The following is a 71,574-nucleotide window of genomic DNA, read 5'->3' as shown; positions in this document are numbered from 1 at the left end:
GCCCATTACATTAATTCCTACAAGCCAACATTAATATTTTCAATATGCTGAAATATTTCACTTTTTCCCCCCTTCCTCGCGTCGGGCACTTCATTAAAGAGTGCACGGGGGGTGGCTGCCAGGGGACGCTGCCTGGCAAGTGGCCCCGGAGCCGGCGGGCCCCGGCTCGGGAGACGTGGCCCTTCGTAGTCCCAGCGCGAGTGGGTGCTGGGGGGACGAATCGATAGCTGACTTTAATGCGGGAATAATGACCGCTGCCCGGGCTGACAGCGGCCCTTGGTATTTCCATGGAGACGGAAAGACCCCGGCGGCCGCCCAAGGGGAAAGCTCAGGGGATGGGAGTCAAAAAAGCCAGTGGGGGGTGTTTGGTGAAGGAAACAAGCCCCCCCAGGAGAAGCAGCTCAGGCGGAGCTCCCCGCCGGCCGGGCAGGACGCGGGCCCGGCCCTCCCCACGCCGGCGGCCCCACGGCGCTGGGGGAGCCGCGGCCGGCGCCGCGCGTGGGCCGGCGGGCGGGAGCCGCGCTGCTCCGCGGGCGCGGGGGGGCCCGGCCGGGCGGAGGGCGCAGGCAGCCCCGGCGGGGCGGGGGCGCCTCGGCCCCCCGGAGGGCGTGGTGGCGGCTGGAGCCGGCCTCCCGCCCGACCGAAGGCTCCCAAATCTCTCCTCTCCTGGCAGTGGCCTCATTCCTTCCCGTACCCGCCCCCCGCCGCAACCAAAAAGCGCTCGTGAAAGTTATTCCCCCCCCTCCTACTCCAATTAAACCGGTGCAGCGTGGCCCCCTTTTCGAGGAATTAGGCATAAAAACAAAGGCAGTAAATCCCCCAGCGCGGGATGCCACGGCTCTCCAACGGGTGTACTTCCATCCCAGCCGCGTCTGACACCTTTCAGTCAGAAACGAATGGTCCAGGGTCGAAATAAGTTTTCCAGTGAGAAGGATGCCCGACTATGATAAAATCTTACGGCGTGGAGTTAACAAATCATTTAATAAAACAATTTATGCTTGAATAATATTTCCTTTAAAATAAAATGGGGGTTTGCAAATCAGGATTTGATTTGAGAGGCATGAATTCTATTATATGTACAATTTAATCACGGGGTATTTAAAATAGACATTTCCATCTAAAATCCAATCAGAAATCAACACAGTACCTCGAGGCATTAAGATGATCATCTCCATTTTGCATTTGTAAACTGGTAGAAATAAATGTGGCTTGTGGATACCAAGAGGTCAAGTACGGCTGCTCAAATATTTTTCTTACAAAATGACGGATTTATTAGACAAATAAGTAGCCCGGCTGATGCAAAACCCCCAGTGATTGAATTTTGACGTTGAGTCAACAACAACTCGAACTACATCAGTGCTCCAAGATTTAGTTATGATGGTAGAGATTACTGAACAAATAGGAGGCAGAAATGAATACAGATTTCCTAGGATCTGCCCCTGGCACCCTCTTCTTGACATTCCCCTCCATATGCTATCCCTATTCACAGTGTATTCTAATTAAAGGACTGGGCTATGTCTTCTAATTTTACAAGAACTTTTAAATAATTAGTCTGGTGTGTGTTAAAAGAGAAAGCATCAGACATAAGGGGATTTACGTCCCTTTAGGATCTCTCCCCGGCTTTGCAGTTATCACAGTCCCTTCCGCGAGGAAGGGTGGAAAACGCTTCTGATTTGATTGCAGGAAGACATGAAACCTGATCAAACTGCCGTATGCAAACACAGGCGTCCTCGGTTCATTTCCAGCCCATTCCAAGAGGGTGGTTTGGGTTTTTCTCTTTGGGATTTTGTTGCGAGATTTTTATTCCGCCCCCCCCCCCTCCCCACCCCCACCCCCCCACCCCCCCCCCCGCCCCACAGTGGAAGAGATGCTGAGGGTCCAGCATTCCTGGGGAAATCTGTCCACGGATCCCAATCGCTTGTGAAACAAGGTTGGGCTGCAGCCTGCTGCACCGTCTCGACAGCGGCATTTTTTTCAGGCTGAACCTGCCCCCTCCCTCCTTCTGCCCTCCCTCTCTCCTTTCCCCACTCCCCACCCTACAGGTGTATGTATCTAGGGGAGTTCCCCCGTCCCAGCTCCCCGTTAGCTGGCAGGGAGTTGGGCGTGTGCTGGAAAGCCTGCGTGAGCTCTGGGAAAGCGATGTTATTCCTGCTTCATTTCTCCAGCGCTTTGGAGCGTTACTTTTACTTGCTAATCACGAAGGGGCGCTTAAATAATTGAGAGTACGTTTAAGCATAAAGCAGTCAGTTTCTAATCTTTTCAGGGGAAAAGGGACTAATCTGCACCTGCTGTGAGAGCCCTTTTTTTATTTATTCTGTATATTACTTCCACTCCAAGCTGGACCTGATGGCTCCAATTATAGTTGAGCCTTGCGGAATCCACACACTCCCTTTCGCAGCCCCTTTCTCTGCTCCCCTCTTCTCCGCAGGTATAAACTTTTCCTCGACAGAGAAGAGGGAGCGGGGGTATTTTACCAGGCACCATTTAGCTGAGATTATAATTTGTGGTGTTTTTTGTTGGGTTTTTTTTTTTTTTTTAAGAGAAGCTCTTCAGAATTCCCAAGCTCTCCAAATTTCCCTTCTTTCTATTGCCTCCCCTCTACCGCATCCATATTTGTAGAAAAGAGAGCCATACACTGGCTACCATGGTGATCTGGATTATTTTTTAATAAGGGATGGATCGAGAGCAGGTTTTTAGTGTAGATTTCCTCCTATTTTGCACTTAGGAAGAAATTGTTTAATAAGTCTTTCTTCTGACACCTATTTCACATTGCATTTTTACATCGGGTGGACGCTTCTCAAGAGTATTGCCAAAGTTAATTCCAGATTTATATTTCTTTAACCTACTTAGGATGCAAAAAGAAAAAAAAAATCCTGTCAAATTAAAGTGAGTCCTCCTGTCTTGCCTGCTCCTAGCAAATAACTTGCAGCACCTAATAAATCCAGATGGAGTTCCTCATATAGCCCGGTGCAGAAATAATTATTGTCCTGGCTTGTTTCATGTCAGAGGCCTCTTCGGCTCATCTGTCATGAAACCAATTTCACTTTATTTACATCCATTTGCTAGTTTAATTACTGTGCTGATGAATAGCCTGAAGGAATTAAGTTACGAGTCTTTGGAAACCTAAAACGACAGATATATGGGTTACCTTTTAAATAGGGGAAGAAAATGATGAGTGGTGTGTTCACCAAAATTTAAAGGTAATAAGAGCCTTTCTCTAGCTAGGTGGAAATGCAGAATCAACTGACACTCAGTCCGTGCATTTAGCTCTGTTTTGGTGTAAAGCATTGCTTAGAAAGGCGTTCATATTTTTTGTAGGTTAAATGCAATCCGTATTAAAGCAAAGGTTCTGAAAGACGAGTACCATCTTTAGATCTACATACAGATGCACTCTTGTTTGTTTGTTTGTTTTTTCCAGACACCGAAAGGGGAAAAAATATTAGAAAATAAGTCTGTCTTAAAGACTGACTTCAACATAACCTACACAACGTACCATTCAACACAGTCAATAGGGTTACTGTCCCGCGTCTGCAATCGCAGAAATTGTCTCCAGTGCTTCTTCCCCCTAACTTGCCTCTCTGTGCTGCAACTGTACCAACAGACGGAATTTCAACCAGCTAGAGGATCTTGCGCTTTTTATAAACCCACGAAAAGGAGAGTTTACCCTTGTGTTCCGTGTCCCTGGTCCTGCTCATGTCCTTTCCCTTCTCCGGGTGTTTTTCAACCATTTCCAGTACACATGTGCATGCCCCTTGGCCTGGAGATGAGGGGTAGGGGATCCTGCCCTATCCACCCGCACACTCGAGGGGACCCGCTGCAGGGCCCTGGCTCACGAAGTGGTCCTGTTCTCCCCCCTCCTCCACCACTCGATAACTTTCATGAGCCGCTGTGGCACTTTGTAATAACCTAGAATTTCAAAACTTTATGTGGCATGTGCCTGAGCGAAAGGTCAGTCTCCTTAATGTTACCCCTCATTCATCATGAAAGGAAAAAACAAAAACAAACAAACGAACAAAACCACAAAACAAAAACCCAGCAGTCTCGGAATTAGGCTGGCAGTGTTGGTTGCCCGGGCTGTGCCCCGACGTGCCACCTACGGACTGGCCAACAGGGTCCAGGAGAAGCCCGTGTGAGCATGTTCATTCTAACCCTGAAGAGAAAGTCCCTCAAAACACGTCATCTTCCAAGCAAAGAGCGGAAACCAGACCCGAGAGCCCGTGCATCTTCTCGGGCGCTAAGCCTTGCTGTTAGGTACATCAGGACATCTTTATTTGCCTGAAGGGCAGAAGTTTAGGTGGGACCGCCGGTCCCGTTTCGAGGGCTACGTGAAAAATTCACGTACACAAGGGCTTTCACACCGCTTTGCTACACAGACTGCTCCTTCCCCGTCTCCCGGTAATTTTGTGGATCCGGTACTTTTGCGGATCTCACGGGTTTAGCCACGGGGGGGACAAATCTCCCGTGAAGAAATGACGTGGTGCGATAGGGAACAGGGCGCACGTAGAAGTGGTAAGGACGGTCAGAGGTCTGGCTGCGGGGAGGGGCGGCGATCCTCCGCTCCTTAAAAAAAGCCTTCCCCTCGGAGGCACCCTGCGCGAGGAGAAGGCTGAAGGGGCGCAGAGAGATCCCCTTTGTCACAGAAGTTGAGCAGCACTTTAAACCCAAATCCTTTGACTGGGGAAACGTGGCACAGTCTCCCCCCTCCTCCCCCAGATCTCGCTACCGGCGGACCTGAGCTGGTTACACGAGGGTGTAAAAAAGCGGATCAAAAGAGAATTACAGTTGGGTGTTCGAGGTACTCCGGGTCTTTCTATCTGGGAGAAATGAAAGGAGAAAGTATACAGCAAAATAGGGTGGGGTATTAAAAGCTCCCTTCCCCCCCCCCCCCCTCCCCCCCCATCCCCCGCCTCTCTTCTCTTCCTTCTCTCCCCCTTTGATTAATAGATCCATGTGGCTAACGGCCTGACATATGGTGTGCGAAGCAGCTTGAGATGGTACCTCGGGCATACCCTACGGCCATTAACATATTACAGGCTTCTGTGCAGACAGACACACAGACACACAGACAGACACACAGACAGACACACAGACAGCCACGCATCACGCCCCCCCCCGCCCCGCGCCCCGCGGGCCCGCCGGAGCTGTCCGCGGTGCTGAGGCTCCGCCGCGCCCGCCCGCCGCTCCGCCTGCGCGCAAGCACGGTGGGGGCAGTTCAAAAAAAGCCGGCGCGCACAGCGCACACGCGTCTGAAAGCCCTGCGCCGCTTTCAAGCCAAGAGGCGGCAAGCGGCAGCAGCATCACTCCTAGTCCCTAAAACAGGGATTTCTCTCGCTCTTTTTTGTTTCGTGTTTTTTGATTTTTTTTTTTTTTATCTAGGAGAAAAGGTGTTGCCATGTATATAAAACCTTTCCTACAGAGAACACAAAAATTGGCCTGTGTGGAAACCGGTCGCGTTTAAAATGCCGTGCCAGCTTGCCAAGCCGGGAAGACAGATTTCTGCAAATAGCCCAAAAGTTAGGCAACTTGCAACTATAGCACCTGGCAGAGGGGGAGAGAGGTTACTCCCAGCCGTGTTGTTTGGAAGCGGAAATTATAGTATACAATACAGTGGTTGAGAATGCAGCAAAACGGAAGGTTTATTTAATCCATTTCAAGGTTCTGACAGAAACAAAAATCACTCCCTGCACTTTGCCTTTTAGTCTCCTGTAGATAACTGCCCTAGCTCTTTTGAACTTTGTTCCGGCTGTTTTGTTGGGAAATAAATGCTAACACTAGATTAAACGTTTCAGGTAGCTTCATCTTCTGATTTCAGGAAAATAGTGTTAATAAGGAGCTTTGATGTTGTTTTACTTTCAGACTGTATGCCTTAAGGCAGAAAAACGCATAAAGGTAGCTGGGAAAGTAAACTGCCAGAAGCGAAGAGCACCCTCCCTTTCAAAAATCCTGTAAGTACTCCTCTCTCCTACATCAAACCGATGCTATGCAGAGCAGCACTAGTTGGTTTGAGATTTCCTGCTTTTTGCAAACATCTCATTTCAATGCACACACGAGGATGTGTGCGCCTGTGTTTATGTGTGTGCACTCTAGTACTATCCGTTGTTCATGAAACTGAAGATTACAGGGGGAAATACGAAAGGCTCATTGCAGTGGCCGCTTTTTAAAATTATTATTGTTATTATTTTCTTTTTCCCTAATAAGAATATAAAATCCCGCGGGGAAAAGAATCCTAGAGGTTTGCGGTGAGGAGTAAAGCCGATGCAACGTGAGTAGAGAACTGTAGACCTCCACCACGCTGAAGCAGCCCAGGATAAAAGTTTCGCGTCCTGTACATTTGGGGTCTTTCTAGCTATTCTGCCAGCAGCCTCCTCTAGCCTTTCGGGAGCCCAGCACACCAGCATCGCAGATTGCTCGCGCACAATCAATACATTTTGCATAACACGAGTCCCTCTCGCACGCTCTCTCCTCTCCTGCTCTCTCTATTTTTGTTTGCCTCTCGTAGGTGGACGGGGTTTCTACACGGGGCTTTTCTTTCAAGGAATTAGCTCCGGCGTCAGAGAGTCTCAAAAGCAAGCCGTGTGCGGTAGCTGGTGCTAGTCACTGCTCCTTCAGGTCAGAAATTTCGCTGGAGCCCACCACAGCAACCTCCCAAGCATGCGGTTCGGTTTCAGACAGACACAGCTTGCCTCTCTCCAGTCTCTCCTTTCACGCCCCCCCCCCCCCCCCCTATTCCTCTTACAGCAGTGCTTTAATAAAGTCACATAAGTGATTGAAATTAACATAAATCATTATTAGTTATTAGGATTTGCTCTAAATTACTCTGTGAATATAACACCAAACCCCATCTGCCACTCCTGCTCTAGCAGCAATAGATTGCAGATAAAATAAATGTCCTTACCCCATTAGAATGTTCCTGTCTCTGTAGCCAAAAGCCAAACAAAAGCAATAAATACAGAGCTTTTTTCTCTCCACTATTCAGCTGTGACTGTTTTCATCAGCTCTTCCTCTAGAAAAGCTCGATAGCTGCCTGAAAATATTGCATTTTATATCACCAAAGGGCGATTAATATTGCATTAACTGTATTTAACATTTTTTAAGCGCGAGTAATCTGAAATGAGTAAGTTTCTGTTACTAAATACAGGGGATGTCAGAGCTGGTGAAAACAGCTTAAAATATCTGTATAAACAGATTATTTGTTTCATACTTTGTATTTTTATAATGTTATGGTATAGTGTGCTCTGTTTGAAGTAGAAGAAGCCATGCTAATGGTCTGTTTAAAGTATTCTGACACTGTCTGGAGACATCCAAGTCTCTGCCTTCATTAAATGTTTATTGTCAACACTTCAGTGAAAAAAAGTCTTGTGTAAGTGAATTTCCACTGCTGGATGCTGTCAACACTTTGTTTTATTCTGATCCGCGTGTTCAAAAGTTTGTATACATTATACTGAAGTGAAGAGAGGCAGAGATTTAGTGAGCTATAATTAGTTACCAAACAAACTTTTGTTCGTAATTCGGTTTACATAATGACCATAATCAAGGGCTAAGTTATGTATATCGGCGCCTTGTCTTCTTTCTCCGCAGCCTGTGAAAAGATGTATTCATGTTGACATGCTATCCTCTTGTCAAGGAACATCTTTTTTTAAATAAATAGATTTAAAAAAAACCCAACCCAACTTAAAAAAAAAAAAAAAAAAACACCAAAAAAAAACCCCCAACCCACAGCTTTTACATATTTTAGCTCTGGCTTACACTTTTAAGCTGCTTTCTTTTCCCCGGGCGAGGGGTGCCCGTACGTCTCTATCCCCTCCCGCACCGCTGCGTTTGCAGCAGGAGCCGTGTGGCTGCAGCTCCCGGTGCTGAGCCCGGGCGCGGGGCAGTTCGGCTCCGCGCCGGGCACCGTGCTGCGCTAGCCCTGGGCTAGTCCCGCGCTAGTCCTGCGCTAGCCCTGTGCAAGCAGTGCTCTAGCCCTGCGCTAGTCCTGGTCTAGTCCTGGTCTAGTCCTGCGCTAGCCCTGTGCAAGCCGTGCTCTAGCCCCGCGCTAGCCATGCGCAAGCCTTGCGCTAGCCCTGTGCAAGCCCTGCACTAGCCCTGTGCAAGCAGGAGGGTCGTTCGGCGTCCCCACCGAAGGAGACTGTTTTGAGGCTTTTATGACTCGCTTGCGAGAATCAATTCGAAGTTACCATTTATCTTCGGTGTACCAGAGCACTATGTCTTCTTTTCATTATTTATTTATTTTTTATATAAAGCCTTTTAAATACTTCAGTCCTTAGAGTGATTAACGCCTTATGACAACAGATTTTTTTTTTTTTTTTAAGTAATTTTCCCCCCTCGCTTCCTGATATGTTTGGGGTTTTGGGGGTTTTTTTTGTTGTTGTTGTTTTGGGGTTTTTTAAAAGTGGTGTTTAACAACTTTTCCCCCGGAGTTAGAGCTGCTTTAGTATACTTCGGTGGGCAGGCTGAAGGAGTTAAAACGCAGTTCAGAGGAGGACTCCTGCTTTCCCAGAGGGGCTGTGACTCCGCGGAAGTCCGGAGACCAATTTGGGAAGCAGATTTGCATGCGCAGCTGCCCCTCGACGGTGAGCCACGAGCAGGGTTTGGCTGCTGACACGGCCATAAATCCGCGTGGTTCAGCAGCCCAGGCTGGCCGGCCCCGTCTGCCTGCGGAAACACCGCGCTGAGTCCGCCTTAAAGTCGCATCTTAAACCAGCAGGAGGAAAGACACTCCGCGGGGAGGTGGGGGAAGCATCCCGCGGCCCCCTCGGCCCCCCGCGGAGGCAGACCCCGGGCAGGAGGCGCGGTGGAGGTCCCTCACCGACGGCCGCTGCTGTCGGCTGTGCGAAAGCAAAGGCGGAAAGTGCGCGCCTCTGCCCGCGGGTCGCTGCCTGCCCCTCCCTGCCCTCAGCCGCTGCCTGTCAGCCCGGCGGTGCAGCCGCCACTTTCTGCTGCTGCTGCTTCTTCAAAGATTTATACGTGACATCCTATTTTAAATTAACTTTTGAGCCCTGGATTTCTTTCACCCCTCCGTGCACCCACCCACTCGCGCACCCGCCCTCCGCTCTGTCTTGCCATGATGTAAAGAGACTTGTTCGCAGCTTTACCACCTCGGTCCCATCTCTGGGACCTATATATTCAGCTGACCTATATATTCATCCGCTACTTTTCTCCCAAACTAAGCCTCCTTCAGGTGCGAAGGGGTTGCAGAGGAGGAAAAAGAAAATGCTTTCCAAAAGCGGAAGGGGAAGGGGGAAGGAGGGGAAGCGGAGGGCGGGGGGGGGGGGGTGTCGTGCAGCACGCCTCCCATCAAGCTGTCTTGACAACAATTACTAAAGTTTTTAATTAGCCTCTTGTTATAATTCATTTTATTAATTTTCTAAATCTCAGCCCATGAATTATTAACGGCGGCTCCGTAATTGTGTTTGCAGCGGCGCACGTGATGGCGGCGGCCCCGCCGCGCCGCGGCTCTCCCCGCGTGGGTCCCCTTCGCGCCCAGGCTGGGGACGCGGGCCCAGGCAGCAGCGGGCTCCGATATTTTATCAACCCTTAAATAACATAATTACCGATAATCAGACGCTCGCCTGGCAGGTGGAAAGAGGTTCCCAAGCGGATTGGAATTCTGCTGCTGATCTTTTAAAAATCAATTAGGCTTTCCTCCGCTTTGGAATCAGCAGGTAAATATAATAAAGCTTAAAAAAAAAAAATACCGCCGGCTGAAAAGCGAGACATAAATAACTGGAGGGATTTAAAATCGTTTGGGAAATGCCAGAATAACACAGGGCAGCAGCGGCGGTATCAAGCTTTATGCGCTCGAGTCCGTCAGAGTTAAAATAATTATCTTTCGACAAATCTATCTCTCTTCAGAGGAAAGGGGGAACAGGGGGAGGCGGGGAGGGAGGCACATAAACCATAAAATCTGTGCTGTAGGACACTTCATTCTCCTTCTGGGGAGCCTTTTTACTTGTTGAACCAACACCGAATTAGTCTTAATATCACAGGAGAGTAAAAATCAATAGGATCGTGGCAGTGGGTGTCTGTTATTCACTTATGATGGCCTAATCTAAGTTGAAAGCAATCGGAGAGCAAGTGTTAAGCAGAAATTCCGGGAGCCAGCCCGGGTCTTGCGGATTTAGGACTGGAAAATCACATCAGAAGGTGACGAAATACCTCAGGTGTGGAGAAAAAGGCCCTTCAAGAGACGGCACTACTGAAGTGTCCCCGGCAAGGGTCACAGATGCTGAACTGGCTGAAGTTCAGGAGCCATCAGAGGTGACAGCCGCCACCCGGTAGCGGCCTCGGCCCGTATCACTGCGGTGTGGGGCGGGTGGGGGGTGGGAGGGCGGGGGAGAGAATCTATATTTTTTTTTGTCACGAATTGCACTTCTGTATGCAGGAGGTTGCATACCGTTGGGGAATAAATGCGAATGTATGTTCTGCCTCTTCGTCTTTTCGCTCTTACTTTTTTTCTCGGACGCAAAAGTTTTAACAGTCCTTAGGTTACACGTTATAAAAGCAAATATAAACCCAAACTTTTTCCTTCCTTCCTTCCTTCCTTCCTTCCTTCCTTCCTTCCTTCCTTCCTTCCTTCCTTCCTTCCTTCCTTCCTTCCTTCCTTCCTTCCTTCCTTCCTTCCTTCCTTCCTTCCTTCCTTTCTTTCTTTTCTTTCTTTCTTTCTTTCTTTCTTTCTTTCTTTCTTTCTTTCTTTCTTTCTTTCTTTCTTTCTTTCTTTCTTTCTTTCTTTCTTTCTTTCTTTCTTTCTTTCTTTCTTTCTTTTCTATTTTTTTCAGTATTTTTAATGAGACATTTATTGAAAAGGCCTCATGAGTATTTCGTGGGTTTATGAACTATTCATATCCATTCGACGGAAAGCAGGACATTCCGGTTTTGCAGTGTTTCCTACCATGAAAAATAGGAAACTCTGCAAAGCTTTTATTTTCACCATCTGTTTTATTAACATATTATTTTTTTCTTTGTACTCGATAAGGATTGTACTTATTACAAAACAAACTCCTTAACTTTTCAATACATACATCGGTCATTACTGTATAATACAAATGTGGTATCGCTTGTAACATTTCAATCGTTTGGGGCAGATGAAAAAAAACCCAACATTTGTAATTATTTTTATTTGTTCATTCCTGACTCTCCAAAAATGATATCCGGTAATATTTTTCTATAAAATAATATTTTTACAAATGCATTTATTAAAAATTCTGATGACATTTCAAGTTAATAACAACAGAAACAAGTCAATTTCCGGTGGACGAGATCTATGGTTTTTTAAAAATACCTTTAGTGCTTATTTTTTAACATCAACAGTTGTTTAAAATCACAGCTTTTTGAACGCATTATTCTTTTCTGAACATCACGTGTCTTGATTCACAGATTTACCGGTGAAATTAAAAAGATTTGGCTAAAATATGTCTACAGAAGAAATAATCCCAGCTATTAAGTAACTTTTTACATTTGGCATCTGATCTAGTCACAGGTCATCAGAAAATAGAAAGAGGTTCTTTGATCACTTGAAGCAGTAGGTGGCATCCTATACGTTCCTAATGAACAATTGCATTTACAACATAAGGAGAGATCAGTTTAGGATTTTCATATTTATTAACCCAAAATAAAAATAAAGTATCTTGTTACATAATTAAGTGCAATTAGGCCAGTCAGAACAACATATAAACCTGAAACCACCCAAGCTTTTCTTCTTTATACATATTTTGTAGGTGCATAATCCTTTCCAGTAAACTGAAAAGAAATACTTCAGAAGTCCTTCTTAAAATTTTACTTTGATTTATATTCTGCAGTTATAGAATAAACTTCAAGAAACACACGCAGCTAATATATAGTTAATTTTATTCAGAGCACCGATTTTCACATAAGAGCTATCTCAAAGTAATGATTTCTGGATTTAGCAGAAAAATACATCTCTCACTATTTTCTTTTTGGTAGAATTAATCTTATCGTCTAACGGCCGTACCTTGAATTTACCAGCCGTGTCTCGGAAATATTTTTTTTCTTTTTAAAATGCACCCAATAATAATAACTATTCTGTTTTCACATTTGTTTTATTTGTAAGTATGCTGGGACACATCTCCCTGTTGTATTTTGGCGTACAGAAATATTTCTGATAGAAATAAAAGTAATAGAGTAAAGACACAACCAAGGAGAAAGCTCAGCAAACATACATGGACAGGTAGATTATTCAGTGAGACATTTCAGGATCCACACGTGGTTGCAGTTTGTAGCCTTTTTTTTTTTTTTTTTTTTTGTGCATTAAAGAAAATATTTACAATCGTCTTTGTTCTCTTTTTTTCCCCTCTTTTTTTCCTCTTTTAAATCTAAATACAAGAACGTGACAAGAATGTTTGTGTTTTCAGTGAAAACAGGCAGTTAAACTGTGAAATTACACCATCCACAAAAGATTCTACCAGAAGCTAGTCTATTTAGTGCTCAGTTTCAAAATGCATAGAATGTTTGCGCTGCAAACGATGATACACAAAATAATAATAATATTAATAATAATAAAATAAATAGATAAATAAATAAATAAATAAATAATATCGAGACTTTATCACGGATCTTTCTATGCCTTTTTTTTTCTTTTCTTTTCTTTTTTTTTTTTTTTTTGTTAGGTCATGCATAATTTCAGTCTATTGTTTGTTTTGATTTAAACGAAATGGCATTTTCTTTTCAGAAATTCCTTGTTACTTGAAAACCTTAACAGTCGCTCGGTAACAGCCAGAGCCAGCTATGGCTTCTGCACGTAGCTGGCGTTTTTACCTAACGAGCTCTGATAATTTTTTTTTTTTTTCAATCCGCGAGACATATAATGCACCTTGATGAGTATTAGTAGTACCAGCATCGTTATTACGGAATAACAACATCGCTTCCAATCCGGGAGACTGTGATAGTGCAAATTGAACCCCCCCCACACACCCCCAAAAGCCATCCTCTACCTAACGTTTATTATTTACAATAAACGACTTTCAAGCCCAAATGGGATTTTTTTGCGTGTTTCTTCCCAACATGCAGACCCCTCGGAAACAAATGTCATCTCAAAGCCTGCGCTGGTGGTTCCTTTTGCCTACCGGGTGCAATAACCCAGGAAGCAAACCCAGGCAGGACCTTTTCCCCACCGTGGTCCGCTGCTAACCTAAATCCGGCAGGTTTGGTAGGGATGCCGGGGGGCATGGGGTGGGGAGCAGGGCGGAGGGAGGGGAGAGGACATAGTTAACCACGAGCCGTAATGAATCTGAACATATTGTTTCGTAGAGCATCCCTGCTCGGGCGGGTTTGGCATCGGCCTCCAGACACATCTCTGCAGAGGCAGGGACCTGTCTTTAGACATAGATGGAAACGCAAACCACGCAGGCAAGGGAAGAGAAACAAAGGGGCTACAGAGTAACTTTTCTGTTTGTTTGTTTTCCTTGAGCTAGCTAGGATTATTGAGGCAACAGCGGAGAGGAAAGGGAGGGCTCGGGAGGTCCGGCTGCTCCGCCGGGCTGCGGCCGCCTGCCCCGGCCCGGCCCCGCTCGCGCCGCTCCCCGGCACAGACAAGACCCATCGCCAAAGCCTCGCGAAAAAATGCATTCGAGGGAAAAACAGAACATAGCAAACCCCCCCCCCCAAAAAAACAAAAAAAACCCAAGCAAAAAAACCACACACACACACCAAAAAAACCCCAAAGCAACCCAACCAACAAAACCAAAGAAAAAGACCCCCCACACCAAACCACCGCCGTCCTCATTAGTTACCAAGCCAGGGAAAAGAAAGAAAACCGGAAAGTAATGAAAAGAGACCCAAACCAAACGTAGCATCACCACCGACAGTTTCGCCTTCCGGGTTTGTTGGTCGGTTTTGCTTTCCTTCGGAAAGTTGTGACTTAGGTTTCTCGGTTTGTGGTTGTTGCTGTCACGGTATTTATTGGTGTGTGTCTGTGTGTGTTTACGCTTTAAGTTGCTCTTTCTCCCGCTTTCTGTCGAGGGGGTGGGGGGGCAGAGGGGGGATGGGGCCGCAGAAGTGACCCCCACGGGTTTCTAGAGCCTGTTTACCTCCTCTCCTCTCCTTCTTCTCGTTGGTGTCCCGGTGTCTTTTTGTTTTAATAATTGATAGCGCGCACCCCCCCTCCCCCCCCGTCCACGCACGCCCCCCCTCTCCCCTCTCATCGAGTAGTTCGCGTTTAGTTTCTACAGCGTCCCTTGGTCCCCAGGAGCTTCCCACGGCGTCTCGGGCGACGGCGGCGGTGCATGGGCGTCCCCCGCGGCCCCGGCCCGGCCCGGCCCCCCCGGTACCCCCGGTGTCAGGGCCGCCCCTCCCGCCCGCCCCTAGTAGGTGGCGGAAAATTTCATCCGTTTCTGCTTCTGTCTCTGGTTGCAAAACCAAACCCGCACCACGTTCTTTTTGAGGTCCAATTTCTCGGCGATGGCGGCGATCTTCTCGGAGGAGGGCCGGGGCTGGACGGCGAAGTAAGCCTCCAGGGAGCGCTTCTCCGGGGCGGCGATGGAAGTCCGCTTGCGCTTCTTCTCGCCCCCGTTGAAGAGCTCGGGCTTGTTCATTTTTTCCCGCTGGGCGCCCTCGGCCTCCTCCAGCCAGGCCTGCAGGATGGGTTTGAGGGCGATCATGTTGTTGTGGGAGAGGGTGAGGGACTCGAAGCGGCAGATGGTGCTCTGGCTGAGGGAGCCCACCCCCGGGATCTTCAGGTTGGCCAGCGCCGAGCCCACGTCGGCCTGGGTCACCCCCAGCTTGATGCGGCGCTGCTTGAAGCGCTCGGCGAAGGCCTCCAGCTCCCGCGGGTCCGTGTCCGAGTCGCAGATGGAGGCCAAGCCGGCCGCCCCCACCACCGCCGCCGCCGAGGCCACCTGCCCCGCGGCCCCGTGGTGCGCGGCCACCAGCCCCGGGTGCGGCAGCCCCGACGGCATGTTCATGGCGGCCGGGTGCGAGAGGTGGCCCAGGCCATGCATGTGCGAGTGCGGGTGGGCCGAGGTGGAGATGAGGCCGCCGCCGCCGCCGCCGCCGCCGCCGCCGGCCCCGCCGCCGCCGGCCCCGCCGCCGCCGCCGCCCGCCCCGTCGTGGCCGCCGCCGCCGCCGCCTCCGCCGCCGCCTCCGCCGGGCATGAGCGCCAGGGAGGGGGAGGTGATGTGGTCGAGGAGGTCACCGGGCTCCAGCGCCTGGTGGTGGTGGTGGTGGTGGTGGTGGTGGTGCGCCAGGGGCACGGTGGAGGTGGAGGTGCAGGGCACGCTGTTCATGGTGTGGTAAGTGGCGTCCGGCTTGAACGGGTGGCTCTTGCCCTGCGAGACGGCGATGTCGACGGCGGCCAGAGCCTCGGCCCGCGCCAGCAGGGTCTCATCGAGGCTGGCGAAGATATTGCTCTGCAGCTGCAGGGGACACAAAACAGAGCGGGGTGCGGGGAGAGGAGGGCAGGGCAGGGCAGGGGGGCGCCGGGGAGCGGGGCAGAGAGGGGGCAAAGCGCGGAGAGGGAAGGGGACGGTGGGGGGTGGGGGGGAACGTGGGGTTGCGGGAGCGCCGTGGGGAGGGTAGGGGGGACGGTCGAGGGAGGGGAGCCGCGGGGGGGGGGAGAGAGGTGGGCAAAGTTGGGGGGACCGTGCGGGGGAGAGCCGGCAGCAGTATGAGGTGTAAAGGGGTACAAGGTGGGGGGAAGAGTCCAGGGAATCGGGGAAGCGGGGTACAGCAGGACACGGCACGGGGAAGCGAGGGGAAATTGGGGATGGGGTAGAAGAATAGGGGGCAAAACGAGGAGGGGGAGCAAAAGAGGAAAAGAAGAAGCGAGGAGTAGAAAGGGCAGGAAGCCGGAGAGGGGGAGTCCGAAAAAGAAAGGACGAGGGCGTGAAGGGAACAGATAAATTTAAAAAATAATAAAAAAAAAAACCAAACCAAACCAAACCAAAAAAAAAAAAAAAAAAAAAAAACCGGGACGAAAGAAGAAGAGAAAGGAGGAGAAGAAATGGATCTGTAACTCTCAGCTGGGGAATTATGTCAAACACAAGAGCACATAAAGCGCATTCCTTTTCAGAGGCCGAGTCATAAAAATTAATACAGAAAGTGGATGAAGTCGGAGACTCGTGTGAACACCGCTTTCAAAAAAGATCACAGGCACTCAGATGATTGCAGAGGACGACATGAAAAAAACATTAAGCGCCGCTTGTCAAAATGTGCCTCGCAGCGGTTTTTTTATTAATGCACATACACATACATGCAGTATACAGAAAAAAGAGAGAGAAAGAAAGAGTGTGTGCGTGTATGTAAGAGAGAGAGAGAAAGAAAGAAAGGAAAGAAGAGAGCTGCAGCTGCCTGTCCCTTACCGGTGGAGTTGGTAGACATGCTCTTCTTATTGCTTCCGAGCTGGAGTGCAGAGAGGGGTATTTGTGCTCAGGTAGGGTGGGATGCATGGCAAAATGCGGCTGCTTGCTGTTCATGGACATCATCTTGAAGGCTTGGCATGTAAATCCACAAACACTCCTAAAGTCGGGGGAAAAGTGCTCTCCGGGCGCTCTCCTCCCGCCGGGGGAAGCCGCGGACGGCGGCGGGTGGCGGTGGCGGAGCCGGTGGCGGTGGCGGCGGTGCCGCAGCGGACCCTGCCCCCGCCGCCGCCGCTGCCGCGGTGGCCGGGGCTGGGCTGGGTGGGTGGGTGAGCGGGCGGCGAGGCTCCCTCCGGCCCCCGCCGTCTCACTCCTCTGCCTGCCGCTGCCCGGCGCCGGGCGCGCTGCGCTGCGCTCTGTCCGCACCTGAGCCCCGCATCCCGTGGCTACCGCCGGGCGGGCTCTCGCGAGAGCGCGGCGGCCCCAGCTTTGACAGGCATCAGCTGTCTCCCCCCCTTCCTCCTCCTCCTCCTCCTCTTTTCCCTCCTCCTCCTCTTTTCCCTCCTCCTCCTCCTCCTCCTCCTCCTCCTTTTCCTCCCGCCGCCCCCGGTCCCTGCCTCCCCGCGCCTTGTTGCATCTCCCGCAGCCCTCGCCCGTCTCGCCGGGGCGGCGGCGGCGGGGCCGCTCTTATAGCGAGCGACGCCGAGCACCGGGCGGCGGCGGCTGCGGGACCTGTGGCTGCCACACGTGCGCGCTGCACGGCCGCCAGCGCGGCCCGGGGCGCCCCGACGGGGCGGGGATGGGCGGCGGGGCGCGGAGGCGGTGGGCGCCCCCGGGGCGGGGCCGGCCGGGGTGCGGCTGGGCGCCCCTTCCCTGCCCGCGGGGCGGCGGGAGGAACCGGGCCGGCCTCGGCGCCGAAGCGCAGCCCACCGAGGGGAGAGGCGAGCCCGGCCGAGGACCCCCAGCGCAGAGAGGGGCGGCTGCCAGCCGCGCCCCGCGACTTCCGAGAGTTAGACACCGGCTCCTGGAGAAGAACCACGGGGGCAGGCGTGTGTACGAAGCACTGAGGGGCTACTCGTGTCCACAGAATTTCATGTGCCCCACGCCGGGTAGTTTTGGTGCAGAGATCACTCTGCCAGGCCCCGCGGGTGACAGCCGCTTCGCCCGGGGGGAGCTGCGCTCCTCTCGGGAAACGCCGCCGCCACCGAACTGTGCGGCCCCCATGGCCCCCGGAAAGCTCAAGTTTCACTGGCATGGTCTGCAGCAGAGAGCAACCACAAACAGAACATTTTTCTTTTCTCTTTCTTCCTTCCTTTCTTCCTTCCTTTCTTCCTTTCTTTCCTTCCTTTCTTTCCTTCCTTCCTTCCTTCCTTCCTTCCTTTCCTTCCTTTCTTTCCTTCCTTCCTTTCTTTTCCTTCCTTCCTTCCTTCCTTCCTTCCTTCCTTCCTTCCTTCCTTCCTTCCTTCCTTCCTTCCTTCCTTCCTTCCTTCCTTCCTTTTCTTGCTCTCCCCCTTTCTTGCTCTTTTTCTTTAATTTTCTTCCTCTCTTTCTCTCTCCCTCTTGCTTTCTCTCCTTCTCACTCACCTTATCTCTTTAAATCTTTATCTCTTTCTCTCTTCCTTTCTGGCTTTCTTTTTCTTTCTCTCTCTGTTCTTTCTCTCCTTTCTCCCTCTTTCTCTTGCTACCCAGGTACTTTTTGTACAAGAAACGAGTTGATTCCATCTTATACAGCGTGGAAAAAAAAATAGTCTGGAGAAATTTTCTTTCTTTCTTTCTTTCTTTCTTTCTTTCTTTCTTTCTTTCTTTCTTTCTTTCTTTCTTTCTTTCTTTCTTTCTTTCTATGTCTCTCTGTCTTACTCTCTTCTTTCTATTCTTTGAACACTCTCACATTTGAATGAAACGGTTAAGGAGTGACACTAGGGTTAATAACGCACGGTTGATTTTATGAGTGATACGGGGTTACTGTCCCGTCTTAGAGCAGATTTTTTTTTCTTCTTCTTTTAGCTGCTTATGAAGTTGTAGACATAACTGTGGAAAGAGTGAATCTGCTACTGTGCCTGTGGGATTAGTATGAATCCCTAGGGAATGCCCCCCCCCGGTGGATCCTGTCCCCTGGGGCACGCTGGAGCCATCCCTCGGTGACCGACCAGATGCTGCCTTGTTTGTTTCAGCAGGGCTGCAGGCAGGCAGGCAGGCAGGCAGCGGGGAGAGGCAGCGGGGTGTTTGGATCAGGGATGTGACAGCCCCGGAGTGCATCGGAATTGCTCTCTCCTGAACGCCTCTTATTTATGCGCATAAACACAGCCGAAAGGGCACGCAGGCACACACACACACGCAGAACACACCACAACCCCAGGTAAAGTCCACATTTGTCTTCATAAGCCCTTCCCCAGCTCCCCATCCAGTCCGGGAGGAAGGAGGGGACGACTGCCAATTATTTGTGCGAAAGGGAGCCAGGTCTCCATCCATTACCGCGTCCCCTGGGGTGGAGGAATGCAACTTCGTCTCAGAGGGGGGTGAACTTGAAACTGAAAGACACTGGTCTGAAGCGGGGTTGGGCTCTCCTTATATATCGAAATCATTGCATCAGAATAGCCAAATCATACTTTCTGTGGGTTTCTTTTTCTTTTTTTCTTTTTTTTTTTTTTTTTTAAAAAAGCCATCTGACTTATTCTAGCTATGTCTAAGCTATCATGCCTTGTAAACAGAAAGCCTCCTGGGGAAGGGATGGAGAGGAGCAGGAAAGTAGGGAACACCACCGCTTTTCTCCAAGTTGCTGAGAAGGGACCAGATCCAGAGAAAGGCCCGAGCAGCCTGCCTTTAGGGAGAGGCACCGCGGGGCTCCTTGCCCGACCCCAGCGGGGGACGGAGGCCGGCAGCCGGGCTCCCTTCCTCTCCCGGTGGAGGAAGCCGTGGGATGCTGCTCCGCCCGCGATGCGTGGCCGCTTCTCTGCGCGTCTCTGCGCGGCCCTCGCTCGCCAGGACGCTGCCAGGCCAAGTTCATCAGGTTTCCCTGAGGGAAAAGCTGAGAGCGAGGGGAAATTGCTCAAGCGGCCACAAAGGCGCCCGGGTGGGTTGTGTGTGTGTGTGTGTGTATTTCCAGGCGAAGCGGTGACCAGCCTTCCTCCCCCATGCCACCGGCCTTGCTCTGCCCCTGCGGCCGGGGTCCCTCACCCCTGGGCTGGCAGGGCCGGAGTGCGGGCAGCCCTGCCTGCCGCAGCAGCACGGGCAGCGGGGCGGCCGCGCGCCGGTGGGAGAGACCTTCTCCTTTGGCCGGAGGAACATCAACCCCCCTCCAGTACTTTTAAAACGACCCGTTCTGCGCACGTGGTTATTTTTTCGGCCAGAAAAGCAGAAAATTGAGGCACCCTCCCACCTGCGCCCCCAGCGCCAGCCGTAGGCTGGGGAGAAGAAGACCTCCAGATGTTCTCAGGGTCTTCTGTCCCACCTCCCCGGTGTCTCCTGGGGGCAGGGGTGGGGAGCACTGGGCACGTTGAGCCCGGTGTGCACTTGGCAGCTTGCCATGTGCATCCTGATGGATTCTCCTCGTTTTGGCAAACAGGGGGTGGGAAGCAGTCCGGCCCGGCTGGAGAGACACCCCCCCCCCCCCCCCCCCCCCCCCCCACACACACACCCGCTCCTAGCTCCTTCACGAAACCCGCCCGGGGCGCGATCACGGCGGCAGCCCGAGGGCCGGGGAGAACTGCGTGGGGTGGGGGGAGGGCAACAGCCTCCGGCTCCCGGGGCGGCGGCGGGCTGCTGGCGGCTCCCGGGGCGGCGGCTGCCGCCTCCCGCCCCGTCCCTCCTGGCTGCCTGCGGGGGCAGAAGCTGCGCTAGGGAGTCGCAGCCAGCTTTTCCCCGTCTGATCTTCAGAGGTGCGAGAAAGAGAGGGTAGGGGGGGGAGAGGATTTTTTCAGGCTCCGTTTGATTTGTCAGTTATGAAGCCCGAGAAGAAAAACTTCCCTTCGCAGTCCTTGGGACGCTTTTTTGTTGTTGTTGTTGTTGGAAGAGGGGAAGCGCTAACTTTAAAGCAACGCTTGAAATTACAGCCGCTCCTGATGCCGCCCCGACCGTTAACGCCCGCTGCGCTGCTGCAGCCGGTCTCCGCGCCGCAGCCCCCCCCCTGCCCCGGCGAGCGCAGGGGCTGCTGCCCGGGGAGGTCCCCAGGGCTCGCGGGGGACCAGCCCCCCTTGTCACCAGCCCCCGGCGGTCCCAGCAGCGCCCCCCCTCCCCGTCAGCACAGCCGGCTCCCCGGGAACACGGCTTGAGCCAGGCTCAGCATCGCACGGGCCTGGTAATAGATTTTATCTTAATGTTCGCTGTTATTTCTATTCCTCGTGGGTACGTCCAGCCTCATGAATACTGATGGCAATAAACTCGCAGGCTTTGAGGGTCGGGTTCATTTGCGATACGACCATGCTGTAGCCCTACTTTTATGGCCCAAGGTACTCAATAAAGCGAGGGAGGCATATATATATATATAACGCATTTACTTGTCTCCCGTAGTTTTCTCCAGCTTCAAATGCAAGAAATAGGCAGATTTCTTTGACTGAACTGCTTATCTCGAGAAAGTAATAAAGTAACCCCTTATTCCCACAGTGAAACGATTTATAAATTAATTACTGTAACCCATTGTATTTGATTTCTCTTTTTAGGATTCCCCAAAGATGAATATACTAAAGCTTGGGATATTAAGTAGAAACGTCTGATTATAGTTTGCTATATACCCCGACTTTTTCTAAAAAAGTGAATGTGGATCTTGTAGAATCGCTCACTCCAAACCTTCTGGATATTTTTATTTCACCAAACGTTAGCTTTACATTCTGTAGTCGCGGTATCTGTCCTACCCTGAATGTCAGTGAGAGCATCGAGAGAAACCCTACAAGACATGTGTTATTTGGTGAAGTTCACAGAAAGTCAATATCCCATTTAGTGTAAAAGCTATTTTCCCTTTAGATGATAAAAATCAACCTTCAGAAGAAAAAAAATAACCAAAACCCCAACTAACCCTTTGGGTGAATGCACAAAAAGTATTTCCATGTCCTAATGAGGACTTTCCTTACATCAGCAAAGACCTGCTAATTACTGATGTACAAGCCGCAATAATTGCTTTTGCAGCCAAAGTATAGAATGTTGTCATATTAAAAATTGAAACGCTTGATGGTGATTTAAGTCCCAAGGTAGTTCACGACGTCCCCTTTCGGGGAAGCAAGGAGAGCGGCGGAGCCGGGCAGAGGTCCGGTGGAAAACACTGCAGGTCCTGTTGCCAGTCAAGTCGCTCGCTCTTTCTTTCAAGTGATGCGGAGGAATTAAAAAGCACACCGAGAAGCCCCTCCAGCAAAACACCCCCCAGACCACGCTCGCTTTCCGCACCGGCTCCGTGGGCAAACCCGTTACTGGCTTTCACCCGCGCCCACGATCGCTCCCGCTCCCAGGACGCCGCGTTGCGATGGGGCAGACGAAAACCGCTGCCTTCCTCCCCTCGGAAAGACCCGGAGAGGGGCCCGGAGGAGGCAGGGGCCGGCCGGCAGCCCAGGCTCCCCGCGCTCCGGGTGTCCTCGGCTGCCAAAACCGGGAGCTCAGCGCTCGGCTCCCCCCCGCCCCCCCGCGCCAATCAAAGCACCTTCCGAGGGGCTGGGAAGTAGTTGCCTTGTCATGTAACACATTGCCCTGATTTATTATAAAATTTTAACGAAATCATGCATATTTTAACAGCCTTTAATCACTGCATGAAAATTTAATTCATGAACTGTAGCGCGTTTAAATAAATGAAGTGTTAATTCATTAGGATTAATTAATTTGTTAAAGGATTGTGTGCAAGGTTAAGGTGGAAGAAAAACTCTTTGTTAGTTTCGCGTCTTAATCACCAGGTTTTGTTAACAGTGAAGGGGGAAAAAAAAAAAAACCCAAACCAAAACAACAAACCAAACCCGGCGACGAGGGTTTGCGCGGGGCGGGGGAGCCCGGGGAAGGGCAGCGCCGGCGGGGAAGGGCAACCCCAGCCTTCCCCGGCCTTTTTTTCGTAGCTGGGGTCGGGCGGGCCGGCGGTGGTGCCCGGACCGGTTAATTAACTTAATCCTAGCCGAGGAGGTGGAGGCGGGTGCGGACGAGCCCCGGGCAGGAGGTGGCGGCGGCAGGCGCATCCCTCCGGGCAGGGCATGAGGACTCCGCGCCGCCGTCCTGCCGGCAGCTGGGGTCAGCTCGAACACTTCTCTCCCCAAAATCTGGAGCCAGCTCTAAGCCGGCCGGGGGGAAGAAAAACAAAAAAAATCACTGACATTGTTTCCAGTGAGGTCCGGATCGCCACGAAGCCGCCGCGGCCCCGGCGCTCAGACGTGCTGAAGCAGGGGAGAGTGACCCGGGGAAGGAACAAGGACCTCTCCCATCCATGCCCGGTCCTCGGGCTTTCCCCGGTTCATTTCCCCGGCTTGAAACCGGCACCCGCTGACCTGGCTGATGAGGATCAGGTGGGAAAAGTAGCCACCTGATGGATTTTGACACTGTCCGTCGGGCTTCCCTGAAAAGCACCCACACAGCCTGTAAGAGCAGTAGGGAGGAGACAACTCTTCCTACTGAGAAAAGTTGAAAAAAAAATCAGGAATACTAAATATAATTTTTCAGCCCAGTTTCATCCTCCCCTGCTACCTCCTGCTACATTCACGACTGTCAAAGCACCCGCAAGCTTTCCTCTATGCCAGCTGTTCTTTTCCCTCCACCTTTCAGCTAACAAAGATCGCTCTTCCAGTTAGAGCTAAGGGACACTGAGGCAATAGCTCGGTGTTGGGCCCCACCCCCTTAGGCCAGGCCTGACAAGCTGGTGGCTCGTCACAGTGGTACAGGACTGCTGCAAGGGACCAAGGCGCGGGAAGGGCCAGACCTGGATTAGTAGCCAGAGGGGACTATCACCTCTGTGGGCAATCCTTGGAATAACCGTGAACCTCTGCATCAAGTTACCTTGGAACTGCTTTTCCTCTCATCCAAACCTGCAAGGGGAGAAGGGAGAAGCCTTCCTCTATTTACATGAGATGGTCCTGTGCCAACAGCAGCAAGGAAGGAGAGTCAACTTCAGAGTTTGCAAACCATTCACCATAACCCACAGTACAGAAGAGGTGTGTGAAGACTGTTTTTCAAGCCTATGGCTGCTGGGAGTCAGAAGCAGGACTTTGATGCTGTGCAACAATTAGGATCAGACTTAGTTCGTTTAAACTGCCTTTAAATGGCATTATTTGGTGATGGAAACAGTTGTGAAATGAAGGAAGAAGGAAAGGAGCTGCAAGTTAGCACACCTTGTATCGCGTATACAAGCTATGCATTGTCCCCCTTGCCCCCTTTTTAAAGATACTTTAAAAGGAGACAACAGAACACATTCAAAACCCAGCACAGCCCAAGTCAGTATCTGGTGCTGGTAGGTAGAGCCGTTCCAGCAGCCTTCTGTCTGTGGAAGCAATAGCAAGCAGCACTGGGCTCTCGCAAGGCCACCAGGGAATCACGGAGGAAGAACAGGTCACTTGCCAGACTGCGTGCAGGTAAAACTGCCGGTAACAAAGTGAAAACCTGACCTTGCTTGGCGTTCTTGCTCTTAGGTATAACCCAACAGATTTCACTGGCAACGAACTGAGGCCGGTAGCAATCTCCCTCTCCTGTGTTACCAATGCTCCTGGAGAGCGATCTGTGTTAAAACCTGCAAGTTGCCTCATATTTTGTACAGTAAGTATTATTAGATGAAGTAAAAATTTTATGAGCTATTAAATATCATTAGACATCATAGGTCTCATCTCTACATCACTTTGAAATATCTATTGTCTTAATCAAAATTGTAATAGTTTTAGATCTTGTGTATTCCAGTTCTATATTACTACATAACTGGGTAACTACCATAAAAAACTAACAGCAATGAACTCTCCTTTAGGCCCTTTTATTCAGAGAGCATGGTAAGTGCAGCAAGAGATTAGGCAAGCACAGCACTGACAGAAGGCAGCCTATGGAATTGAAACACCATGTATGGCCAACAAACTTATAACTGAAGAAACCACAGCTTAAATTTTTGAGTTGATATTGCACCAATCACTCTGTCAAACTTTAAGCCAAAAGGAATACAATCTACATTAACCAAATAAGATGCGGAATTTAGAGTGTGGTAGTTGCTTTAAAGGCACTCAATTAAAGAAACAAACACCACCCAAACCAACAAGCAAAACCAACTCAAAACAAACCCCAGCCAAACAAAACAAGACTAAGATACAAGGGTTCATATCTGTTTCAGCTTTACAACTTGTGAAACATAAAATGCTCCTACTTTCGCACTGGATGCAGTCACAATCTGCTAACTATATCTATAGCTGAGATCTGAGGGTAGGAGAGAGCTTGGAAATCATGTAATTATGGACAACTACAATAACTTTCTTGCCACAACGGAGGAAGTTACCGGCCGAGAGCTGGGAGGCTGCAGGTGACAATGTATGTGCTCCCACAACTGTTCCAAGTGAAAAGCCAGTACTTGGCCTGAAATGCTTCACACTCTGTCCCTGCTTGAAAATAAGATATGAAGTTGATGACCTTGATCTTCGGCATTTTTTTCACTTTAGGATTGGCTCTTTTATCCATTCAAGCTGCATGACATGTAAAGTCAAAATACCCATGTTGAAGAGCAAGCCCATATGCAGTGTTCCTGTCCAAAGGACTAGAAAGTAGCATGAAAACCAGCCCATTTTCCTTTATTCTAGTTTGATTTCGGGTATGATACCAGTTGTATTCGTGTTTCCACCACTGAAAATTACTTGGTGTATCAGAAATATACTGGAGTATAAAATGAAGCCCATAAACACAATCCCCCCAACCCCACAGTGAAACAAAACAACCTTAACACTTATTTACTGCATATTTGCAATTGCTTTGCAATACAAGGGTGTTTTAAGAAAGTATTCGAGATGTATTCTGAGAAGCCCTTGCTTCTTCTCCCAGAGTTGAATCAAGGCAGCCTTTTTTTGACTTGCTAATAAAACCAGTCAAATTAAGTAGCAGCTCATGTCCAGATGTTTTTGCCAGCTTCCTAATTTCTGAAGAACATGTTAAAATTGAACAACTAGATTTTTCTGTGAAGATTAAAATTCAGGTGGTAGATTGAAAGCAGTATATGAAAGCACAATGCCATCCTGCTGGTCACCCAGAAAGGGTCCTTGCACGTATAGCCTGAATGACGATTGTTTGGTAAAACTGCTTCTCAAAAGAGTCCCAGTTGAGAATGAACACACCAATAGCACAAATGCATGTACACATTACGATGCAAAATGCAGTTCTTGTTCAAACTGCTTACAGGACCCTACTTTACAAAAGATGGGCCTATCTACTGAAATCTTCTAAGTGGCTATCACTTCTTTCAAAGGGACAAAAGGCAGCCTATGGATTTTTCATATCATAGGTAATTGATGAGGTGAGGACGCCTGTTTGTAAGAAATGCCATCAGAGGTCTATACAGAAAGAAAAACCTGCATCTTGCAATTAAATATGCCCTTTAAAAAAACCTTAAACACAATAATGCAAAGAAACCAATTTTGCTCTGCTGCTTAATTAGGTCTCCTGCCCGTAGTGGGCCATCACATTATGTTGACCTATGCAATACTTTATGGAAGAGTCACCTCCAGAGAGGCCGAAAGCCATTTCCATCAACTGTATCGATGCTGACACTGGAACGGTAATATGTCTAACAAGGAGCAGGAAAGGAGATTTGATTTTTTTTTTTGTGTGTGTATAAGCTCACATTTGTGTTTTACAAAACTTACAATATCTATTTTCCAAATTGTGGGTGAAAAAAAAAGTTTGCCCATTCTTTTTTTTTTGCTAATTCAATATTTGAGGCAACATCAAGGATTACAGTGCTTATAACATGTTTTATTCAATTCACATAGAAAAGCATGCAGTATTAATGTAAAATGGTACAGTATTAATGTAAAATGTTCAGTGCACATTAGGTAAACAAGTCATTAGCATACAAACCCATTTTTATGGTCTATACAGGCATACTAAACACATTTAGAATAACAATGCTTTTTGGGAACTAAATTAAAAATTGTGCTTAACTTCAAAAAATACAAGCCATGTTTGCAGTGTTAAAGAAGAGATGTTTTCTAACTGACGTGCTGTAACCCTGAAAAGAAAGAGGCTGCTACCTTACACCCACTTAAAACAAGAGTTTCAGTACAGTGCTATGAAACAGTCCAAGCAGCAACATTTCCTCTGGGAGGCAAGTTTTGTGGCAAAACTGACATTGTTTTATAGCAATTTGAGGAATCCATAGGATATATAGCCAGTAGCTGCCTTCCACGCACAAAATGTAATCTTTAGGAATGGGAAACGTAACCTTTAAAACAAGTTCTTACATAAATGACTGATTTGAAAGACCACTTAAAACTGTCCTGTTCAGGGGAGTCATTAGCTGTGCTCACAACTGGAAGATCATGTAACCTGAAAACTTAAAAAGAACATACAAAACCCCCAAATCCCCAAGTAAACAAAATGCCCAGCCAAAGAAAAGAATCTGGGATGGTTCTTCCCTAGGAAAGAGCTTGTAATGGGCAAGGGAATGCTCAGTTTTCACATAGTCGAAAAAGACAGGATCAGATTGCATGGAAGTCATTAAAAATTAAGTTCACCTGTAAATATTAAACATTTGCAGGTTGACGACTGAGTCACATTCGATTTCCAAGCAGAGTCAGTTTTTGGTGGTTTTTGATGGACTAGCACTGGAAAGGCTGCTTTGAATTTTCCTCTTAGTTGACTGACTGACATTTTTATTTTTCCTTTCAGCTATAAAGGAAGACACCCAAGGAGGATTAAGCTGATTGTGCAGGTCAGATGACATCTTTAAAAAACACGAACCAAACTTTTGTTCCTCAAACAACCTTTGTGAGTTACTGAACAGTAAACTCTGGGAAAAGTCTCTTTGAAATAAACAGTTTGGAGGTTTGATATCACTAGCTGCTACGTTTTGGCCTGTAAACAGTGGAAAGTGGTCATTCATATCTAGCTCAGATGGGGAGAGAATGGAAAACATAGCAGGTTTCCAGCCAGTTCTGTCAACTGCTAGATCGCTTGTCTCTGGACACTTCATACTCTGTTCCTCATTCATCCCTTCCAGCTTCTTCTCAGTTTCATTCAGGAGCTTAGAGCACTCTGTTGACTTTGAAGAATTATCAAGATCGGAGGACTTGAAATTATAGCATGGACTCTTGCTGTTGTCCGACTCAGACATCATTGAGTCCAGCTCGGAAATTTTGTCGAGGTAGGCAGCATCCATAGATGCCTCACTGGAGGTTCTTGTGCGGTTCATTTCGGAAGAGCAGAGAGTATGTAGCCTTTTAGGTAAGCAAGAACTTGTTTTATCACTGGACTTTGCTGCTGTCTCATCTGACTGACCAGCTACTGCATTTTGCTCTGATTCACCAAAATCTAAGTTCTCAGCAAAGTTCGTGGGGCAGGTCGCCCAAAAACCTGATTTTCCTGTAGTAAAACAGTTGAGCTTCTTTCCACTATTACAGCTGCTTGTGCTGTGTTCTGGAGAATCTTTGCTGCAATCATCTGAAGTGTCACAAAACTCTTCAAATTTCAGCTTCCTCAGGAATGTTGATGGTTTCCTTGCATTTTCTTTTCCATCAGGAGTGTTCAACTGAAGGCGACTGAGAGACAGAAAAGGAGTGCATGGTGGTGGAAGATCATAAAGTTCTTCTTCATCCTTATATGGGGTACATTCCTCGATTTTATTCCACTGCTCTTCTAAGCAGCCATCCATATTTGTAGTATTTTCATCCAGGAGAACCCCATGACATCCTGGAAATAGTTCTTTCTTTGGGGGACACTGGGTATTTGAACCATTTGAACCATCTTGACTAGAAGAGCTTAAAGAAGTTCCACCACTTGTCAGCTGCTCAAGACTGTCAGGACTTTGACTGGTAGTCAAAGCTTTTTTCTCCTCAACTTGGGTTTTCAAACATGTTGTATCTTCACTGCTCTCAGCTCCTTTAGTATCTGTGGAAAGCGCTCTCTCACAAACAGCACTCACTGTCTGGGTTCCTTCGCCTGCATTTTTCAGCTGCAGAAGCTGACACTCCATTTCTTCTATGTATTTATCACTTCTTTCCAGTGCCTTTTTTAGACGGTTCATTTCACGTTCACTTTGTTCTACTTTGGACTGAAGTGCAGCTACTGTAAACCTACCAAACCTGCAAGAAGTAAAAAAGAAAAAAAATATTAAGCTGGAAAAAGCCATTCTTGTGGTGCTTTGCAAGCTCATTTCGAGAAAGAACAAAGCTATTAAACACTCTTGTTAATTTGAAAACAAAAGTCAGAACTTTTCTCTGCTAGTTATGAAAAAAAATAAATCATCATATATAATGTACAGGTGGATGTGAATACCTGAAAAGCCAAAATTAAACTATTAGTGGTAGTAAAGCAATAACAAGCAGATTACCCTTCCAGGGGCTGGTTCTATCAATTCAACTCAAATATGCATGAAGAATTATCCCCTAAAACAATGGCAAAGATTTATGATAACATTTGAACAGTGGTCCACATCTTGAAATATTTACATTCAATCATTTTCCTACAGTACAGCAGTGTTTTACAATACATTTCTTACACAATGTCACCTTGTCAAACATAAAATGCCAATATGAAATTCAGAAATTGCAATAGTCCTTTGAGGTGGTTTAAATACTTACATAGACCATTTCAATTATGTTCCCGTTAGATATACAGCTTTTTCTCAGCCACTGTGTGGATGGTACTTCCACTTACTTCAGAGTTACTTGGTTTTTTTGAGCTTTACAACTGGAACAATCTAATTTCTTCCTTGACTCCAATACAAAAAAACCTACCACTTGTGGTTTGTGAAAGTTGTGTGTTCGTGGGGCTTCCAGCTTAAGCACATTTTCAACTGCCAAGATATGGTCTTGCCTTCCCCCCATCCTCCACCAGCTTTCAAGACTGACCTTCCCCAGAGGGCAGGTGAAGGTTTCAGCTATATGCCCTGACTAATTCTAACCTGTCACTGACAGGTGGGCACCAGGGAATTCCCTGCTCCATTCGAGGCTTTCAATTTACAGAAAGAAAAAACAATTAAAGTTCTGGTATTATTAGGAAGGAGGGAAGGACCTGCAGCCAGCCTACAACTCTGACACATAAGGTTTTCTATCACAAAGAAATGACAATTCTGTATGTGGGCTTACACTAACCTCTGCTTTCCATCTTGCAGCTCCATGTTACAGCACAAGTTTACGTTCACTCTTCCAGCAAAAACACTGCCTGGAATTTCCACCCTGTTTCTTTGTCTGTCTGTCCCTCCTTCAGCATCTTTCAGAGTCACAAGGAATTCACACTCCATTTTCCCCATTCCATCCCCTCACCCCTCTGCAAAATGCTCCCCCCCTGCAACCCTTAGACCAGTGAGGTCTGAAGGTGGTCTATCTGTGGCCTGTGACTATGCTGACAAAACATCCATGAATCTACACATGCATTTCCAGCAAAGAACCAAACTCTATTTTGTTTATTCAACTCCTGAACCTAAAGCAGTAGGAAACTGCTCTATGCTGACAACTGCAATACAGTTAAGTGGGCAGTCAGGGAAAGGAATAAGGGGTATCACAAGCCCCAAACAAATCTGGCATGAGCGACCAGATTTACTGATGTATTTCACCGTTACACTGCTTCTGCATATGTAAAGGACTTTGAAGATTTTGGTGTAGATGGTTCAGTGGTGGAGAAGATTCACACAACAGTCTAAGTTGGTTCTTTCACAGAACTGCTAGGTGACCGCTTTTTAAATCAGATCAACTGAAGCTCCACACCATTTTGGTATGTTCCACTCACTGTTTTGTAGACAAGAAATGACAAGGTAGTCATTTTATATTTAAAATAGAAGTGTTCACTTAGTAAGATTTTTTCCCCTACACGGGGGAAAACACAGTGGCTGGACTGGAACTCCATCAAGGCAAGGACTCCCCACCTCTGCATTATCTCTACCCAAGTACCTTTGTCTTCATAAAAATGAAGACAGATTATTTTTCATTTGCTTACTCTATGGGTAACAAGTTTTTTCAATTGATTATAGCAGTTTCTCCATTTCTGGTTGCATGCAAGAGGGAAATGGGAGAAAAGGTGCACAAGACTTTCTCCCTCTCCCCTATGAAACTTACATAAAAGCAGAATCATAGGCAGCTCAGGAATGTTTCAATTATATTTTCAGGTGAAGGGGGTTACAATGAAATAAGCATCCTCATATACAACACATTTTGGCTTATTCCCTCCTTCAGTATAAGGAACTCAGATTTTGGTTTAAAATACTGAAGGAGACAGTGTAGCACAGCAGGGCCCAAGCAAGACCCTTTCTGCTTCCTACAGTGATCCAAAAGTATTTATTTTGCCTTTCTCTAACAGACCTGCTCACACAGCCTTACAGGAGGAAACCCTATGCTGCTTAATAAAGGGTATAAAAATGATAAAAAAAATAATTTAGCTTAATAGCCAAGTGAGAGATGGGGAAAAATGCTTATGTAAAATAAGCAAGATTTTCTGGGGTCTGCTGTAACAGACACTTTGGCATAAAAATTAAACATGTTTACATTTATATGCATACCTGGCAATTCCTTTTTAATGGAAGAGTGGTGTAATATGTTTATTTAATGCAAGAGGCATTAGTGACAGCCTGAGATTTGCTTATGAGGAAGAAGCACTGTATTCTCAAGTGCAACTTTTATAACAAGTGTCCTCAGGTTAGAAAAAAATACAGTATGTTGTTCAAAGCAAAATAGCATCACTAACATGTTAATTGTTGTGGAGGGACGTGCTTGGGAATTTTGGTTTTCAGAAATGGAGCATGTGACATGCTGCCTACAAACAGTTACCTCTGCAGTTAAGCACCAGAACAGTAGCTGTTTTCTGTTCCTGCTTTGAGACTTTCATGCATTTATTTTCCAAATTTTCAAGGACATGGATTTTTAAGACAGCCATATTACAATGCACATGTTTAAACCAATTACTCCCAACCAGAGCATGACGTAGGTGTCTTAGTGACTGATCTGGCAGGTCAGCAAACAGTTTAAGACATGCATATTTTGGTTAAAGAAGCCAGAACCCTCCCCATTTCCCCAAACCGCTCTCCTAAGAGATTTCCTCCTCTTTTCCCTTCAGATGTACAGTGAGCTGTGCCATAGCCAAAAAGTTATGGTCTGATCATAATAATAATAGAATGCTGTACAGTTACATGAAAATAAATTAAAGTTTGGCCTGACACTTTAGATAAATTGTTCTTCCTGAAGTATTTGAACAATTTCACACTTGGTAACAAGTTGATACGTTCTTCAGTAGAAGTTAAGGTATTTGGCATACATGTGGTAAAGAGCACTTTTCATATCCTTATGTATGGACAAAGTATTTTCAGTGTTAGGGTCCTGTTCTCTAGTTGTATCACTTAAACAATGAGTTTGTACCTTGCTGCATTTGTTCCGAGTACATTCCTTCTATAGAAAACTGAAAGCCCAGAGAAACTAGTGGTCACTTGAAGTGTACAGAAAGACATTTCAGGTGGGATTTGGATCCTTCAGCACAGACACCTAGTGACATTTTAGATGGCCTAAGGTCTTTTACATGACTGCTAGCCTCCAGCTATCACTCTGGAAGGATACACATGTCTTATAGGTCCTGTATCACAGCTGCCAGCACCAGCTAAGTGTACTGGATATGTTACAGTGTCTGAGGTGGCACCGGATGTCTAGATGAGCACTTGAACCCTGTATTTCAGGAACTTTCCTCAGTCAGAGTCCTTCTTCTAGTCCCAGAAGGATTATAACTTGACAAGAATCAGAAAGTTGTAGTCAGCTCTCACCTAGAGTGAGCAAGAAGACTAACATTATAGCTATGTTTGAGTAACCCTCTTTCACATTATTCCACCACTGCTCCCTCAGTTATGTTTGAGTACTGAAGATGTCCATTTAGAAACTGTTTGGGAAGTTTAATAGTCTTTCACTTACGAAAGAAAAAAAAAATCAGTTGTTTCTTCTCTTCTTATCTATCAGTTCTGCGAATTCAGCTTTAGGATTTTCTTTTCACACATCAGTGACCACTGACTGTAGCAGATCTATCTAGTTGAGCCCTTAACTCTTATCAACTCTGTTTAAAACCACACAACCTCAATACAAACATTTCTCTTTGTGGATAGTAAGCAGCTGCAGCAAATAATTATCCTGTATAACCATTTACAGAAGACTGGGGCTGCAAGGATGCCATGGAAGATGATTCTCCAGTTCTAATCACCTGATGGCCCAGACTGGGGACTGCCCTGAAGCTCAGATAGATGAGCATGATCCATCCTCCAAAGCAAATGAAGTGTGAGAAGTGGGAAATGACACTGTAGTCAGGGCTTGTCACAGTTTGACAGCAGGGCAATGCCAGCATGCACAACCAAACCCAGTCCCATCATTTAGATACACATTTTTCACTTGCGTTCTGCAGTTAGATGCGAAGAAAGAGCTCATTTTCTAAGCTTGTAAATGAACAAGTTATTTTCAATATAAGCAAATACTGGGCAGTAAGTCCCCTCCATCACACAGTTCAGACAGTAGAAACCAATCTGAAGACACATGGCTTTCCTCATGAAAACTCTCCTAAGCATTAGGGAAATCCACTTTCTTCACATTACATGAGTAAGGGTAAACTTTACTGTTTGTTGGATGACTGTAGAGCAGCAGTATTTGAACAGAAGAACAGCCAAGGTACATTCTTTGAAAAGAGCTTCTCCTTTCACTTAGGGAATTGGGTGAGTTCAGACAAATGGTGCAAAGCCTCTGCAAGCATTTTACTACCTTTCAGTGAAGCAACACTGGTCTTCCATGTAAGAAAGCCAGATTATACCTGAGGTCAGTGAATAGCATAAGCCAGACAGGATTACTTCAGAATTACTAAAAAAAACCCACCAGAAAACCCACAAAACCAAGCAGTGAGATCTGAATGTCCTTACCCATTTTGTTTACAGCTAAGATCCTCATGCTTGGAGTGGGTACTTACTTCCTCAGGATTTAGTATTATGTTTTGAAGGCTACTAAATAGCATTTTTTCCTATCTACTTTTAAGGCCACATGGCAACTAGTCTTTGAAGATGACCACTCCTTTGGGACAGCAAGCTTGCAGGGAGCTGAGAAAGAAGCTCCATTTTCTATCAAGGAAGATAGCAGCATTCTTACCCTTCTGCACCCCGGACACAGGTTACTAGAAGCCTATTTGTAGGCTCAGTGAAACGCAGACTGAATTAAGTAGTCTGGCATGAGCTGAAATATTTGAGTTAGACAAAAATTCAGTGTTGTACAGAATGACCTAAAAAGTCAACAGCCTTAGATTTCGGTGTGCAGGTACCTGAATTCACAAATCTAGACAAGATAAACAGTAGAACTGGAGAAAAAAAAAACCCCAAAACCTAGACAGCGACAATAAAACAACTTATAAAACCAGAGAAAAGAGATAATGCAACAATTTTCTGCATGTTACAGATAGTTTTTCAGACTGGGATTTTAACTGGCAGAAGAAATTAAATATTTAGGGGAAAGACTCCTAGGAAGCCTAGAAGTCTGGTTCAAGCTAATTTGAATCTAACCATTCATAAAATACACTATACCCTGGAGTAGATGGACTTGCTAGTTATTTTCCTTCAGGTAAAAAGCAAACATCCCTTTGCCAAAAATGCTTTTAGATCCATTGTGCCTTGCCAATAGCCATAACAGTTTTCTATTTTAAGTAGAGCTGGAAGTAATAGGGCTTTATCATCCTGCAAAACTTAAGTTTTAGAAGTTTTCCTGTTCTGTATCAGGAAAATGGAAGTCACTGAAAATCCTTCAAGAGAAAGAACAAACAAGGAGCAAGCAACAGCTACCAAAAAATCAGTCTGATTTGCCTGAGAACTGGGAGACTAACAAAGGTCTTTGTTAAGAATCAGAGCAAGAAACTTATCCCTACTCGCTTTTCAGACCTATGTCCCAACTATATGGTGGTGTAGTATTCTGGTGAAGATCTACTCCCCAAAATGTTTCAGGAGAAAAAAATAAATCTAATCAATCTGCATCATCAATTAAAAAATTGTGTAAAAATCCCTGACATGGATGCAATGCCAATTTTATTGACATACGTGACATTTTTCAGCAGGTTTTAATGGATACAAACAAACAACTCAAGACTATGATAAAAGGAGTTTTTTATTGACCACTGAAGTAGGCTAATTATATTTTTCCTGTGATGTCAGAGGTAGAGTCTGTGTTACAAAGGGATCATTCACCTGTCAGTGTTTCCTTTGCTATAAAGCAAAGCCTACTAAAATAATTTAGGCTTTGATATTTAGCCTCAATGTCATCATGTACAAAATTAACTACATTTGCGATAAGGGGACTGAATACTGACAAATCCTTTCAAAAATAATTTGATACAAGTTTTAGTTACCTAGACATTTTTTTAAGCATGAATCCATACCTGACAATCTGAAGCTAAGAAATATATGACAAATGAAACAATGGTGGTGACACTAAATTACAAAGATCCAATCTGATAGCTATTTTCAATTGTACTAGAGAGCCATTCAGAAACTTTTTCCAAAAATTACCTTCTGAACAATTCTGGATAAAGTATACTGAAACTACTGTACTGGCAAATCAGTGTACCTGCCCTGGAAAGTTTCATTATAGTGATACCATTGGGCTCTGATGCTTATGCCTTCAATTCTGATTTCATAAGCAAGGTAAGAAAACAGTTACTGCAACCTCTGCTCAGTGTGTGAAGCCTAGTTGAAAGATATTTTAGATATTATCAAAGTTTGCCATCAGAACTGGAAGAAAATTTTAAAAATGTCTTGTTGTTAGGTCTGGTCTAAATATTGACCACACTAATGACTACAGGGGTGAAAGTTAATTTATAAAATCTGCTAACAATGCTAAGATGGGAAAAACTTCCTAACACCTGAAGGATGTAACTGGAATTCAAAAGAATTGTTTTAAGTTTGACATATGCATCAAGACATAAGTTTGAAGAAAGCAAATAAATGGGTAAAGTCCCACATTTTGAAAGGGGACATCTGCAGCACAAATGCAAAATGAGGCAGGAACATAACTTTCTGAGTAGCTATTTAACAGAACTGGTACCGGCCATTTACACTAGAAGTGCCAGATAAAAGAAAGCAACAAAAAGGATTGCAGGATATCAGTATAAGATAGCTTATATAGGTATTGCAGGATATCAATATAAGATGTTGTAGCAAGACACACGACAGTTTTTCTGCTCTACTTAGTGCTACTGAGGCTTCATTTGGAATCTAGTACGCAGTTTTAAGCACTATTGCTTCAGAAAAATCATAGACACTGGAGAGTCCTGAGAGTACAGCAAAAACAAGTCAGTCAGAAGTTTACTTCTTCTCTTAAATCACATTTATCTAGAAGAATTGGACAAACTCAGTCCGGAAGACATGACTAGGACTGAATGGGTATAGGTAGGATGAATCAAAATTGCTGAATTTAAGGTGCAGAAGGGTTTCTTCCAGGACAATTTTTTCTTTGCATATAAATTCTTGCAGTACACCACTGGGCTCAAAGTAAAAACAAAACTGATGATAGCAAAAGCAGTGCAGAGACATGCAACTGTCCACACTCCTGAAGCATTTGAACTGTTCCTGGCCCAGTTTAAGCCTAATCCAACTCATGTGCTCAATTCCCATTCACATTTCTACAGTTTGTGTGGGCCAAAGAACATTCCCAACAGACCGGTAGAACATGACTATTTGTTCTGGAGACTATTAAAAAAAACTCCACTTTAATAGTAGAGAAATGGACAAGCCAATCTAGCTGTCATCTGGGTTGCAAAACACACCCTGACACTGTCCAATTTCTAATAACATTTGGCTATATCTGTACTTCTAAAGAAGAAAGTGACTGGCTATTGGTTTAGGCCACACTGGCAAAAGATGAGAAAATAATCAGCTTGCAACAAAGACTAGTTCTTCACACCCCTACCCCTGCGGTATCTAATTTTTCTGAGCAACAGGATAGTAAAGCCTGCGCAAGCTAGAAGAAACAGAAATTCTCTCCACTGGGGAGTTTACCTGACATCAGTAAAGTAAAAACGAAGTTAGATGATCTGGGTCTTCTTTTCTAGGATTTATTTAGTTATATCTATTTACTTTTCAAGTTTGCCATCCTTGCCAACTCTCTCTCAAATATTATGGGAAAAGATATTTCGTGTCATTAAAGCCCTCTCCACTGCCAAGACCTTAAACAGGGGTCTATCTCCCTTATTAGAGGACTTCAGGGCAGAATGTACTTTTATGCGTCTAACAGCACAGCACAAGTATCACGCATCTCCTTTCCAGTGGTCTTGAATGACAAGCAGTCTGGCAAGCAAGCTCTCTATAAGGATGAATTTCATCTTCCAGCAAGTGAGTCGTGAACAAGAACAAAATCCAGAGTTCTCTTCTCACGTTACACAGGTGCCCCCAAATCCCCTCCTCAAAAGCACCCTATAAACCTTTGGCCAATGCTGCTCTTAGCTTTCTAAGTTCTAAATCAATGAGAGAAAAAAGGTAGAAAACCAATGAAAGGAAGGAACACTACTTTAAAAATATGAACATGTTGCTTCACAAAGTACTTCCAAGGAGAGGTACCTCAGCACACAGCTGTAACCAGTATAGCAAAGTTTCTGATTTTTGAGGTCATTGTCACTGATGTTTTAACTGTTTAAGACAGAGTATTAAACACAGGTGTCAGTTCTGGGAATGATGTTCTTACGCTGCTGAAGCCCGATTCTACATATCTTGCCCAGACACAAAGCTATCAAGGACTTTCCTTGAATAGAGAGCCTAAAGTCCACAGAACAAATCCTGAAGGCAGCAAAAGGAAGAACAAAACAAAACCAAACACACAACAACCACAACATCCGCACTCAGTGACAGACCTTCTACTTTGACCATATACCAGAGTTAGAAATTTGCCAATAACAAAAGTAAGTTAACTAGAATTCAACTAATAAATACAGTCCTTCAACACTGGCCAGATAACACAAGGAACAGCACTTGTAGTAATGTCATATTCCTTCACTGTAGACTTGCTGCTATTCTGTAAATTGCATTTGTCACCCAAGTCTATGAGGATAAAAATTCCAAAGTCCACCTGGAGACACATATGCAACAGCATGTACACTGCCACAGTTTTAGGTTAAAGTCCTACAACAGTTAAAACAGTCTATAAATAAAATATGATAGCTTTTAAAATATTCACATACTTTTGGGGTGATCTACTATCAACTTCGGCTTTTAGTCGCAAATTCTCTCTTAAAAGGCTATTGTTTTCCATGCTCAGTTTCTTATTTGCCTAAGGAAAAGAAAAGGAAAAATATAAGTATACAGTAAAACAGAAATGGCTTCTAATATTTATAGGACAAGCTGTTTCTCCTTTTTAAAGAGACAGAACTAGAAATGTGAAGGCAGGAAGCAGCCTTCAGACAGGGACACCACTTAAAAATCACCATGGGAAATGGCTTGCAAAACTGAATAGCGAACAGACATTTTTTATTTATATTCCCAAAATACATTGCAAGTGTCCTATCTAGGGAAATAAACACAGCTATGTTAGTTAGCACAGAAAGTCATTAAGGAGATGTACTAATGGCAATTCCATGTTTTTTTTTTTTCCACATGACTAAATACGTTAAGTACATTAACATTACAATGTGCAGGTATCAGCAAAACTAATGTTGAACAGTTTCCTCCATTCCAAATTAGAGTAGCGTTACTTTGTTTTTTTGGCTTGTTTTTAAAGCATAGTTATCCTGTCCATGTAAATCCATTACGACAAGCTATTTGCAGTCTTTCTTCACTTTCTTCCAGGACATTGTGATTAAGGCTCCTGACTCACAACCCTTCTTACTCCTTGAATTGAGGTCAATTCCTCCTTCTCAGTTCAGCAGACACCCTTGTTAACAAGATACTTCATATAAAGAGAAGTTTTCCTGTCGCTGTGTTTTAGAACAATGAATGCCACTATCCTAACAAGCAGAGAACAGTCCTTGTACTTCATAGTCTGCTCAGTCTCTGTATGCTGAAAACAGCATCACCAGTCCAAGACTCGTAATTCATAGCCTTAATTAGATGACGCTTCCATGGCATAATAAAAGTATGATCTAGAGTTAGATCCGAAGAAGGAGCTATGCAGCTGGGCTCAGGACTGAAATGTACTTTTCCAGAAGCATCAAACAGTGCAAGAAGAGAGGCAGAGAATTCTTAAATGCTTATACAAATATCCCCAGCATCCTCTCCAGGTGAGGCTAAGACAGTGGAGAGTAGGGGGAATGGAGCAGAAAGAAATAAACACACATTCCCCCTGCCCCCTCCAGCCAACACCACAGTATTTCTAGGGGCAGAAAGAGTAAATAGAGACTTCTGGTAAAGAAGGAATGGGAAGGGTGAGCCCAGGGCTTGGGTGCCTGAGTGTCAACTATTTGGCATTTAAAAAAGAAAAGCACAAAAAACTATCCTGAAAGCAATGAGCAAGAATCCAGGACACCTCACTTCCAAATGAGCATCAAACCATTTGACAATGTGGCCAAGACCTTTCAAGAGAGAAAGACACACCATTCCTCCAGAAAACTGCATGAATTGTGTAGAGTTGGTAGGTTGGGCATCCACCTGGCACATGGCAAGGCAGGACTGAATCTCTTTGGTGTCCCTCTTTCAGAGAGTGCTCTACCCTCCCAGACAGTAATCTGCAAGGGATCCTCACTTGCAGCACAATGTCTAGATTAATCAGTTCATACAACTGCATTATTAATGAGTGTACTGTGTCTAGCATTTCTACTACTGGGTTTGTATCACCACTTCCATACTTGTTATGACTCCACTCAAAGTAATAATGCCTACTTTGAGAGTCTCTGTGCTAGGACATTAAGTGATAAAGGTGGCTGCTATTTCTTGACTCAGTCTGGTTTTAAAAAAAGAAAAGTGATGGCAACAACAGTTTCTGAGGGACTCTGTCTCAATGGGAAGTGATGGGCCATTGAAGCTTGTGAGTCAGGCACTTTAGGGGATAAGAAGGTTTCTGGTTCCAGATTGAGTGTAGGTGGGAAAGAGGTCTTGCTGTTCAGACTGGGGTTGGTCAGTGCACACTCAGAAGTGAAATAAGGTCTAAAGAAGAGTCAAGTGACTTTGGGTACTTCTGGAATTGACCAGATGCTGAGCAGGGAACAGATGGGAAGAGATTGTTGGACTCAACGATCTCAAAGGTGTCTTCCAACCTAAATGATTCTATGATCAGTTTAAGACTTGGTCCCTAAAACCCATCTAAACTTTTATTTGTATCTAACCCTTAACCAAATTCAGAGACTCCATAAACTTAAAAGCCTTTTCTTGCTAAGGCTTAAGTTATACTGAAAAAAACCCAAACATACCCCTCCGTCAGTCCCTGCTATATTCTTCTTTTTACTTAGCTAAGGAAAAAGTTAAAAACCTTAGTCACCACACACACAAAAAGAGGCAGTACAATTTAACTTTGTGGTAGGGGTGGGGAATAAAAAATTAGGCAGACAAGAACTCCTTGCTGCAAATCCCCTTTTGCCAACTACAAGTGACTCTGAAGCTCTTGGGAGCCTCTTAGGAGGGCAGAAGATGCATCCCAGCCTGTAAAGTTTAAGTCTGAGTCTAGCTAAGCTGCTGAAAAAGCTAATTTTGGAAACTCAATTCATTCTTTTTACTGTTTATCACACAGTCCAATCAGGGCCAGAATTTGCTTTAGACTACAAAGAGGCAAATCTAGAACTATCCCATTAACAACAGAATGTCAGAACAGTATAACGCAGGCCTCTGATTCTGTAGTACAGGAAAAGCGTAAATGCTATTAATGCCTACCAACAACAAAAATGTTCTAAATGCATAATGTTTTGGTTTTGCAGGAGGCAATCCAGGATTGTTAATAGAAGAGATAAAGGCAGCATTTTGAATAAATGCAAGTCCAGTTCTTTCCACCTTGCCTTTCAATCTTGAAATTTCACTTCTTCAGTGTTTGAGGTGATCCTTCTTGTGCCCGCACGTAGCAAGCAATTTTTACTTAAATATCTTTTCAGATGACTATCTCCTGCATCCCTTCTTCTGCAGTATCAGTTTTTCTTTTATATTACATTCAAGATGTATAAAAAAAGCTGCAGGTTTCCAGTAAAGGATCTGGTCATAAAATGCTGAAGCTGGTCTATTTTCGGTCAAAGGGTCAAGTTACTCTGTCTCAGCAAATTGCACCAAAAATATCGGCTAGCGAGGAGGGCAATAGTGCAAAATCTGCCTCAGTCAATTGTACCATGTTTGGCCACTGAATGTTGTAAAATAGATATATTATATAGATTATTGCAAGCCTGAAAAATCTGGTCATCAATACTGGTGACAAGTGCTACTATAATCCAATTACACAGTCATAGAGTGACAGAGGAGTTGAAGAAGAGTCACATACAAGACTCACTAGAACAAGCAATAACATCTGACACTTGCAAAGGCTATATGGAAATACTATGATACACACAACAGTCAGTGGAATCCAATTTTTTCCTCTTTCTTCTGGATCTATGAAGTACTCAGAGGTCATGCTAGCTCTCACTCCTGTTTAACTAACACGAAACAGTTACACTCCAAAGATAGCTGAAGAAATGTATTTATTACCTCCTTTAGCTTTTCCACATTATCCATCACTTTTTCATATATATCATTGGCAGCTTTCAGTTTTTTGCTCCATTCCTCTGGGGTTTCTGGGCCACTGGTACTCGCTTCATTTGCTGACTGGCTAGTTTCCTCATTTTGGCAAGACAAAGCTGATGCTGTAGGATCCAGAAGAGATTTCAGCTGTGTCTGTAAACTGAGATTTTTACCTCTCAGATCTTCCACTTCTTTTTGCAGGGATTCTATTTCATCCTAAAGGTGTCAGAAATTCACAAGAATTAAAATAATGCATGTGATTAATTAAATAATACTGGCAAGTTCCCACGGCACTTTAGAAACATGGGTTCTGGCAAGCCCAGATGCATGCCTTCACTTACACATATATCCAAGTATGCTTATGTATTGTGCTCTAGGCAGGATTTTAATCAACCTGCACACTCAAGCATAGTGAAGGTTTTAGTGAAGGGAATCCCTTGACTACATAAAGGACCCTGAACAAACTGGCGGGCAGACCAAAAGCTTCAAAGCATTCAGCAGCATGAATCTATTATTAGGGCACTCTGTGGGAGGATTTCCTGTATCAAGAGTGTTCTTAAGGTCGTCCTCTGCTGACTCATTTGCTGTTATTTGAGAATGTTTCTCTCATCATTCTGAAACATCACATGTTCGAATGCTGAAAGTCTCAAGATTCAAAATGGACAGAACACTGCCTGGAAGAGGCTGCTGCAGCTACATGAAAATAGCAACATCTTAGGAAAGACTCTCAAAATACAAAGAACAAAGCTCTTAGCTGTATAGGTCTGAAGCCACAGAGAAGCAAAAACCTTCAAAAGCCTGTCATTAAAGGGATAAAAGAAATAATTTATCCTGAAAACATGTCTTCTACACAACTTAAATACTTGAGTTGCTCAAGGTCAGATTACTAAAGGAAGCTATGCATGGCATTTACAGAAATCCAAGGCATATTTTAATGAATAATCAGGTGCTTTTCTTTTCCCCCAGCATGAGAACAACCATTTTAACATAAATCTCTTAAAAAAACCCTAAATTTATCCTATGCCTAGCTGTGTGATTTTGGAGTTCATTCAATAGAAAGGCAGGAAAACTCCTTTTCCTGACTCCTCCTTTCATAGAGGATGAAAGATGCTGAGCTACAGGCAAGCTTGTCATAAAAGACAGACCTTACTTCCCCAGTGTTAAGGATATATAGTGTCCGTTTCCTTTCTCTCATTCTCCTCCCTGAGACAGGCTTCCTTGCAAAATATGCCATGTCTTCACACTGCTGCTACTAAGGAAACAACAGCTGAAAAAATAAACTAAGCATATTCCTTATTAACACCTTTTCACCTTGTTCCTAAGAGAACCTATTTTTCCAGCAGAAGAGTGGAGATAAAATTCCAAGCATTTACTCACTTTCAGAAAACTATAAAGCAACAATGATAAAAATTAACCTATGCCAGAAGGTTACAGTGGGCAATATCCTTTAACAAGGAATTTAGTCTCCCTGACCAACAGGGCATTACTTCAGAAAATGTTTGTATTTGCATCGAAGACAAAACAAAAAGCCCTCAACACTCAATATGCATAAAGAATTCCCATAAAACTATAGAATTGGCTGTATTTGGCTACCGGTAGCATAAAGAGAATATCACCATGACTTCAGCAGGATCACTTCAAGCATCAGCAAATGCTGTCTTGCAACCTTAGTCAGAAGGTGGGATTTTAATGCAGCTGAGTTTCATGTAGATCCAGTATAAACCTTTACTCAAATTAAAAACAACACGACTCAAAGCAAAAGGACCAGTTGTTTGCAGTAATATAACAGCTGCAGTTCATCTGAAAAGTCAAAACACTCCCCCTGACCTTACCTCGTATTCTTTGTGGAGCAATTCAAGCCTTGTTTTACGTAGGTGTTTTCTGACTGTTGGACTAAATATAGGATCACTTTCACTCGTTCCTCCTAAAGCAGAACAGGATGAAAGAAACACTAATATTGTTTCTTTTTTAGGCAATTCAATACTACTAGTCCACCTTATAGCGCTTTTCATATTATTAACTACAAATACAGCTAATATTGGACCAATCTACTACCATGGGAGATTTAAAGTCCTTTCACTTTCAGAACAGGTTAAACAGGACTATCTATTAGTGACGTTTAGAAGTCAAAATCCTGCCTCATAGCAGGAAGACAACTTTTGAATTTTTCAACTTTGTATTTTCCTTGACAGAATCCTATCTTAAGACCGCACTATTAAAACAGAGCTGGGGGGAGGGAAATCAAGCGTACATTTAACTGGTACAAGACACTGTAAGTTTCTAAAGTGAGATTGTTCGATGCATTGTTCTCAGAACCAAACAGCAGAACCGACATTTTATGTCAAATAAAGATCGCACTATTTCCTCGCTCTGGGGAAGTTCAGATCCTCATTCATATGTTGTATCTTTGTCTTATTTCTGTGCTAAGAGACATCTTCTTAAAAATAGAGCAAAAGGGACGAAATAGTGAACAAAACAAAACAAGAAAAAAGACCAAATACTCATTCAAGATTTTGGATTTAAGTACACTGATTCTCAGTTAAATGCTATTATCAACAGGTTGCAATACATAGGTAGAGTACTTCAAGTGAGATGCATTTTTTTCAGTTAAAGGCACTGTCCAACTGAGATTTAAAAAACAATTACTAGAGCCAGGGACTACTTGCTGACTTAAAATAATCTAGCCATTAATATACACATAATCTTTGGAATTTTTACCTTGTATCTATTATATATGCTTCTGGAAAGATTTAAAGTCAGATCTTCCTTAGACATTGGTAAAAAACACAGAAGAGAAAAAAAATATCCAGACATTTTTGGACTCAAAAGAATCTCCTCCAGCAGTAAATACCAGAAAGTTATTTCAAAGCCTAAAGTTGTCCTTACCTATAATTTCCTTGCAAGGATTTTCAGGCGTGATGGGAATCCTGCAAGCTGGACACTGATTATTGTTCTTCAGCCACACTTCAATACAAATGGAACAGAAGACATGGTTGTTGACACAGATGACCGGGTGACGGACCTTTTAATATTAAGGGAGTGAAAAAAAAAAAAGAAAAGGAAAGAAAGCAAACAGAAAGACACTATGAATACTTTAAAACTCTTTCAGGTAACAGAATACTAAAATACACTACTCCATCTTCTAGTGCAAGTCTGGTCTTGCAGGAAAAAGACAGTGGTGTTTCACAGGGCTAGCTAGGAATGACCTCCTAACTCACACCACCAAACTCCCCTATTATTGAAGGCACCAAAGCTATAAACATTTTTGCAAAACTAAGGTCCTTGATTCTAAGAGCTCATTAATACAGTGTGGCAGGCACCCTTCCTTCACCCCACAACCTCCAAGAACTGCAGCCAACCACTCCAGTGAAATGCATTCACCTCCCTAGGTAGAAGGAGACCAAAAAGACACGCATTGACTGATTTCCAAAAGTGAGGGAGTGAGGGATTGCTCCTGACAACAACCAACACTTTGCCTTGGAAGAGGTGTCACTGAAACGGATAATGTTACAGATTAACTCTAGCCTGCATGTAACCAGCTTCATGGAAATCAGCTTTAAAAAGGATAAGGGCCAAAACCACAGAGCAGAAACATGAACCAACAATCACTAATTCAAGCCTCCTGCTAGATATGCATTGCTACTAAATAAGTCATTACCCAAGAATGGGGCAGATAACTGAAGGATTAAATATTCCAATCAGACACAGATCCTTTCAAGAAGCTTTCCCTTTCCTTCCGAAACACAGGGTAAACAAACTTTTAGAAAATATTAATGACAATGCATTATTCTCTCTTGTCATTTAACTATAAACCCTGTTTGAAAGTAAGCGTGTATAGGACCAAATACAATACGGAAGAAAAAGACTTTCTCCTATATCTGTCTTACTGGAGCTTCTGTTACAGCTTACTGTAATACACATTCTCAAACCTCTTAAGACTTGACATTAGTATCTGTAGGGGTCTTAGAAATAATTATTTGTTTCTCCTCCACCCCTGCCTTTGCCCAAGAAACGTGTTTTGAGACACAGAAGTTAGATTCTACTGTGTTGCACTCAAAACCTAAGTTCAAGAGAATCCTTTCAACTTTAAAAGAAGTCCTCATCATCCCCAAGATCTTTCTCTTTCATTCTATTAGTATCAAACTAAAAAGGAAAAATGAAATGTTGGCAGGGAGAAGTAAGCAACTGGAAAGGACAGCCAAGAACCACTTCAAAAAACAGGTTAGATCTGTCCTGTAATAATCATAGCCATACAATCAGTGTTGCACAAGCTAAAAACCAAGCGTTTTACCACTGAAATGCACATGGATCTGAATTAAGGCCCAGATCTGTCAGCTTGTTCTCCAATTTACTATCTATGCCTCTGTCACATTACATGATTCACAACATTTTTAAAACCTCTAATATGACAGTCCTGGGAGCCGAAGGATTTATCTATACACAAACAGAAACTCAAGTTACTGAAGGTGTGAACAGATAGAGACTAAGTGATTTCTCCAAGTGTCTGCAGACTTTCACCTCTAATTAAGGAGGCTTCTTTGCAATTAATGCAAGCATTAGCATACCAACCCTTTGGAAATGTTTAAATATTACAATTTCAATTATTAAATAAAAAAATCTTGTTATTTACTGCTTTCTATTACCAGAAAAAGAGCTCTCTCTGGCTTTCCCACCAGTAGCTAGTAGAAAAAAAACAAACAACTTTTTCTCTAGTTGTACTTCTTCCTTATTCAGAAGCAGTCTGAGAATAGTTATCCTGACGGCAGGATACAGAGCAGAACAACATAAAATCCAAACAGGAAAAGACATTTCAGGGGTGCAGGTCTCCCCTCTGGGGAGCAAGAGACCCTCAGTTACCCCAAACCTGACATGGAAGTGCACCTCTTGCAAGTGAATGATTACTCCATATCTCTAGCAAAATACTAAGTCACATTTATTACCCTCCAGGGTACAGTGCTTCTGATTTACACATCTTTACAAGTTTCATTTCAGGGCTGAGGTTTATACTTTTGTTGGCTCAGGATCCACACAAAGCAATCCACGCGATGACAGCAGAAGCTGCTACTGAAATGTCACACAATGGCTGGGGGTGCTGCTGCCCTTCACTGAGTCCCTGAGCAACCGACTGTGACAAGCCCGGGGGGTGGGAGATCGTGACATACTCATTACTAAAAAACCATTTCACTTAAATTACAGCACAGTTTCAGTTCCTTAATTGACCACAATGTCTTGAAAGACTACAGCTTACTTGAGAAGGCTTGATCTTGAGCAATTTCCAAATTTTTCCCCCACACATGATGGGATTCCTACGCAGATCAAAATCAAATCCTGTACACATCTATGTCACTTTGAAGGCACTTCTGGACCTTCAAGCAGCATTAACGGAGGAGCAGGCACATGGGAAAGTGGGCACGCTGATCCCAGTGAACGAATCCCCAGACATCCTAGGGGGTTTCAACACGCACAGAATTGTGTGCCTGAGCCCAAAGAAACTGTCAACACCAAAACCAACAGGAGAGAGGTTCAATCATTCTAGGATGAGTAAACCTAACAGCCTGATGCAGATGGCTTCTGATCTGCTCACTAATTATGGATACAGATACATTAGAAGATAACCCAGACTGTGTTAAAAGAACATTCAGGTAACAAACATGAAATTTATCCAGGCAATTAATTCTTATTATAAATGGTTATTTGCACACCTTGCCAATGTATTTATGACACTGTTCACATTAACAAAATGGGTCAACGTGTCGTGTGTTTCCACCCCCACAGATTTCTGCTTCATTAAAAACAATAAGTGGTCAAAATTAGTGAGTGAGTTTCTCTTCAGTATCTCTTTTTATCCCCTTGTCCTAACGCACAGTGAATAGTTTCTATTTTGCAGTTAGTCCTTTGCAAATTTTGCAGAGATGGCAAGAGGTACATTCTGATTGTAGGGTAGGCCTTCTACTCAATTTGAAGCCTATGCTACAAACCACAGAAGTATCAGAACATGTCAGTCCTCCATGATACTTTCTGCTCCCCCAGCAAAACTTTTCCCTTAATTTAATCTAAGTAACTTTTTCTTCCTTAACTTACTCTTGAGAAGAGCATTTTCTGATTAAGTTCTTCAATGAAATTCAGAATCACAGAATCATAGAATTGTCTACGTTGGAAAAGACCTTGAAGATCATCCAGTCCAACCATCAACCCAACATTAACAGTTCCCAACTACACCACTACAGCGCTATGTCGACCTGACTCTTAAACATCTCCAGGGATGGGGACTCCACCACCTCCCTGGGCAGCCCATTCCAATGCCTAACAACCCATTCTGTAAAGAAATGCTTCCTAATGTCCAGTCTAAACCTTCCCTGGCGCAACTTGAGGCCATTACCTCTTGTCCTATTATTATTTGGTTAAAGAGACTCATCCCCAGCTCTCTGCAACCTCCTTTCAGGTAGCTGTAGAGGGCAATGAGGTCTCCCCTCAGCCTCTTCTTCTTCAGACTAAACAACCCCAGTCCCCTCAGCCGCTCCTCGTAGGACATGTGCTCCAGACCCTTCACCAGCTTCGTTGCCCTTCTCTGGACACGCTCGAGTAATTCAATGTCCTTTTTGTAGTGAGGGGCCCAAAACTGAACACAGTAATCGAGGTGCGGCCTCACCGGTGCCGATTACAGGGGTAAGATCACTTCCCTGTCCCTGCTGGCCACGCTATTTCTGATGCAAAGCTAGAGACAAAGATATGTATTAAAAAAAAGGACAGCCAGAGCTGTCAGCTTTGGCAAAATTTAAACAGCTTCACGCATCTAAAAAAGGAAAGCATACAAATACCTTTATTACAGATATCACCAATAAATTCACTTATATAACATTAATATATTACCTCACTGCAAGATACCAAGTAAGAAGAACGCGGAAATGTCTTCCAGTACAAACTCAGAACATCAATTCCTGACCAACTCCAGAAAAGAAGTGGAAGTATGAAGCAGTGGCTTGAAATAGAACCCCATGGCTTTGTAGCAAAATACAAGAGAACACCTAACAAATCTATCAAGTGTTTAGATTAGAAAGTCACTAGGATCAGATTCAAATAGCAAATACATTGTCAGTTTGATTTCGCTCTCCTCTTTTTCAAGAGTATCCACTCTGCATTATAGACACAGTAGATTTCTATACTCCTCCATTTTCATTAAACACATAAGTAGGAGAGGGAACGGGACCACAGGCAGGAAGTCTTGCTCAGCTTCCACAGAAAAGCCAAGAAATGAATTAACACAGTTGCTAAAAGCATCACTCTCTGTCAGAGTTGAGAGTGTTGAGAAAAGGGATATGTCTGACTACTTCCACTATCAGCGCTACACCTACTTTATACATCAAGCGCGTCTATTCTTTTGTTATCACTCCAGCAGTAAAGGTCTCAGAGTAAAGGCCCCGTGAGGTAGAAAGAAACTGGACAGTAAATGCCAGAGTAGGCTATTTCTTCCCTTGTAATTAATGTTGTGTTTTAAGAAGTTTGTTTTGTTTTGGAGAGCAAGAAAACAAAAAAAGTAGTGGGGAATAAGCGAAGAATTTGAGAAGCAATTAGTGACAGTTAGGAAAGTAGCTCTGAGGCTTTTAGAGAAGAACAGACTAGCAAGAGCCCTCCCGCTTCCCGAGGGAGAAGAGAAAGGGACTGAGAAAAGGTCAGAAAAAGGAAACGGAAACTTTTTCTCCAGACTGCTGCAGTTTCGCTCAATACTTTTTAAATCTACTTGGTTATACATCCCCCTCTTTGTTTCACTTTACGACATAGCACCACGCTCAAACGCAAACTCACCCAGTATTTTAAAACAGATTATGCTACCGATACCGGAAGAAAAAACAAACCTCAAAACCTTCACCCAGGGAGCCATACACCCATGTTTCGGCGCGGGGGCGACCTCGGGGACTGGGGCCCGCAGCCTCCTCCGACAGCCTCCGGGAGGTTCCCGCCGGGGGGCCGCACCGTTCCCACCATCCCAACGCCGGCAACAAACCTCGCCCGCAGCTGAGAATGGCCCCCCGGAGGGACAGGACCCCCTCCGCCCCGAGGTGGGACCCCTCACCACCCCGAGCAGAAGACACACCCCCCGCCTTTGGAGAAGGGACCCCACACCCCAACTTTCTTCCCACCGCGGAGCCGCAGCCCGTTAGAAGAGACAAACCCGGTGGGTTAAGGGCTGCGGGCCCGGCCTCCCCCCTTCCCCGGTACCCACCACCGGGCGGCCCCCAGGCGGGGGCAGAGGGGGAAGGGCAGCGGCGGCGCCGTTACCTTCCCCAGGCAGATGTGGCAGGTGATGGGCAGCGTGAGGGACAGCGTGACGCTTGGCCCGTGCTGCGCCATCGCGGCGGCCCGGCCCGGCTCCGCCAGCACGGAAGTCCCACAGGCAGGCGGGCAGGGCGGGCGGTAACGGCGGCGGCAGCGGCCCCCCGCCAGCCCCGCTACGGCAAGCCGGCGAGGCCAAGCCGCCGCCCGGCGGAGGGAAGGCGGCGCGCGTTTTTCGCAGCGCTCCCCTGGAGGGCGGGCGGGAGCCGCGGCCCCCTCACACCTCTGCCCGCCGCCGGGCGGCTGCTGCCGCCCGCGCGTCCCCCCGGCGCCGGCCCCACCGCGAGAGGCCCGGCCTCGGGGCTAGGCGGGGGCTCCCGTGCCCGCCGGGGCAAGGCCGGGCCGGGGCCCGCGGAGTTGTTGGCCTACGCGCGGCCTCTTGAGGGGAACCAGCGCGGTGGGGAGCGCTTGGTAAAGGGCCCTTGTAAGGAGGCCGACGCGGTTATAAGGGCTCTCCTTTCCCCTTATAAACCTATCCCTCGCTCAGGGCTCATTGTGCTGAATTAAATAAATCCTGTTAATTCCCCTGACTCTTCCTCTGAGCGTTTCCCATGTCCCTCTTTTTTTTTTTTTTTTTTTTTCCCTACTACAGCAAATAGGAGCATGTTCCAGGGAAAACTCGCGGGGCATGACCCCTGCTTCCCCATGGCCTCGCGTTCAGCTGTAGCTGCCTGTACCCGGCAGCAGTCTCGTGCCTGGCATTGCCCCTCGGCTCCCACACTGCCCTCCCCCTGCACAGGCGGCTCAGCCGAAACCCCTCGCTTTTTGGCCCAAAGCGTTGTCTGTCAGCTCGGGTGGGATTTTCACAGCCCACATGCCTGTGGCTTCCAGGGCAACAAGGAAATGGGGACTGGGATAAGCCCCCAAGCCCTGTGAGTGCCATGCGTGGTGGCACTTGCCCAACGATGCCTGATGGAAGATCCTGTCCCAATCCATGGAAACTGAGGGGCCAAATCCACGGATGAAAATTTGCGTCTGCCACCCAGCTTGCACCGATGACTCTCTAAATCGCAAAGCCTTGGTGTTGCGCTTTCTGGGCTGCCAGAGAGCAGCTGGGAAGCGGTGCTGGTGGGACGGGAGGCTCCTAGGAGTCTGCTCGCTTGACCTCAGTCCCAGGATTCCTGTAGTTTCTTGTAAACGTGCCACAGCATGCTGAAAATTATAGACCTGAGTGGTTTAACATTGTGCCACATGATAAATGCTTAGAATGCTGGGCAGCTAATTCAAACAAGCGTAAAGTTGTGGATGCAATGATTAACAAGGAAAGTATCTTAGGCCGACATAGCAGAGTTGCACAGTTGCATTTCAATTTGATATATGTAAGTCACTGCAAATGAAGTGAGCAAACTAATCCATGGTGACATTCCAGCGTAGACAAGGCCTAGCGGCTGTGATGGTAACATATCCATAGGTGGGAAAGGACAGGTTTGAATAACGTGCACTTGATAAAGATTGACTATTCACATGTTAAAACAACACTTTTTAGTAAACTTCAGGAAAAAATGATTTAATGTCAAGTAAAAAAAGAACCAATTAGCAACATAATGGACATACTGTTAAATATCATAAGCTGGAGTGAGTGGACATCTGCTGTGAGGAGTTGCAGTGCTGGCATGATCAACCTGCCTCTTAGGTAGGAGGGTGCTCAGAGAATTTTCACAAGAGAAATGTAAAATTTTTGCATTTTGAGCTTTAAAGAGAACCACCAGAGTCTGAAATTTGTTGAGTGAGTTTATCATGCAGCCAGCAAGCTGCACAGGAATGCAGTGAATCCCTGTTATTTTGTCTTTCTTAGCTTTATTTTTATATTGATTTTTTTTGAAAAAATGTGACTAGACAAAACAAAGAGCAGAAAGGGTAAATGTATGAAAGAGAAATCAAAAGCAAGGAAATGCATCTTACAGTTGACACGTGAAACTCTTTTAAATGAATCTGGGATAAAGCAGGAACCCTTTCAAAGGCGTGACTTCCACTGCTTCAAAAAAGTGTATGTAACTGGAGAGTGACCTGTTAGAAAACAAGCTGTGTTGGGATGAATATATTTTCTCTCAAGCAAAAATACCTTGTAAAGGAGCTTATTTTTCTGAATAAGCTGCTAAAAGGAATATGTTTTCTGTGTAAGGAGGTTAAACTTATTTGTTTAGCAGATTTCAGTTGAAGTTGGATGCCTAGTCAGTGAACGAATACTTCAAAAATTATTTGTGATCTAGTAGTGCCTGAGGTTTTGTTGAAATTTATGGGATGATGTTACCAACTCTTCAGGGGCATGGAAAATATTTAATTCTATAGTGCTGAGAGAGAGAGAGACCACAGAGAACAAGGAGAAGGGAGCTGGAGGGGTAACTATCTGCTGGCAGCTAAGGGGAGCTGAGAAATGTAATGTGACTGAAGGAGGTAACAAATGTTTAAAAAGTCCAGGCTATGTAACACTGTAGTCCGTGTAGCATGGAGGGTGCTTTTGCAGTAGGGCTAGAGTCAGGATGAAACAGATAAAAAGCTTCCTGGAATGCCTGCCATACCTCTGTGGAAGCACTGGGGTGTAAGGATCAAACAGGCAGGCAGGAGATGGGTGTCTGGCCACTGCTGTTAGTAAATTTACAGGGAAAGTGTGCTTAAAAGGAGGGGTTAAAAGTCAAGAACCTAACCATGAATGATCTGCAGGGATTAGGGCTTTATTTGTGAAATGCTTCAGCCACTTTACTACCTGCTCTTGAAATCTCAGAAACCTGAGATGATCAATAGTGAAAATATGAAACATTATCTATCACAAAAAATAAAATTATTTGATGAGAACTTGAAAAGAACCAATTTAGGACAAGATAAACTGGTCAGAGTACTAAACTGAGCCAGTTTAGTCTTTTCAACTTGAGACTTATGTTGTTGGATTCATAAAGCCTAATAAAGTTACTGTACTTTTGGCTTAAAGTGCATAAGTTGCCTATATTTTGAATCTGTGCATGTTTCCTAGCGGCATGTTGTGCAGAGAGAGCAAGGAGCAGGTGAGAGTGTGAACAGTGAAATTCATGTCTTCTTGGCTGATTAGCCCAGCTGATAAGTGATAAGTAACTAATGCAGGTGTATTGTTTCTAATAATTTGGGTACTTTTGGATGTGTGGCTTTGTGAAAACCTAACTTGAAGGTCATTGTTTACACCTGCACAAATAGATATAAAACACTGATTTATTTTTTTTTCTTTTTCTTGTTCTGCTGAGGTAGAAATGACTGGAAGACGTCAGGTGGTGCCAAGCCAGGCTATCCACTCTCAGCATCCACTTCTGCAACAGTGAAGTCTGTTCCAGTTTGCCTTGACAAGTTTCTTCTTTGAGAGACAAGGCTGGATCTTTAGCTTTTAAGAAGGGTTTCCCAGGTGGTTTTACATTATTTAGGGGAATACAGAGTGAAATTTGCCTAAAACTGAGAGTAAAGAAGCATGGGATTCTGGATGCCTAAATTCAAACCTGTGGACCTTAAAACATGCTACTTTAAGAGAGGGTGAAAACAGGTTCCCCCTGCTCAGGATTTTACTGTTGATGAGCCCTGCAGAGTGATGGCACTGCTGGCTGTGGTAGTGAGGCACTGGCTTGGAGATTCAGCGGCTGCCTAATCCCTTCTTGAGGCCATTCAGAGGCCATTCAGCGGAAACATGTAGCCGTCAGATATCCCCTGTCTACGCTGCCTGAGCACCATAGGCTGCTCTTGCTACTAGTTCTTTGGGAATTCCCATGAGGCTTTCATTTTAAAATGAAGAAGACTTCCATCTCTCTCTTTAAAACACTGTTTTGGGTTTTGGCTGTGGAAGAAATGTACTGCCAGAAAGGAAATAAAACAAATGCTAGAGGTCACAGAGTAAATCTCTGGCCATTGGGTAAGTGATCTGGGGGCAGAGTAAGAGCATAGCTTTGGCGATTTAATAACGTTTGAGACTGATAGTCTTGTGTAAGCTTGGTGCAGTTAGTCTTCTTCACACGAAATAGTAAAAGGTGACAAATCACTTTTACAGATGCAGTTTTCATTTTGAGTTTAACCACTGTAACTTTATCTTCTCTTAAAGTAGAACATACTGCTCTCAGGCTTTGTGGTCCACAAATGGATTCAAAGTGACTAGCTCAGACCTGGACATCTTACTTTTAGGCATCCATAGTTCAATGAGAAAAACCCCATTCTTTATGACCTTGCCCTTCTGATACTTACCATTTTTCTTGCCATGTGTCAGCAAGGAGTCAAACAAGTACATAGAAATGCTGGGTTATATCTGAAGTCAGTGCAGCTTGTGTACCTAGGACGTTAGGCTATGCCCCTTTTTCTTTTTGGGGGTCATGCAAGAGGTTAATTTTCCATCAGACCCTTTTTCAGATTAATATTTTATCCGAACAAACTGAATTATACTAGAATGATATCTGAGGGCAGGAAGAAGCTCCAGAAAGGTTATGCTGTGCAGGCACTCTCTAACCCACCTGTAAGTGTATGTCTCAGCCAAAGGATATCGCCATGGGCTTTTCAGGAGACTATCTGGGGGAAGGTTGATTGCAATGAGCCATAGATGTACCAGGCGGTGTCCTGACCATCAAGAGGTATGGATAAACAGACTGTGCTTTGTGTTCTGTGCTTATTTTATTTGCTAGTATATACAGAGCCTTTGTGAAATAGGTAATATAACAGAGAAGAGGGGTGAATTTTAGCTGCTTTAAGATCTCTCTCTAAGCCTTTCAACTACAGAGATTTAACTGACTTCAGGAGAACGGTGCTTCTATCTAGCCATGCAGCAAACATCTTCAAATTTGGTCCATTATTCTGCACGTTTTGTCTGCTGTGTAACCTCTGATGTTCCTCCTTACACCAGAGTCTGAACCATGGAGCACGTTACTGACAAATTACACACACGGATGCAACAGGCCTTGATTTAAGCTGGAATTATGATGGCCTTCTGATGGCACCTTATGGTGCCTGCTACTGGCTGAGGATCTGTCCCTTGGGATGTAGCGAGGAATGAGGCAAAGTACTGCAACAAACACAGAAATCACGGACTTTTTTTTCCTTTTTCTTTTTTTTCGGAAGTGAGGGGAGACTGGAATTAACAGTGTAAAATCTTAATGAGTAGATTGTGCTGAGCAGTGCGGTTCACCTCTGTTATTCTCCCAGTCTCAAATGTTTACCAGCCAATCAGAGTGTTCCTTAAAACCAGAGATTTATAATGAAAAGTCAGCCCTAATTGAATTTCTTCATTAAGAACACCATCAAACAGATACAGAACACCTTACACCACCTTGTTTAAATTAGATTCATTTTTCTGATTAATTATTAAAAGGAAAGTTTAAAAAATCATAAAATCTTAAGTGCTATTAAAAATTGATTAGGAATGCACTTTTTCATTGACCCAGTTTGTATTTTTTTTAATTTTTTTTTTTGGTCAAAGCTAATACGTTTGAGTAGCTGCCTCAGACAGAAGTTTGTAATCATTTGGTCATCAGTCAATTAATCACAGCTTCATAAATATTGATCTCAGATTACATTTATTCTTCATTCTTGAAAGACAGTTTTTTATTAATTTAGGCTCACTCACATACATTGTGGTTTATGCTGAAATTATTTTTAAAAGTTCTATTAAAATTTAATTTGAGCAGCCAGCCAACAGTGCAGCCTCTGCACATTGTGCCACCTTTCGGCAGGTTTATCACCTCCTCCTGAAAGGTCTTGAGTACCCACAGCTCATACCATAGGACTTGCTGACTGGCATCTGTCACCTATAAAACCACTTTAGCTGGAAGTTGCAGGCTACTGTTGTCCCAGGCAGAAGGAGTAATTTGAGAGTAAGTGTGGATTTTTCTGAGGGGAGAAAAGAGGGCTCTGGTGTTTCCCATCCCACCCTCAGTGGCCGTGTCCTGGTTCCTAGTAGTCCATCACAGATGGTGGTGCCTTCCTGATGGCCATACAGTGCTCTGGCTGCTCTTTGGCCTCTCCCAAGCATCAGATAAGCCATGTGAAGGGGTGTGTTTGTGGGCCCCAGTCCTGCTGTAGTCTCTGTTGTGGAGGTTGTATGTGAGGTGATGACCCATCCCAGGATGGTGAGGATACCTGGGAGTGGTCTTACAGGGCCTGCTACTGCATGTCTTGTGCCTCGGAGTAAACCCAGTACTTACTTTTGCAGGAGTTGCATTTGTAAACAGAAACTCTATGGATTTTTAAAGAGAAGCGCTGTAAGGAAAGGCCTGGGCTCTTTGGTCCCCAGCATCTGGAGTGGACACAGTCCACAGTCCTACATGTTCACGACACCTGCAGCAGTACTGAAGCAATGCAAGAAATGTTGATTAACATTCCTGGTCCAGTTGCAGCTAATAATCTCCATTTTGACAATTAAATGGGTTTTTTTGAGGGGTGTTTATGCTTGCTGTTGTAGTTTAAGAAAAAAATACGGACATATCAGGGGTAAGAGCACACAGCGTGTACAGAAGAGTGACCTGAAGTATTTATTCACTGAGCAGGATGAATCCTTTTCCACCCTATACTTTGTGTTTTACTTTGAATGCTGTGCTTCATGCTGAGAATGATAAATTTCTCCAGGCCAGGAAGATCTGAATGGCAGACTTGCTACAGCTTCTGCAGTATGTTTGGGTTCTCTGTTCTATTATCTTGTAAAAATGCGTGTTAAGACAAGTCACTTGTTCCCTAAAATCTCCCTTGACTGAGGAGTTCAGAGTAATGGGATCAAGTAGCAACCATTATCCTTTACATCTCTGAAAAATCCCATGCCTCAGCTTTAATGTCTGAAATCAAAACTGGTTGCCCATTGTTGTCACTCCAAAACTGTGCTTGTTCTGGCACAGCTCTTCTGAGAGGTTCTGAAATACAACTTCAGATCATGGGCAACAGAGTGTCCTGGTGTGCTCCTCAGCATCAGTATAGAGTCATGTGAACCCCTGTCAGTGTTTCTTATTTTTTCTGACATTGAATGTGTGCAATACAGAGAATGGATCATTTTTGTGATTATCCATGTATCTAAAATTGAAAAAAAACAATTTAATTTTCTGTCCTATTCCCCAGTCAACATATATTACTCATTTACCATATAGTCTGCTGAAATGTAACAACCTCATACACATTTGGCATACTCGCATTACTAATTTTTTCTGTAAAAAATGAAATCACACTGCAGCAAGTTCTCAGACCCCTTCCTTTAAATCTCAGTCACACACAGTACTTTTCTGCCCTTTCAGAAAAGTCATCCTGCAAGGATCATGTCAGAGACAACATATGCAGAGGGCATCCAGATGCCATTTGTTTTACAAACAGCTGTGATGGTTTAAGATCTTACCATCTCTGAGTTGTTTGCTACCCCTGTTCTCCTCCTCTGTGTGCTGCAAAGTCAAATGAATTTTTTGCTTTCATTGTCCATGGGCTGTCAAGTTGCTGGATATAATTTGTTTGTTTTGCATTGTGGCAAATCAGGAAGGGTATTGTTTGCTATGGGGACAGTCATTTGCAGCAGAGTAGTGCTAGCAAGCGTATGTAATGGGGGATGTGTTGTTACTCCACTTATATCCTTAAAAAGATGCCTGTCTGTTCTCTGTATATTGCATAATCAGAAGTGGATTCTGAGTCCAGTTGCAGCTGACATCTTCAAACAGGAGGGATGCTAAGGAAATCTAGTAAATATATCACCCTCCGAGCATTTCTTTGCAATAGTGTGGCGGTGGGAACCAGCTGTCTGTTTATCCAGTGATTTGAGAGATGCTAGTGTGAATGTGAGCAGTGTGTTAAGTTTTGCACTGAGCTCGGTAATCCTGGACAGTCTTTCCTGACAGAAAAGAAGAAAAGGAAAAGCTGCAAAGCAGTAGAGAGAGACGGCTGTAACAGTGCCCCAACTCTTCCTGGCTTTTTGCTGCAGACACCTGCAAAATGGGCCAATTGTTTTCCCACTGAAGTATTTTGTCGCTAACTCGCTGCTCAACAACTTCAGCACTTCTGAGAATGAATCTGGTAGCTGAATATGAGCTACTGGTTTATGGAAATGCCTCTCTTTTTAAAAAAAAAAATTCAATCTCTCCCTAAATATGCAGAGATCTTTTAGTCCAGAATATTCAAAGCTGTGTATTTTAATGAAATTGCTTTAACTTCTTAATAATGTAAGAGAAAAATAATGTCTTTCCTGTGAATATATGCAGTCTGTCCAAATTCTGCATTAATTGTATTGAGTTGATTTGATAAGTTCAGCTGATCTTTGAAAGGCTTTCTAATGGTTTCTTGTTAAAAATGTAAAAAAGTGTCATTTTGCATTTTGTTAATATATATGGTTACTCTTGGCTCAAAATCAGAGACCTCTGGAGTGCAGCCGCAACCAGGGCTCCTTGCAGGACCGGGCATTCACCAGCAAGATATATAAGATGCTACAGATACAAACTGGTCCCAGGTCTTTCCTGCTTGACTTACCTCTGAAATCTGTAGTCCCAATTTCTCTGTCTCTTCATTACAATAATGTTTAGCAAAGATGTTCAGTATTCAAGTAGTTTTTCTTGTTTTTTACAGTAATGTTACCAGATTAAAACAGAAACACCCTGTCCCATTTTTAATAGCTGATGATAGCTTGTCAAACACGACTTCAGAGCCTTCAGAGTGCTCCTGGGACACTGCAGCTCAGGTAAATGTCGACTTAACATCTGAGGCTAGTTTCAGGAAAAACACAGTTCAGAAATAAACTGCTGTACAGATCTTAAATTGACAAGAGAGGAAGGGAGGGAAGGATATAATGTATATAGGAACTGTTGGAGTTTTATAAGCTTTGTGTTATTGTTTTTTAAATCTATCCAGGGGGGTTATGTTAGGAGGGAAATGGAGAAAAGGAAGAGCAAAGATAGAAGCAATTGGGGTGACCAGGCAATAAGCAGAGTGGCCAATGTGAAAACTGCAGAGATATTCTGATGTTGTTATCAATATCCATCAGTTTTGGCTTGAACAGCAGCTGCAGCTGTTCTGCCAACTTCGCTCCTCAGCGAGCTCGTCTGCAGCTCCCCGCTCCCCTCTGTGCTCATGGGGGTGAATGAAAGGGGGCTCTCCCAGTGTGCATGCACTCTTCAAGGAACCCATAAATAGCCCTTTGAAGGGTGTGCAGCATATGCAGCTTTCATCTTGGGTGTCTGAAAAACAAGTGAGTTTTTTTTGTAGATTCCTCTTCATCCAATGAAAAGATGTAGGTATCTACATATGAGTGAATCCCACCAAACATGTCTGGGAGTCACTGCAGAGAAACAGAGCTTTCTAGGATATAATGCATCATATCTTCAGATAAACTTCCTAAATAGAGATTTGATGAATTGTATTCTACAAGTGCCTAGTTTTTCTCCAATGTCTATAAATGGACCCCTAGGGTGAGCAGACCAGACATTGAGGATGTGTCTTAAGACTGATGAGGTCAATCCCATACTTTGTATTGGGAAGCTGGGATGAAGAAACATCTGTGTTTCAATTCAGTATGGTTGGCAAAAAAGGGAACTCTGACAAGTAACTGAAGATCTTGATTTCAGTGACATTTCTGTAATCATATCCTAAGTGCAGTGTGTTTTAGATCCACCTGTTTATCATCTAGGGGGAGACTAAGCCATATTTGCTTACAGCTCTGCTTTTCCTGAAAGCAGCCACAGTCTTGCTTACTGATAAATCTGTAAATGAACCATTCTGACAGATCTACCGCGCAAATAGCTTTCCTTGTGAGTCTCACTTGCTACAAAACATCCTTTGAAAAGGATTACACTCTGGTAATAAAATTTGTCTTTTGGAACTTCTTTCTACATAGTTTATTTACATTTTTTTTCTTTTTCTCAAGTATTTTCTGTTATTCAGAAAAAAGAGTTTTGGTAACTTTAAAGAGGATAATAAAGTCAGTTCATATTTGTTGAAAGCGCTTGTAGGAAAGCTGGACTACTGTATCATCTGTGCTGAAATATATGGGTAAGTCATTTGCTAAGTGCAGTCAGAAAAAATCAAGGACTATTTCTGTCTGGCCTCAGCTTTAATTTACTTGTTGAAGCTGATTGTAGAAAGCCAAGTTAAAACTTTGATCTTACAACATTCTCCTGAAAAACCCCCAGATTTCACTGGAATTGAAGACTGAGGAGGCCGCCTGCAGTGTCAGTGCCTGAAGGCCTCTGTGTTCAGAGCTGCTACTGACTTCAGTGGCAATTTTGCCTGAATATGAAGAGATGAACAGGAACCTGAGTAGGAGCAGAGGCCATGTTGCAGCTTCACCTGAAAATGAAGCTTATAAGAGCCATAAAGTGTTGGGTTTGTTTTGTTGTTTTTGTTTTTTGTTTTTTTGTTGTTTTTTTTTTTTTTCCTGTAACAGGCTACAGGTATTTTTAGATTCAAACTGGACACCTTTAAACTGGAAGAACTGTACTCATGCTGTTAACTTAATAGCACATCTAAATGTCTTTTTTAAAAGACTTCAATTTACCTATTAAGACCAAATAGACTGTCTGTTAATTTGACAGAATATCCATGTTCCCTGAACTTAGGGCTATAAAAATTGTTCATCTGCTCAGTCACAGGCCATTTAATTTTGGATGCATCATTGCCAGTTGGTTACAGTAATTAGCATTCTCAGTATTGTAGCAGCTTCCCTGAAGCTATGCTAAGTAGGGTTACACTTCTGTATGGAAACATAAGCAGCCTTGTGCAAATGAGCCTGGCCACCCATCTTAGAGACAGAAGCCCTAGCTACAGCTTCTTGGCTCAGGGTGCCCTATATGCCCACCTGCAGATCTTATTTACTGGTTATTAATGACATGAAGTGTAGGCAGCTGTGAAAGGCACAGCATGGCAGCTTAAAACCTCCGCTCCAAACTATTCTCTCAGCCTTGTCATTTCTTTGAGTGACACCTGATTTCCTTTTTTTTTTTTTTAAAAAAAAAATCTTCCCCTTTATACTCTCTTTTAATGAAGTTATTGGACACAAATGAATTCTCTGGATATAAATTGTCTCTATATATAGACCTGTGAACTGAGGCGCAGCATTTGCTAATGCAGTTACTTGCCACTTATAACACAGGGGTTCTCAATTAAAAATGTTCTGATAAATCTTTTCTTATTATGAATATGCTGCAGATATTTTGGTTGGATATGTTTTTCCATATCTCCTAATGCCTAAAGTAGTATTTTTGTTGTATTTTTAATAGAAACACCAACTGCTAGTACTGGAATACGAGTAGTGCTGGAATTGTTCTTTTGTAAAGGCTAGAATAAACAGCACAATAGCTAAAACCATAAATAAATTAAACAGAGGCCAAGATTTTTTGCCAGTTGTTCTGCAGCCTACACACATTTTCTTGTTCTGTGTTGAATGTCTGTGCTTCCTTTTTGTTTCCTGGGAAACAAGTGAGGGGTTGTATGCACTGCAAGACGTACACTAAGAATAATTCTTCCCATTTAATCCACTCCGTTTTTTACTTCTTAATATACTGGAAGGTAACTAATATTTAATACCATGAAATGTATCTGTGCATGTTTAATGATTCAATTAATCAGAGAGAAACCTTCTTTATAATTAAATATGGATAGGCTATAGTCTTTTCTTCTCATTGACTGATGCTACTGAGAATAAGGGATAAGAATAATTTTATACTGTTATTCTGTGTGCCTTTTATTAGAACTCTGAACTGTTTGGGTGAGTAAAATCAACCATAAAAGTACATTTTTTCTTAGAGTTATGCACTCTGCAGTTTCTGTATTCCATAAAAGTCTAACCATATGAATTTAGATATGAATCCTATGAAGACTTGCACATGTGTTTAAGCACAAGAGAAGTTCAACTGATGCTAATGTGATTATTCACATTAAGTTTAAAGCCTGTGCTTGAGCCTTTGTAGGACTGGCTTTTCAATTTCTTCAAGAGGCCCGATGTGATCTTGGAAGAGATCATATATGCTTGCTCTGTAAGATTGTGATTTGCAGCCATAGCTCATTTCTTTATAAGCAGCAATTTTATTAATCTAGTCATGGATGTTTCTTGACTTGGTTACATAAAGAAAGGTTATAAACCATCACTACAACTTATTTTTCTACAGCTCCATACAAAATTCTGTAAGTAGAGGCTACAAAAAAGCTAACCATCTTCAATACAGTATGCAGATGGGGTGCATATGTTGGCAAGTTAATAAAATAAAGTAATGATGTACATGCAGGCAGATTTAAATATGGAAATGGAGATTTCCTGCTTCTTGACTTCATATAAATTGTTGAATATATTTAATGATTTATACAGAGCCTCAAGCCATAGCAACTAGGTGCTGTTTACAAAAGTTAAAACAGAAATTACATGCACAGCCTACAATGGGCTTCATTAAATGACCACTTCTGCTGCCAGGGATACCATATATTAATAGTCATGTTGTGAGACCATACCTATCTGTTGAAATGCCTTTCCATATCTGCTTACTTCTCTGTCAGCGGATACAGGTACCATAATATGCCGTTGTACATGCAATACTGTTACATTGTAAATGATGTGTTACTTCTAATTTAAATATTTTAAAATGACTGTGCTTTTAAGTTTGTGTACACAGAGCTGAATATACCTAAGTACTTGGAAATTAATGCTTAGGGTTGGCTGCATTTCCACAGGGTCTTTTGTATATTAAATCCATATGGGCTTGGTGAGCTGAGATAGCAATCCCAAGTTTGATTGACTGACCTTTCCACTGAAGGCAGAAAAACTTCTGTTTTCAAGTTTCTCACTGCTCACATTTCATAGAGTCATATTTTTAAGCATATGTACCTACCTTTTTAATGAGAGGATATTTTTCATTATCATTGTAACAGGGAAATAATTTGCAAAAATATCAAATGCCAAAATTTCCCCTTATAAATAGGTTTCACTTACAATGGGTAATATGGGGCTGGGAGATGCCTGGTCTGAAGAATAAAGATGTGATTATACTGTTTCTATAGCACTTCAGTCAAGAAAATTCCTTTTTTTTTTTTTTTTTAGGATGACCTTAAGCCAGAAAAATAGGTGTTTTGCTCTGTAAGGGCCCGGCTGTCTGGTGCAGAGCTCACGCATATTGTTTGAAACATTTCTGTTGATACCTTAGAAACTATGGACAAAATCCATGGGATATCACTGAGACTAGGTTTTCTTGCTTAGGGGCAGTAGCATGCTGCACTCAGGTGTTTGTTAAGAAGATGATATTCAGTAAAAAGAAAACCAATAACCTTCTCTGGATAAAAGATCCATTCAGTATGTAAGTAGGAACTGATGTCATTCATGTAGACCAGCTGTCATGATTAGAACATTTTAGTGCCTCAATATATCTATGTTAGAGATCAGTGCTCAGGGCTTAAAGCATCCCTTCATTGCTGATGTTCCATTGTCTTTAACTGGAGCGAACAACTGCAATAATACTGTCTCATTAGAGAGTGAAAAGCTCTTGATGGTGATCAAATGTGCCACAGGTGAGGAAGCCAGCAACTACATCTGTCCTGAAGGAAGTTCTTTTGTCAGCCCTTATCTATACAAACTGCAGGATGATATGGTGGGGAGTGTTATCAGCATGTGTTTAGTGTAGGTGCAGAATCAGCAGGTAGCAAAACCTCAAATAAGCTTGCAGGTCATCTGCAAATGAATGCCAATGACAGGTTTGGACCATGCCAAGCAGTCACACATTGGGCAAGATTTTAAGTCAAGGTATTTTAAGGGAACTCTATTTTAGAGAGTTGTAAGCAACATTGTTTGCAGTATGTCTGAAACTTCTCCTTGTGAAGCCACCTTGGGTAGCTCTTCTTCCGTGAATATGTATCATTGCATGATTTTAAAGTATGTGTTACCTCATCACACTGCAGGGTGGGAAACATGTGAAATGTTCCCTTGGAAAGTCAAGGTTCTCCTTCTCTTAAAATGCCCATTTCTAGCATGAGCAGGTTGGAAAACGATGCTAAAAACCTAATGTTTTTATGTACAAAAAAGTTATCACTTTAAGATGAATTTTGCACACTTGAGTTATGGACATTCAGTCAAACAGTTCGTGTTTTTTAAAGGCAAATTTAACACAAATGACTATTGCCTATTTGGAATGTTACACTTAGTCATATGAATATTGGTTGCGTACAAGAGACAAATATTGCTAAAAACATAGTTATCACGTGGTTGTGCGAATGCATTTTGCCATATATGTGACATAGAGTATACAAATATCTCTTGTTCATGAGTATGAAAAAGTGAAGAAGAATCAAGCTGATTTCTTGCTGGGTCCTAACCTGGGGATATCTCATGACTGAAATTTTCTGAAAAAAATGGAGTTGAGAGTAATTGGGTACAGTGGAGAGGTGAAAAAAGTAGAGATCTAATATCAGATAACACTGGCTGTGAGATCTACTGGGCTGTGGAAGACTCCTGAAAGAAGCCTAACTACTAAGTCATTTCAATCTAGTCTGGGCAAAGCACTAAAAATATCCAGTAGGGAATGATAGTGTGTTGACAAGGAGATGGGAGAGGTGATCCAACACACCTCACCTACCTCCTCTTTCTATAAGTCTGTATACTCAATATAAGGTATTCTTTATATGCAAATGCAGCAAGTGGTATAGACTATATTGAATAAATAATGCAGTCACATTGTGGGCCTTTTGTTGTTGCAATTGTTGTATCTGGAATCTTAAAGTGCTTTACACTGAGCTAACGTGTAATCACTGATATATAACCACCTTTGTATCACAGCTGCTGGCATCACTCTCACAGAACACTTATAATTTTTATTAATTTATCTATTTAGATTTATTGCATTTATCGATTATTCCTGACACTGAAGAATAGATAAGCAAGTGCATGGAACACAATCCATAAGTAAAATAGATTTTTTTTTTTTACGCCCAAACAAGTCTTTAAGGAAAGCAGATACTCCATGGTCCTTTCTATTCAGTAAAGAATATGAACATATGGATACCATATAAAAAATAACCACAGGAATTTTCCTTGGCTATTAGAGGGCATACATTCCTGCTCAGCATCAACAGCAGCATCATTACTTACCCACTCACAAATATCTGTCCCAGAAAAAACCTGAAAAAGCTGGTGATTCTTCTCAGGCCAACAGAGAGGATGATCAGGTGTTCAGGAAGAATGGGAGGATGGATTAGGAGAGAAGGAGGAGTTGCTGTGGCAAGTTTCTCCCAGTTGACATTTCAGGTCCAGAAACTTCCTTTCTGAATGAAAAGCGTGGAGGGGTGGAAAGGATATGACATGAGTTTTGGCCTCTTAGATGACGGTAACTGTTGCACACAGGACTTGGCACTTCCTTAGCAGCATCATTTGTTCACCTCAGTGTATATAGGAACATTCATCTCCTGATCATGCAGACTAGGGAGTAGTTTGGATCCAACCGCATCCTGCCCAGGCAGCAGTCTGGGTTTCCTTATATTGAAGTCAAAGTAATAATAGCAGCATAAAAAAGTATGAGACTGCTGCATGCAGTGGCCTAGTGCTCCCGGCGTGTAGTTGAGATATGGCCAGAACATGTCCCTGGACCTTAATAATGGGCAATGCTATTATTGATACTGATTTCTTGCTGTAAGTTCTGGCTTAAGCAGTGTAAGGCAAACAACCTGAGCATGCTTTTTTCTGTGACACCAACTCCCTTATGCTACTTGCTGTCTTTGCACACTGCTTTGTAAGGGGTTCTAAAGCATGGAAATTGAAATTGAAAACCACACAGCACTTACACTTTCTAGTGTAGTTCCTGAATCTCAGTGGCTGTCTTTCAGATCTGGCATTTTCTGTGTAGCAGAACTTCACAGATATTTTGAACTTGATGCTTCAGCCTTTAAGTCGAGGCTTTGGATTTTGGACTTCTGGATTAATGAGCCTTACATCACAGATTTTAAATTCTGCCTAGGTTGTCCCATAGTTGCTCAAGACTCTTTCTGGATGTGATTCTCTAGCCATGGTTCCCTAAATTTTGCTCCACCGTAGGAGCACTGTTCCATACACCAAGAAAACAGCCCCAGTTTTAATTCAAGGTTTCTGTAAACTCAGGTGTTTGGATCAGCCTTCTGTGCACTAGAATTTTTTTTTTTTTAAATGACTTGCCTAGGAGCAGCCACTGCTTTAGTTGTATCTCTCAGACAAGGAAGTAAGTTGTCCCCCCATCCTCCCCCTTCCAAATCTGAGATTTTTCTTATTTTTGAATTGCGGTTGTGTGAGTTGCATTCTTATGCTTCCTGTTTGGACAGACTCATATTTTTATTTCTGTGCTATGTTATTAGTTTTGGCCCTCCAGTGAATGACATTTCCATCACTAGCTTCTCCTCTCCCTTCAGCTCTACAGAAGTAAATTAGATTTGCCCTCAAGAGCTTTCTGAGACAGAGGTAATCTGGTGTATTTCGAAGTCAGGTTCTTGTATCTGATGGAAGGCTTTAGTTATGACACCAAAACAAATAGTGAATAAGTATGCTTTTAGGTTTGTAAGTGGATGTCAAGTAAAGCAACTAAGAAGCAAGATGACCCGCCCTGGCACTGTCACTTTCATTTTCACTGGGAGTTTGGGAATCAGAGAGGGGATTGTCTGAGTAGCAGAAAAGAGAGCTGAGCCTCTGTAAAGACTTGCATCTGTGTTAACAGCTTGCCAGGGAAAACTGATGCCTGTACATTAATCTGAATTATCACAGTCAGTTTTCCTTTTGTAAGCAGCTCAGTCACAGCATCATGATCTCTTTCTTGAACAGGAGGTGAACTGAGCCCAGCATGGTGACAGCACTAGGAAACCTGGAGAAGCAGAGAATAAAATTAACTGATACTACACAATTCAGAAACAGAAAAAACACCGAGACCTGATACAACTTTCTTTTTGTCTAGTTATTGACATCATAATGCTGCTTTCCTTCAATATTCCAAGTTCTTCTCTTTTACCCAAACAAAATTCTCTGCATCTTTTGAATGTCAGTTTTTTGAGGCAATTTATACTTATTTTCCTCTTTGTAGAGGGTGTTTCTTTTAAGGTCCTATCAGTAACTTTCTAGCTTTAAAATAATAACCTTATTTTTAAGCCCATTTATTAATTTTAAAAGCCCATCCTATTGCTTATCATGCTTCATAACACTCTTAGAAACTTCTGATTTGACCATATGTAGACATTTTTCCTCATGGTGTTATAAGTGATAGTGCTTACTTCCACGACTTGTTCACAAACAGAAACAAACTGGTTGGGACTGAATCAAAACTCATTAAAATTAGATTATTCTGTTGGGTTTTGGATCAGACTTTCAGTGAACTGTGGTCTGTCAGTTTTTACTCTTCCCTCCCTCTCCGTTTATTTCATACCCTTGACAGAAGTGCAAAACACCATGACAAGGGGTCCACCCAGTTTATGCTGCATTCAGTATTTCAGATGTTGCTTGACAATTTTCTAATATAAGAACTTCTCTCTTTCATTTATTTGAAAATCTCTGGTATTATAGGGAAATATTTTGTTTTCCTTTTGCAGTCAGGGTTTCAGTGGTTCCTCTGTCGCAACTCACAAATCCTATTTATTTACCTAGTGATGTCTCTGAATGGTGTGTTGTGTTCAGCATATATTCTCTTGATGGGTTAGCAGCTCCCAGGCTCTGGGATAAGCATCATGGCAGAGATTTGGAGGAGTTTCAGAATCATCCAAAGATTTGTGAGAGGAGAGGAGAATATTTGACAGTGCATAGTCTGAAGATATTCATTGTATTTTGCTTTTTTTTTTTTTTTTTAACCTGCCAGGCATTCAGTGGTTGGTCCAGATCTCTCTCCACAATAGCATAGGAAACAAAGCTTTTACTTTTCCAGGATGAATACATAGTTGTCTACTACTTCCTTTCTAAGGAAATCTGGAAAGCTAGCTATCACCAGAGTAGCAACTAGATTTGTTGAACAATCATGTTGCATGGCTGAGCTTAGATGCCAAAGGCCCATTGCAGTGAGAAAAGTAACAGATCCCCAAATCTTTCTCACTCAGTGGAGGGTAGAAATACTTATTCCCGCTTTCAGAAATGCTTGTTTTCATTTTGTCTTTCTCTCTGGGGGAATGCTCTGATCTCCTGTTGTTTCCTTGGGTGTACACCCACCATAAACTTTTACAGCACCAGGTCTGTGGTAGCTGCTGTGGCATATCCCATCCCATGTGCATGGGAGGCTTGAGCAGTAGGTTCTCTACATTGCAGGGCTTTTGGGCAACTCTTGGCTGCATACAGACATGTTTTGCTTTCCTTTTGTTTTTGTCAGTGTTCTGAGGTATTGTGCTGACAGCTGACCTGCTGCAGGGGTGAGCCAGCTTCTCAGCAGCATCTGCAGTTGGAGCTGTTTGGGTTGGTTGCAAATATTTTCTGCTGACATGAGCCAAGGGAGTTTGGAAAGCACAGAAAAGTACTTGCAAACTGAGCATATAACACAGGTGGTTGGGATTTTGCAGAGATCTGGAGCTGGCACTTGGCACATTTCAAGTCTAGAGGGATTTTTCCAAACCAACTTGAAGTAACAGAAACAGGCCATTCGTTTTACCTAACTTTGGTTCCCTAATCAGCTAGCTGATGAGACTCTCTCTGCAGAGAAACAAGAAGTTCCAGATTTCATCCCATGCAAAAATAGGTGCCTAAAGTAAATAAGTTACACCAGTCTCTCTCATCCCACTGGGTGAAGAAAGTAAAGGAAGATTAATTTGCAGAAAGCCCACTTGTATTCCTACCATCAAGACAAAAACATGGAATCATGTAATTGTGTAATTTGGAGATTATGGGAGGGCTACAGTTGTTAAAATACATTTTCTGCTAGACAGTGGGTTTTTTTGTTTCTAATAACCTTGACCTCCTGTCCTACTCATATTGCTTATGAACCAAAATGCTCACTGCCATGCCTAATATCTCTGAGCAGATCAAGTTGAAGGAAAATGCAAATTCAGGTAAGTCCAATTTGCATGTTCTTTCTGGGTTGAATTCAGAAAATTGTTTCGGACATAAAGCAACCACATTTTTTTTAGGCTAACATATACTCCCATTATATCTTGTGAAAAATAATTTTGTTTTTTTTATGTCACAATGATATTTCATATCAAACATTATTTATTTTTAAGTGATTGAACCAGCAAATAAAGTATAAATATTTCACAGAGGTTTGTGACCCAGTTATAGACTACTTTTTGGAACTACTTACAGTAGCTGTGCAGGATGGTAACTATTTTTATGCATTTATGGTGGTCTCACTAACCTGAACACTTCCCATAAATTTATTTCAAATACAAGCAAAATGTGTTCATGCTACATCTATACTGGTAAATAGCACTGGAAATCTTTCTGCCCATGGTTTTGGCTGATGCTAAGTAATGCTCTCCCAAACTGCTCCTGGGGACGATTTAGGAAGGGCACTGCTGATTCTCAGTGGGTAGGTTGGGTAAGGACACTCTGTTGCAGAGAGTAGTAGGGTTTGAGTTTAATTGCTCTCATCTGGGCTGTGTGGTGCAGGTTGACCACAGTGCCAGGGAGTGCACTAGGGAATGTTTGATTTACTGACAGAACTGTGTTAACAAGCAGTAAGAGGTAACACAAGTAAGTAAACAGAGAAAGCATACCACCCCAAACGTATATTCATTCTTGTAAGAACATAAATGAATCTGGTAGTGAGGTTATATACCTAACTCAGCCACAGTGACAGTAACCAGGCTTCCTACTCATTCCACATCAAGAAGTGGGATTTATGTGTTCATTTTGACTGGGACATCCTATTACACATGATGAAATGCAGAAAGACAGTTTAGACACCTGTATCCAGAGCTGTGCTACATGAAATCTTCTCCTGAGGGTTAGTGCCTTGGACTCTGAAAGCCCTTTCTAGAGAGACACATTCTTCAGTTCCAGTAGTTTTGTGAGGGGACATTGTTCAAGTCTTTCTAAATAGGCCTTGGCCATGATTTCTTCTTTCTTTTACATCCACATGGAATATTCTCTATGCTGGTTAATCTTGGCCCAGTAGTTTCAATATATATTTTATTTTATTTTATTTTATTTTATTTTATTTTATTTTATTTTATTTTATTTTATTTTATTTTATTTTATTTTATTTTATTTTATTTTATTTTATTTTATTTTCATTTTCTCCTCATTTTAAATTCTCCAGTATCTTCAATTAAGCTCCACTTGGCTGGTAGACTTAAAGAATGATCTCATTCTTGTGTCAGACAGACAGGGTCTCTCCCAAGTCCACCCAGTAAGTAATGACTTCCACTTTCAGACAGCAAATCGAACTCTTAAACTTTCTACTGTACATATCCTTCAAGAGTAATTATTGAGCTAAACATGTTCATGTTCCTTCTAGGTGGCTTGAAGAAAAGAGGCAAAGCAGGTGAAAAATGAGTTTGGAGAAGAACAGAAATACATATTTATGTACACTCACATAGATAGGTGAAAAATACTTCTAAATTAACAGGCTTATTTTCATTAATTGCACAAAGAAAAACAGTGTGGGTTAGTGGGGAATAGGAAGGGAGGAGGAAGATGGTGACTGCATTGAAATTTCCCCTGCTGGGAGCAGCCCCTGTCTCTGGGTCTCTTCCAACTTGTGTCCTCTGAGCCTGAAGCAGCTCTCTTCTGATCTTTCCACAGCCATTTTCTGACCTTTCCACAGCCATTTTCACTCTACTTGCATACAGGTTTATGGTTACGCAAATCTGCTCTATCCAAAAGGCATCAGCTAAAGAAATGTATGACTCTCTTTGATGGATGCTATGTTCTGAACTCATTTAGACAGGAGGGTTAAGGCTTTTGGTTTGGGTAGTGGTTTAGTAGCAAAGATTTTCCACCTTGAGTACACCTGTAAAACCTGTGGGGCTATTGTGAGATGAAATACCATGCATTTGAGCGGGAATATGTCTTCTAGCAGCAAAGGAAAATAAAAGGAAATCTTGTTTTAGTGTTAATTAAGGTTAAAATGGTAAATAACCTTTTGTCCTACTTTGACAACAGTCTTTGACAACACTGTTTTGAAAGTACAGTCACTGACCCATGACTGTTACACATTTTTTCTTTCTTTACAGAAGACCACTTTTATTTTTTTGAGAATCTATAAAAATGTGGGACTTGCTTTGAGCTCTGTGATGTTGGTGTTCCTCTTACTTATATCTGTTTGAATGAAATCAGAAGAAAGACTTTGGGTTCTTGGGTTCAAATTGAGTTTGAAACTGAAGAGCAAAAGCATATATTTGGTCTTTGATCTTATACATGTGCCTTCCAACCACCTTTTCTATTTACTGCACTATTTGATTTAAAGTCATGCTTTTTTGTTCTTGAAAAGTTCACTGAGCCAATTGCATGGCTTTCACGGTGATGGGCGTTTACTTCCCAATTAGTCCCACTGAGCCAGAAAGACTGCTTGCCTGAGAGCTGTGAAAAAAACCCCAACCACCCAACACAAAACAATGAGGATCACAATCTGGCCCTTTGCAATTAGCACAACACTGTCAGGGTTTCACTGTCCTGCTTAAATCCTGTAATGAGCAGCCATCGGAAGAGGAGGTAAATAAAGCTGTCATGCATATTGACAGTAATACAATATCACTGCTCTTTTTTTCCTCCAAAGTTAGAAATGCAGAATTAGTGTGGCACATGATGTTCTCCCCTCTCCAGCAAAACACGTACCAGCTGCAGTCTTTTAAAGTCTCCTATCATTTTGTTAGCACAATGACTGCCTACGTGAGCAAAAAAACATGGAAACTGCATCCTACCACAGTTGACAAGATTTTTTATTTTCATGATTACTTCTCTGCCTTTTTTTATTTTGCCTGCAGGCAAAGGTTGGCATACATGTCAAGAGAACATTCTCCAGCTGGGGCCTGCAGTATAGAGAATTGTATACTCCAGAGGGCTCATGGGACCTTAGGCAGATTATTATGGTAATATTGGAGACTGCTGTCCTTTCCCTCCCACAGCTGGGCCGCCTCTCTCATTGTAAGTATTGAAGCAATATGTTTTGCAAATTATACATTGGGAACAACAGGGACCCAGGAAAGTGAGGGAGAAAGAGAAACATGGCAAAATGTTGCCTTTAATATGATATTTTTCTTGTTCATCAAGCAAAAATAAATTAAAGCTTTAATTTTTTTTAATTAAATGAGGATCATATATTGGGAAAAAACAGCTATAATAGTAAAAAACTTAATATTGATTTTATCGAGTGAGAGTTTTAAGAAAATATGGTTTAT

At 43.7% G+C, this 71,574-nt stretch overlaps 2 protein-coding genes across 2 annotated transcripts; both read right to left on the bottom strand.

The window, feature by feature from the left end:
• Nucleotides 1-14,318: 14,318 nt before the first annotated feature.
• On the bottom strand, nt 14,319-16,655 carry POU4F1 (POU class 4 homeobox 1). The gene is made up of 2 exons (XM_074816942.1): nt 16,314-16,655; nt 14,319-15,368 (listed from the first exon to the last, which is right to left on the bottom strand). Exons 1-2 carry the CDS (start codon nt 16,434-16,436, stop codon nt 14,319-14,321), a joined length of 1,173 nt encoding a protein of 390 aa, XP_074673043.1. The 5' UTR covers nt 16,437-16,655.
• Nucleotides 16,656-26,177: 9,522 nt separating this feature from the next.
• On the bottom strand, nt 26,178-50,010 carry OBI1 (ORC ubiquitin ligase 1). Its single transcript, XM_074815472.1, has 6 exons — nt 49,330-50,010; nt 43,939-44,074; nt 42,885-42,976; nt 41,020-41,268; nt 37,605-37,693; nt 26,178-28,525 (listed from the first exon to the last, which is right to left on the bottom strand). The coding sequence occupies exons 1-6, from the start codon at nt 49,399-49,401 to the stop codon at nt 27,019-27,021; spliced, it is 2,145 nt and encodes a 714-aa protein (XP_074671573.1). The 5' UTR covers nt 49,402-50,010; the 3' UTR covers nt 26,178-27,018.
• Nucleotides 50,011-71,574: the final 21,564 nt, after the last annotated feature.

Source organism: Strix aluco, chromosome 2 (assembly GCF_031877795.1).
Source record: "Strix aluco isolate bStrAlu1 chromosome 2, bStrAlu1.hap1, whole genome shotgun sequence".
NCBI classification, from domain to species: Eukaryota; Metazoa; Chordata; class Aves; order Strigiformes; family Strigidae; genus Strix; species Strix aluco.
This window is presented reverse-complemented; position numbering and strand designations above follow the sequence as displayed.

Excerpts from the sequence above, each read along its gene's own strand:
- POU4F1 (XM_074816942.1), bottom strand. The coding sequence starts at position 16,436 with ATGATGTCCATGAACAGCAAGCAGCCGCATTTTGCCATGCATCCCACC. Across the intron at positions 15,369-16,313 it reads CATGTCTACCAACTCCACCG|CTGCAGAGCAATATCTTCGC; the intron begins GTAAGGGACAGG and ends TGTCCCCTGCAG.
- OBI1 (XM_074815472.1), bottom strand. The coding sequence starts at position 49,401 with ATGGCGCAGCACGGGCCAAGCGTCACGCTGTCCCTCACGCTGCCCATC. Across the intron at positions 41,269-42,884 it reads TGCTCCACAAAGAATACGAG|GATGAAATAGAATCCCTGCA; the intron begins GTAAGGTCAGGG and ends TGACACCTTTAG. Across the intron at positions 37,694-41,019 it reads ATGTGGAAAAGCTAAAGGAG|GCAAATAAGAAACTGAGCAT; the intron begins GTAATAAATACA and ends TCTTTTCCTTAG.